Below are 72,089 nucleotides of genomic sequence, written 5' to 3'. Positions count from 1 at the left end.
CGAGACAGCCTCTTGTAGGTTTCGTTTGCAGCTCCTCCTGCAGCAGTGGCATCAACTGTGGATATAAGATTGAGGAGATGGCATGCACACTTTTGGTGCCTTGGAAGTTGGTACTCAAGGCCTGTGTTGTCATCCAGAATTGCAGACATCTTGATACTCCACCTCTGACTCACTCTGATCTGTTGCATCATCAAGGGTGGAGTCACTCTCCTCTTGTACATTGATGGCTTCCTCCTCTCTAATGCAGCAGCAAGGACATCAAACGTGTGCGAGCCTTTGACAGGTCTACAAGCCAATGTGGAGTGCCTCTCCAGTGAGGTGTTGTCTATCCAGTGACAGGTGACAGCTAAGTAGCTACGTTAGCAACATAGTTCACAGCACTCAGCTTTTTGATGATTATGCTCTTCTTGTGTTTTGCAGCTTCTTGTATTCTTGTGCATAACGTTTTCCTTGTCATTACTGTATGAGGTTGCAAGGTTTCTATCAAAGTATTGAAGGATGGCGTCTCAACCACAGAAAATGGTTGGTTGGCCTCACATACAAAATTTAGCATCAGCTTGTCAAGCGTTGCTTGTGTTACCCGCCCTGGGGCAGCAAAGGCTGTGATTTTTGCATTTTTCACAAGAGTATCACTGGAAGAGGAGGACTTACGCTTTCTGTGGTTCTCTAGTAAGTCTGTGTACTTTGCCAGTTTGTTGGAGTGAATCCTCTGTGGACAAAAAAAAAATCTGTGAGGCTACAGGGAGATCAAGACATTAAAAGAGACTTATTATCACATCAAATGTGGATATATATATATATATATAGAAAATGTTTAAAACATATGTAACCTAAAAGACAAACATTCGCCTATCCACAGCAAAAAAAAACGAATTTAGGAAACTTACCGCTACATGTTTCCTCAAGTTAGATGTTGAGTTCTTGAATGCTGAAATGTCAGTTTGTTTTGGTAGACACAGAAGACACCGCATAATGTAGCTGTTCTTTCGCACTTTTACTAAGGTAAACATGCTTTCAATATGAGGCCAGGGTGCGGGTGTTCCTCCTCGTCTGTGTCTGCATTGCCGACGGCTAATTCTGACATTTTTGTGTTGCTATGACTGTAAAGCCAACCCGTCCCGCCGCTGAGATTGAGTATGGTAAAGTGACGAGACTGCACAACTACGTTTGATTGGTGAAACACAGTCACGTGGTAGAGCCTTAGCGGAAGTCTCTCTCTCTCTGTCAAAATAAAACATTTAAATAAGGCATATGCGGGGGGATAAAGACAATGAAGCGTAGAATACCAAAGAGGTAAAAAGAAAAGTAACGACCTCATTGTAGCCTAATGTAGCGGAGTAAGAGTACAGTTTCTTCTTCACAAATCTACTCAAGGAAAAGTAAAAAGTATAGTGATTTAAAACTACTCCTAGAAGTATAATTTTTTCAAAAACTTACTCAAGTAAATGTAACTCGTTACTACCCACCTCTGAGTACGATTCAATCTTAGTCCTGTATTGACGCTTTGCCTGTTTGATGGTTCGTCGGAGGGCATAGCGGGATTTCTTATAAGCGTCCGGGTTAGAGTCCCGCTCCTTGAAAGCGGCAGCTCTACCCTTTAGCTCAGTGCGGATGTTGCCTGTAATCCATGGCTTCTGGTTGGGGTATGTACGTACGGTCACTGTGGGGACGACGTCATCGATGCACTTATTGATGAAGCCAGTGACTGATGTGGTGTACTCCTCAATGCTATCAGAATAATCCCGGAACATGTTCCAGTCTGTGCTAGCAAAACAGTCCTGTCGCGTAGCATCTGTGTCATCTGTGTAATCTGACCACTTTTTTATTAACCGAGTCACTGGTGCTTCCTGCTTTAGTTTTTGCTTATAAGCAGGAATCAGGAGGATAGAGTTATGGTCAGATTTGCCAAATGGAGGGCGAGGGAGAGCTTTGTATGCGTCTCTGTGTGTGGAGTAAAGGTGGTCTAGAGTTTTTTTTTCCTCTGGTTGCACATTTAACATGCTGGTAGAAATTAGGTAGAACGGATTTAAGTTTCCCTGCATTAAAGTCCTCAGCCACTAGGAGCGCTGCCTCTGGATGAGCGTTTTCCTGTTGATTTATGGCCTTATACAACTCATTCAGTGCAATCTTAGTGCCAGCATCGGTTTGTGGTGGTAAATAGACAGCTACGAAAAATATAGATGAAAACTCTCTTGGTAAATAGTGTGGTCTACAGCTTATCATGAGATACTCAACCTCCGGCGAGAAAAACCTAGAGACTTCCTTAGTATTAGATTTTATGCACCAGCTGTTGTTTACAAATATACACAGACCGCCACAGTCCTGCTGATGTAGCATATATCCCGCCAGCTGTATGTTGTCCATGTCGTCGTTCAGCCACGACTCGGTGAAACATAAGATATTACAGTTTTTTATGTCCCGTTGGTAGGATAACCGTAATCTTACGTCATGAAGATTGGCTAATAGGATTGATGGAAGAGGCAGTTGACTCGCTCGCCGTCGGATCCTTACAAGGCACCCCGACCTACGTCCACGATATCTCTGTCTCTTTCTCATGCAAATTACGGGGATTTGGGCCTTGTTGGGTGTCTGTAGAATATCCTTTGCATCCGACTCGTTGAAGAAAAAATCTTCGTCCAATACGTGGCGAGTAATCGCAATCCTGATATCCAGAAGCTCTTTTTGGTCATAAGAGACGGTGGCAGAAACATTATTTACAGATTAATTACAAATAACGCGTAAAAACACACCGCAGCCATCTTCTCCGGCGCCATATCCAGAGGAGACTGTGTGAATCAGGCCTTCATGGTCGAATTGCTGCAAAGAAACCACTACTAAAGGACACCAATAATAAGAAGAGACCTGCTTGGGCCAAGAAACACGAGCAATGGACATTAGACTGGGGGAAATCTGTCATTTGGTCTGGAGTCCAAATTTGAGATTTTTGGTTCCAACTGCTGTGTCTTTGTGAGACGCGGTGTGGGTGAACAGATGATCTCCGCATGTGTGGTTCCCACCGTGAAGCATGGAGGAGAAGGTGTTATGGTGTGGGGGTGCTTTGCTGGTGACACTGTCTGTGATTTATTTAGAATTCAAGGCATACTTAACCAGCATGGCTACCACAGCATTCTGCAGTGATACACCATCCCATCTGGTTTGGGCTTAGTGGGACTATCATTTGTTTTTCAACAGGACAATGACCCAACACACCTCCAGGCTGTGTGAGGGCTATTTGACCAAGCAGGAGAGTGATGGAGTGCTGCATCAGATGACCTGGTCTCCACAATCCCCCGACCTCAACCAAATTGAGATGGTTTGGGATGAGTCGGACGGCAGAGTGAAGGAAAAGCAGCCAACAAGTGCTCAGCATATGTGGGAACTCCTTCGAGACTGTTGGAAAAGCCTTCCAGGTGAAGCTGGTTGAGAGAATGCCAAGAGTGTGCAAAGCTGTCATCAAGGCAAATGGTGGCTATTTGAAGAATCTCAAATGTAAAAATATGTTGATTTGTTTAACACTTTTTGGGATACTACATGATTCCATATGTGTTATTTCATCGTTTTGATGTCTTCACTATTATTCTACAATGTACAAAATAGTAAAAAGAAAGAAAAACCCTTGAATGAGTAGGTGTGTCCAAAAGTTTGACTGGTACTGTATATATGGAAATTACATTTTAGTCATTTAGCGGACGCTCTTATCCGAGCGACTTACAGTTAGTGAGTGCATACATTATTTTTTTATCATACTGGCCCCCTGTGGGAATCGAACCCACAACCCTGGCATTGCAAACACCATGCTCTACCAACTGAGCTACAGATATTTACATTGATAAAAGCCAGTCACTTGCATGAACACATACATTGGTTATTAGAACAGCACATGAAAAGAACATAGAAATATATAGAATAGAAAATCACCAACATTAAAATGCCCATAACATTCCATCCTCTTATCACTTGTGCGATAATAATCATTACATTTTAATGTAAGCGTTTAGATTTTAGCTTATATATCAAAATATTCTATACTCCTATTAAAGTAAGGGGAATCAACACAGAAAAAACCCAGACACTTCATAATTTCAAGCCCTTCATTCTGGGTTGTACAATCCAATTAGTAATACTATGGTCATAATAAAGGTTACACCTCTATTAATGGGAGTTAATTAGTTAATTAGTTACACACATACACAAGGGATCTGTAGATTCAGAGGTGAATAAATCTCTCAATGTTAACCATTGTTTCCGTGTCTCTTACCACAATCGGGTTGGATTGACCTGTTTTTCACTAACTATCCCTGGGACATCAACTTAATCAAAATTTAAAATCCTGTTGTTTAACAATTCTGCTAAGACCTTCAAAAGGTTGGTGCTGGCTCATCAGGTTAAGGGGTTAGATGACCTTACCCTCAACTTCTTAAACGAAAGCAACCTTCAATCATTACTAATCATCCGTATCTACAGCGGGAAATGGGAGCTCATCCAGAGATGGCAGCTCATTCGTTTCACCATCCTCTGGAGGAGCAGAAAACATGATAGCTGCTGAAATCTTATCAGCCAGAGAGGCACAGATCGCCTTACAGCATGTTAATAACATTTCACAGGGAAGAGAGAGAGAAAACACACGTTATAACAGTTTCACACCAACCTTGATAAGAATGAGATTGGGGCAAGGTTAGCCCAAGCTACAATCTAGTGGCTCTCCTCACATTTTAGGGGCAGAAAAGCCTCACCTTTCCAAATCATAATTCTAACTATTGATGAAATATTAAACCCAAATTTAGAATGACAGTCCTTAGTGATTCAGCGTCCAAAAAAACAACAACACTGCCTGTTAAATAAAAAATAAACAAATTAGAATTACAACTCTTGATAACTCCATAAGGAAATGATTGTATCCCATAAGGTAATGATAAAATAGACTAGAGGCAGGGGCAGCGCTCGCTCTCTGTCCTTCGCATGTAGAGACAGGTGTCCCTCATTCAGGGGCAGCGCTCTCTCTCTGTCCTTCTCGGGGTCTGAATCACACATGGGACTATTGATAAATTATAAACTTCTTCTATTAATTAGTGTTTACATAGCCCATTTCAATCTCACCCAATGTCTCCAGTCTTTCTAGTGAGGGTGATCAGGCCTCACCAGGAAGTCAGAACAGAGGTCAGAGGTCAGTCAGCCCTTTTAAGTGAGTGTTTGTTTTCCTGTACCTCAGACATTATTTAAAGATATTTCAAACATTTCAAACATTTTGTGTATCAGGTTTACATTGGGTCTTTCAGTACATTTCTTCTAATCAAATCAAATCAATTTTTATTTGTCACATACACGTGTTTAGCAGATGTTATAGCGGGTGTAGCGAAATGCTTGTGCTTCTAACTCCGACAGTGCAGTAATATCTAACAATTTCACAACATATACCCAATACACACTAATCTAGTAAGGAATGGGATTTAAGAATATATACATATATGGACAAGAAATGACAGAGCGGCATGGACTAAGATACAGTAGAATATTATAGAATAGAATGCAGTATATACATATGAGATGAGTAGTGCAAGATATGGAAACATTATTAAAGTGACTAGTGTTCCATTTCTTAAAGTGGCCAGTGATTTCAATAGGCAGCAGCAGCCTCTAATGTGCTAGTGATGGCTATTTAACAGTCTGATGGCCTTGAGATAGAAGCTGTTTTTCATTCTCTCTGTCCCAGCTTTGATGCACCTGTACTGACCTCGCCCTCCTGGATGATAGCGGGGTGAACAGGCAGTGGCTCGGGTGGTTGATGTCCTTGATGATCTTTTTGGCCTTCCTGTGACATCGGGTGCTGTATGTGTCTTGGAGGGCGGGTAGTTTGCCCCCGGTAATGCGTTCGGCAGACCGCACCACCCTCTGGAGAGCCCTGCGGTGGTGGGCTGTGCAGTTGCCGTACCAGGTGTTGATACAGCCCGACAGGATGCTCTCAATTGTGCATCTGTAAAAGTTTGTGAGGGTTTTAGGTGCTAAGCCGAATTTCTTCAGCCTCCTGAGGTTGAAGAGGCTCTGTTGCGCCTTCTTCACCACACTGTCTGCATGTGGGGACCATTTCAGTTTGTCGGTGATGTGTACGCCAAGGAACTTGAAGCTTTCCACCTTCTCCACTGCGGTTCCGTCGATGTGGATAGGGGGGTGCACCCTCTGCTGTTTCCTGAAGTCCACGATCATCTCCTTTGTTTTGTTGACGTTGAGTGAGAGGTTATTTTCCTGGCATCACACTCCATGGAAGAAAGAAAATAAACATAATGGAGTTTACTGCATCTTGGGCAGGAAGTCTTAATAAACCCATCCGTATACAGAGTTATACTCCAGACACATCAGATGATACGGTGTCCCTTAAAGCTGAATGAGGCACCTTCTAAAGTAAACAATCCCAGAGCCCCTCTTAAATCCCCGGTGCTTCCCAAACTATAGAATTGAGAAATAAAATGTCAGAAACGTGTCTTATTCAATTATTCACCTTTGTCCCAAATTTCCCACTGTCTCTCTTACAGCCTGTTGGAGTTCAGTGTGTACTGGTAGCTATCTATTGTTCCACAGGAAGCTTATCTCTAACCCAAACACCAGATGGCTGAAACACGAGAGCAGGCCTTGAAGAGTGAGAGGCCTCTAATTTAAGTCTCAATCACTCTGTTTTACTTCTTCAAATTACTAAGATATTGCATTATTGGATTGCTATCTGAAAGCCAATTACCATTCACTTTGTTACTTCACTAGTCTCCATAATCTGTTTCCTTCAACTAGGACTTCCTTCCATATAGGAAGACCTCAATCACTACTGCTTAAACACACGGATCACTCTCAAACAACATTCTGCTTTTCACCCTATTGTAAGGTTTAAAACAAAACAAACATGATAACTTTCTCCATATTGTTTTTATTTTAGTATACCTTCAAAAAGTTACTCTATATTTGTATTACCAATCTCTGTTGGATATTCACTTTCTGCTTCAATATTTATTAAATGTCTATTATTTTAAGATTCATATGTAATGCTTTGGAGGGATCAATATGTATTAACTGGGTTGCACTGTCTCTCCGTCCCCTGTAGATGGCGCTCTGTCCATAATAAGTCTACATAGCACGTTAAACGGTTGAGTAGGTGAATACAGAAAATCATTGGTTCTATTTAACAGGGTATAGGCTTATTTCAAAATGTATTACCAGGGTGGAGGAAAGTTTGATAGTTTTATTGGTTAGGTGTAAGTCAAGTCCCGCACAATGCTTTAAAACCTTATCATACCTCAAATTATCCATAAAGGGACCACTCTGAACATTTCTCAGAATACTTTTTACACCACTTACGTACGTCTACGTGTGGGTGTACAAGTTGTATATTAATATTATTTTTATATTGTTACTTGCTCAGATCATCATAATAACCAATTATCAATATGATGTTACTTTATCAGATCATCATAATAACCAATTATCAATATGATGTTACTTTATCAGATCATCATAATAACCAATTATCAATATGATGTTACTTTATCGGATCATCATAATAACCAATTATCAATATGATGTTACTTTATCAGATCATCATAATAACCAATTATCAATATGATGTTACTTCATCTCTAGTAACCCATTATACATTTGTGTTATATCACCAATTCCTCCTTTAGACCAGTGTTCTATTCATACAGGGGTTTAGATAGTTACACTAGTTGTTCTATTTAACAGCATATTCTGGAATAGTGCTTTCTCCTTTCATATCTCCAAATATATCTCAAATGTTCTCTACATAATAACGTTATACCATCAAACTCCACTGATGAGTCATGTTATCCTCATGTAATCTAAAGTCATGTTAACCTCAGAGACATGTTAACCTCAGAGACATGTTAACCTCAGAGACATGTTAACCTCAGAGACATGTTAACCTCAGAGACATGTTATCCTCGTTACTAATGAGACATGTTACGTATGAGATTTCTGAGACATGTTATCCTCTACCTGTAGATCCAATGTGCGTTGGTGGACAGAGCCCTAGATAACGTTACAGATTGAAAAACTCAGCTCACACAGAACTGGTTGGGTATTCTTTCACCTCTTTCACACGTGAACTAGTATCCTGACAGCTCTCAGTTACTCAATAATTTATAGCTAAATTTCATTCTCTTATTATCCTTTTTTCAATCAGCTTAATATCCAAATTTCAATCAATCTTATTATCCAATCAGCTTAATATCCTAATTTAAATCAATCTTATTATCAAATTTCAATCTTAATAGTACTAATTTCAATCCATTTATTATCAAATTTCAATCAGCTTAATTTGTCATATCTCACAATCACACAACTTTCACCACTACTATTCCCAAACACACTCGGTAATCTCCTCGTTACCCCATGTGCATCTTCAACGATTCTCGTCATTACTTGCTATGCACCATATGTATCTTCAACGGTTCTCTTGCCGCTACTTCCTATACATATAAATAACACCCCGTATTCAAAATTACCTCTTGTTATTTTGTAGTGGCTGCAGACCACATAGACATTTCTTCTAAATGCCTACACACAGCTGTCAGTAGGCCTTTCCATGGTACCATTACACCCTCACTCTAGTCTTCTCATAAAACTAGTGAATAGTCTTCTCCCATAACCAGTGAATAGTCTCTATAAACTAGTGAATAGTCTCTATAAACTAGTGAATAGTCTTATCTCCATAACCAGTGAAGTCTCCATAGACTAGTGAATAGTATCTATAAACTAGTGAATAATCTCTATAGACTAGTGAATAGTCCTCTCTTCACAGCTAGTGAATAGTCTCTATAGACTAGCGAATCGTCTCTACGGACTAGTAAATAGTCTCTATAGACTTGTGAATAGTCTCTATGGACTGGCGGATAGTCTCTATATACCAGTGAATAGTCTCTATAGACTAGTGAATAGTCTCTATAGGTTGGTGAATAGTCTTCTCTTTATAACCTGTGAACAGTCTCTATAAACTGGTGAATAGTCTTTATAGACTGGTGAATAGTCTTCTCTTCATAACCGGTGAATAGTCTCTATAGACTAGTGAACAGTCTATATAGACTAGTAAATAGTATTCTCTTCACAACTAGTGAATAGTCTCTATAGACTAGTAAATAGTCTCTATAGACTAGTAAATAGTCTCTATATACTAGTGAATAATCTCTACATAATAGTGAATAGTCTTTATATACTTGTGAATAGTCTCTATTGACTAGTGAATAGTCTCTATTGACTAGTAAATAGACTCTGCAAACTAGTGAATAGTCTCTATAGACTAGTGAATAGTCTCTTTACACTAGTGAATAGTCTCTATAGACTAGTGAATAGTCTCTATAAACTAGTGAATAGTCTTCTCTTCATAACCAGTGAACAGTCTCTATAAACTAGTGAATGGCTGTGGTCGGGAGAGGTTGTGTTTTCTCTAGCAGGAGGTAAGCTTGGCTTCTTATATGGTGTTGAGTAAAGCTTAAACCATGTATTTAGATCGTAGGTAGGTAGTTGTAGTTAGGTATTGTAGGTAGTTTATTTAGGTAGTTATTTAGGTAGTTATTGTAGGTTTCCGTAGGTAATTATTGTAGGTAAGTATTGTTTATGGCGGAGCCCGGCGAAGCACGAGGCTAGCTAGCTAGCGGGTAGCTACTGGTAACGTTTAGCAACGGTGGAGAGTTGTTTCCAATGTTATTTCACGCTTAAGAGTACCTGTAATTAAGCCAGCTAGCTACCTACCATTCAGCCGTTTTTCTAACCTCATTATCTGAGCCATCAACGTTAGGTAGTTAGTAGCTACTGTACTTAATTACACCTACTGATTGCAGAAGACAAATGTTAGCTGGCGTCGGGTAAGTTTGGCGTTATACATAGCTTGGGCTTTGTCGAGTAAGGCTTAATTATGTATTTAGATTGTAGTTAGGTATTGTAGATAGGCCCGCAGCACGAAGCTAGCTAGCTAGCCGTTTTTTCAAACAAAGTCAACACAGTAGCCATTGCTAGCTAGCCAACACGACCAGCTAACTGTACTGCAGTAGCTAAATACAATATATTTGTGCTAGCTAGCCAACGTTTAATTTTTGCTGCGTTATGAAAGGAACTAGACACGGACACAAATTATCTGTTTAGTGTGTTAACACACTATTGGTAGTTTGTTGTAACCAAGTATTGGTGCTAAACTGTGTGTTATTGGATGCTAGCATGCTAGTTAGCTATGGCATCATAGTTAGGCATCGTGGGCTGTTGTGGGTAGTTATTGTAGGTTAGCATTGTTTTCGGCGGTGCCGGGTGTAGCACGAAGCTAGCTAGCTAGCCGTTTTTCGAACAGAGTCAACACAGTAGCCATTGTGTGCTGTACTGTGGCAGCTAAATACAATTTATTTGTGCTAGCTAGCCAACGTTTAATTATTGCTGCGTTATGAAAGGAACTAGACACGGACACGAATTATCTGTTTAGTGTGTTAACACACTATTGGTGGTTTGTTGTGACCAAGTGTTGGTGCTAAACTGTGTGTTATTGGATGCTAGCATGCTAGTTAGCTATGGTGTCATAGTTAGCTAGCTGAATAAAGTGGGTTGAGTCTATTCCTTGAAACATTGAACCGCTGTGGTTCACAAAAATTTTGATTTCTAAAGGTGGAAGTTGGGAGAGTTTTTGTTCGGGTGGTTCAGTGAAACAATTATAGTTTCTGAGGTGGAAGTTTTGGTGAGGGAGGCCCTGCTCTCTCCTCTCCCAGATGTTTAGTTCATTTCATTCCGATCTCCTCTGCATTATTGTAGCCATTTGCTACAGCCTGTCAACTATGCCTCTGCCTATCCCTGTTCTCTCCTCTCTGCACAGGCTACACAAACGCCTCACACCGCGTGGCTGCTGCCTCTCTAACCTGGTGGTCCCTGCACGCACCCCACACCTGGAGTTCCAGGTCTCAGGCAGCCTCTGGAACTGCCGTTCTGCTGCCAACAAAGCTGACTTCATCCCAGCCTATGCTAACCTCCAGTCCCTCGACTTCCTGGCGCTGACGGAAACATGGATTACCACTGAAAACACTGCTACTCCTACTGCTCTCTCCTCGTCTGACCATGTGTTCTCGCATACCCCGAGAGCATCTGGTCAGAGGGGTGGTGGCACAGGAATCCTCATCTCTCCCAAGTGGACATTCTCAATTTTTCCCCTAACCCATCTGTCTATCTCCTCATTTGAATTCCATGCTGTCACAGTCACTAGCCCATTTAAGCTTAATATCCTTGTCATCTATCGCCCTCCAGGTTCCCTTGGAGAGTTCATCAATGAGCTTGACGCCTTGATAAGTTCCTTTCCTGAGGATGGCTCACCCCTCACAGTTTTGGGGGATTTCAACCTCCCTACGTCCACATTTGACTCATTTCTCTCTGCCTCCTTCTTTCCACTCCTCTCCTCTTTTGACCTCACCCTCTCACCGTCCCCCCCTACTCACAAGGCAGGCAATACGCTTGACCTCATCTTTACTAGATGCTGCTCTTCTACTAATCTCACTGCAACTCCCCTCCATGTCTCCGACCACTACTTTGTTTCCTTTTCTCTCTCGCTCTCCTCCAACACTACTCACTCTGCCCCTACACAGATGGTAATGCGCCGCCGCAACCTTCGCTCTCTCTCTCCCACTACTCTCTCCTCTTCCATCCTATCAACTCTTCCCTCTGCTCAATCCTTCTCCCTCCAATCTCCTGATTCTGCCTCCTCAACCCTCCTCTCCTCCCTTTCTGCATCCTTTGACTCTCTGTGTCCCCTATCCTCCCGGCTGGCTCGGTCCTCCCCTCCAGCTCCGTGGCTTGATGACTCATTGCGAGCTCACAGAACAGAGCTCCGGGCAGCGGAGCGGAAATGGAAGAAAACTAAACTCCCTGCCGACCTGGCATCTTTTCACTCCCTCCTCTCTACATTTTCTTCATCTGTTTCTGCTGCTAAGGCCACTTTCTACCACTCTAAATTCCAAGCATCTGCCTCTAACCCTAGGAAGCTCTTTGCCACATTTTCCTCCCTGCTGAATCCCCCCCCCCCTCCTCTCTCTCTGTGGATGACTTCGTCAACCACTTTGAAAAGAAGGTTGACGACATCCGATCCTCGTTTGTTAAGTCTAATGACACTGCTGGTCCTACTCACACTGCCCTACCCTATGCTTTGACTTCTTTCTCCCCTCTCTCTCCAGATAAAATCCTGCGACTTGTGACTGCAGGCCGCCCAACAACCTGCCCGCTTGACCCCATTCCCTCCTCTCTTCTCCAGACCATCTCCGGTGACCTTCTCCCCTACCTCACCTCGCTGATCAACTCATCCTTGACCGCTGGCCATGTCCCTTCCGTCTTCAAGAGAGCGAGAGTTGCACCCCTTCTCAAAAAACCAACACTCGATCCCACTGATGTCAACAACTACAGACCAGTATCCCTTCTTTCTTTTCTTTCCAAAACTATTGAGCGTGCCGTCTTTAGCCAACTCTCTTGCTATCTCTCTCAGAATGACCTTCTTGATCCAAACCAGTCAGGTTTCAGGACTGGTCATTCAACTGAGACTGCTCTTCTCTGTGTCACGGAGGCTCTCCGCACTGCTAAAGCTAACTCTCTCTCCTCTGCTCTTGTCCTTCTAGACCTGTCTGCTGCCTTTGATACTGTGAACCATCAGATCCTCCTCTCCACCCTCTCCGAGCTGGGCATCTCCGGCGCGGCTCACTCCTGGATTGCGTCCTACCTGACCGGTCGCTCCTACCAAGTGGCGTGGCGAGAAGCTGTCTCCGCACCACGTGCTCTCACCACTGGTGTCCCCCGGGGCTCAGTTCTAGGCCCTCTCCTATTCTCCCTATACACCAAGTCACTTGGCTCTGTCATATCCTCACATGGCCTCTCCTATCATTGCTACGCTGACGATACACAACTAATCTTCTCCTTTCCCCCTTCTGATAACCAGGTGGCGAATCGCATCTCTGCATGTCTGGCAGACATATCAGTATGGATGACGGATCACCACCTCAAGCTGAACCCTGGCAAGACGGAGCTGCTCTTCCTCCCGGGGAAGGACTGCCCGTTCCATGATCTCGCCATCACGGTTGACAACTCCGTTGTGTCCTCCTCCCAGAGTGCGAAGAGCCTTGGCGTGACCCTGGACAACACCCTGTCGTTCTCCGCTAACATCAAGGCGGTGACCCGATCCTGCAGGTTCATGCTCTACAACATTCGGAGAGTACGACCCTGCCTTACACAGGAAGCGGCACAGGTCCTAATCCAGGCACTTGTCATCTCCCGTCTGGATTACTGCAACTCGCTGTTGGCTGGGCTCCCTGCCTGTGCCATTAAACCCCTACAACTCATCCAGAATGCCGCAGCCCGTCTGGTGTTCAACCTTCCCAAGTTCTCTCACGTCACCCCCCTCCTCCGCACACTCCACTGGCTTCCAGTTGAAGCTCGCATCCGTTACAAGACCATGGTGCTTGCCTATGGAGCAGTGAGGGGAACGGCACCTCCGTACCTTCGGGCTCTGATCAGTCCCTACACCCAAACGAGGGCATTGCGTTCATCCACCTCTGGCCTGCTGGCTCCCCTTCCTCTGCGGAAGCATAGTTCCCGCTCAGCCCAGTCAAAACTGTTCGCTGCTCTGGCACCCCAATGGTGGAACAAGCTCCCTCACGACGCCAGGACAGCGGAGTCACTCACCACCTTCCGGAGACACTTGAAACCCCACCTCTTTAAGGAATACCTGGGATAGGATAAAGTAATCCTTCTACCCCCCCCCCCCCCCCCCAAAAAAAAAAAAAAGTGTAAAGTGGTTTTCCCACTGGCTATAGGGTGAATGCACCAATTTGTAAGTCGCTCTGGATAAGAGCGTCTGCTAAATGACGTAAATGTGCCCTTGAGCAAGGCACTTAACCCTAATTGCTCCTGTAAGTCGCTCTGGATAAGAGCGTCTGCTAAATGACTAAAATGTAAAATGTAAAATAGACTAGTGAATAGTCTCTATAAACTAGTGAATAGTCTCCTCTTCATAACCAGTGAACAGTGTCTATAAACTAGTGAATAGTCTCTATAAACTAGTGAATAGTCTTCTCTTCACAACCAGTGAATAGTCTCTATAGACCAGTGAATAGTCTCTATAGGCTAGTGAATAGTCTCTATAAACTAGTGAATGGTTTCTATAGACAAATGAATAGTCTCTATAAACTAGTGAATAGTCTCTATAGACTAGTGAATAGTCTTCTCTTCATAACAAGTGAACGGTCTCTATAAACTAGTGAATAGTCTCAATAGACTAGCGAATAGTCTCCACAAACTAGTGAACAGTCTCTATAAACTAATGAATAGTCTCTATAGACTAGTGAATAGTCATATTTTCATAACTTGTGAATAGTCTCTATAGATTAGTGAATAGTCTCAATAGACTAATGAATAGTCTTCTCTTCATAGCTGGTGAATAGCCTTCTCTTCATAACTGGTGAATAGTCTTTATAGACTAATGAATAGTCTCCATAGACCAGGGAATAGTCTCTATAGACTAGTGAATAGTTTTCTCTTCACAGCTAGTGAATAGTCTCTATAGACTAGTGAATAGTCTCTATAGACTAGTGAATAGTCTCTGGACTGGTGAATAGTCTCTATAGACTAGTGAATGGTCTCTATAGACTAGTGAATAGTCTCTATAGACTAGTACATTGTCTCTACAGACTAGTGAATAGTCTCTATATACTAGCGGATTGTCTCTATAAACTAGTGAATAGTCTCTATAGACTAGTGAATAGTCTCTAGAGACTAGTGAATAGTCTTCTCTTCATAACCAGTGAACAGTCTATAAACTAGCGAATTGTCTCTATAGACTAGTGAAAAGTCTCTATAAACTAGTGAATAGTCTCTATAGACTAGTGAATAGTCTCTATAAACTAGTGAATCGTCTCTATAGACTAGTGAATAGTCTATATAGACTAATGAATAGTCTTCTCTTCATAACCGGTGAATAGTCTCTATAGACTAGTGAACAGTCTCTATAGATTAGTAAATAGTCTTCTCTTCATAACTAGTGAATAGTCTCTATAGACTAGTAAATGGTCTCTTTAGACTACTGAACAGTCTCTATATACTGGTGAATAGTCTCTCTAGGCTAGTGAATAGTCTTCTCTTCATAACTAGTGAACAGTCTCTATAAACTAGTGAATAATCTCTATATACTAGTGAATAGTGTCTATAAACTAGTGAATAGTTTCTATAAACTAGTGAATAGTCTCTATAGACTAGTGAATAGTCATATTTTATAACTTGTGAATAGTCTCTATAGACTGGCGAATAGTCACTATAGACTAGTGAATAGTCTTCTCTTCATAACTGGTGAATAGCCTTCTCTTCATAACTAGTGAATAGTCTTTATAAACTAGTGAATAGTCTCTATAAACTAGTGAATAGCCTCTATAGACTAGTGAATAGTCTCTGTAAACCAGTGAATAGTCTTCTCCCATAACTAGTGAATAGTCTCTATAGACCAGTGAATAGTCCCCACAGACTAGTGAATAGTCTAAAGTGTAAAGTGGTTTTCCCACTGGCTATAGGGTGAATGCACCAATTTGTAAGTCGCTCTGGATAAGAGCGTCTGCTAAATGACGTAAATGTGCCCTTGAGCAAGGCACTTAACCCTAATTGCTCCTGTAAGTCGCTCTGGATAAGAGCGTCTGCTAAATGACTAAAATGTAAAATGTAAAATAGACTAGTGAATAGTCTCTATAAACTAGTGAATAGTCTCCTCTTCATAACCAGTGAACAGTGTCTATAAACTAGTGAATAGTCTCTATAAACTAGTGAATAGTCTTCTCTTCACAACCGGTGAATAGTCTCTATAGACCAGTGAATAGTCTCTATAGGCTAGTGAATAGTCTCTATAAACTAGTGAATGGTTTCTATAGACAAATGAATAGTCTCTATAAACTAGTGAATAGTCTCTATAGACTAGTGAATAGTCTTCTCTTCATAACAAGTGAACGGTCTCTATAAACTAGTGAATAGTCTCAATAGACTAGCGAATAGTCTCCACAAACTAGTGAACAGTCTCTATAAACTAATGAATAGTCTCTATAGACTAGTGAATAGTCATATTTTTATAACTTGTGAATAGTCTCTATAGATTAGTGAATAGTCTCAATAGACTAATGAATAGTCTTCTCTTCATAGCTGGTGAATAGCCTTCTCTTCATAACTGGTGAATAGTCTTTATAGACTAATGAATAGTCTCCATAGACCAGGGAATAGTCTCTATAGACTAGTGAATAGTTTTCTCTTCACAGCTAGTGAATAGTCTCTATAGACTAGTGAATAGTCTCTATAGACTAGTGAATAGTCTCTGGACTGGTGAATAGTCTCTATAGACTAGTGAATGGTCTCTATAGACTAGTGAATAGTCTCTATAGACTAGTACATTGTCTCTACAGACTAGTGAATAGTCTCTATATACTAGCGGATTGTCTCTATAAACTAGTGAATAGTCTCTATAGACTAGTGAATAGTCTCTAGAGACTAGTGAATAGTCTTCTCTTCATAACCAGTGAACAGTCTATAAACTAGCGAATTGTCTCTATAGACTAGTGAAAAGTCTCTATAAACTAGTGAATAGTCTCTATAGACTAGTGAATAGTCTCTATAAACTAGTGAATCGTCTCTATAGACTAGTGAATAGTCTATATAGACTAATGAATAGTCTTCTCTTCATAACCGGTGAATAGTCTCTATAGACTAGTGAACAGTCTCTATAGATTAGTAAATAGTCTTCTCTTCATAACTAGTGAATAGTCTCTATAGACTAGTAAATGGTCTCTTTAGACTACTGAACAGTCTCTATATACTGGTGAATAGTCTCTCTAGGCTAGTGAATAGTCTTCTCTTCATAACTAGTGAACAGTCTCTATAAACTAGTGAATAATCTCTATATACTAGTGAATAGTGTCTATAAACTAGTGAATAGTTTCTATAAACTAGTGAATAGTCTCTATAGACTAGTGAATAGTCATATTTTATAACTTGTGAATAGTCTCTATAGACTGGCGAATAGTCACTATAGACTAGTGAATAGTCTTCTCTTCATAACTGGTGAATAGCCTTCTCTTCATAACTAGTGAATAGTCTTTATAAACTAGTGAATAGTCTCTATAAACTAGTGAATAGCCTCTATAGACTAGTGAATAGTCTCTGTAAACCAGTGAATAGTCTTCTCCCATAACTAGTGAATAGTCTCTATAGACCAGTGAATAGTCCCCACAGACTAGTGAATAGTCTAAAGTGTAAAGTGGTTTTCCCACTGGCTATAGGGTGAATGCACCAATTTGTAAGTCGCTCTGGATAAGAGCGTCTGCTAAATGACGTAAATGTGCCCTTGAGCAAGGCACTTAACCCTAATTGCTCCTGTAAGTCGCTCTGGATAAGAGCGTCTGCTAAATGACTAAAATGTAAAATGTAAAATAGACTAGTGAATAGTCTCTATAAACTAGTGAATAGTCTTCTCTTCATAACCAGTGAACAGTGTCTATAAACTAGTGAATAGCCTCCATAAACTAGTGAATAGTCTTCTCTTCATAACCGGTGAATAGTCTCTATAGACCAGTGAATAGTCTCTATAGGCTAGTGAATAGTCTCTATAAACTAGTGAATGGTCTATATAGACAAATGAATAGTCTCTATAAACTAGTGAATAGTCTCTATAGACTAGTGAATAGTCATCTCTCCATAACAAGTGAACGGTCTCTATAAACTGGTGAATAGTCTCTATAGACTAGCGAACAGTCTCTACAAACTAATGAATAGTCTCTATAAACCAATGAATAGTCTCCACAGACTAGTGAATAGTCATATTTTATAACTTGTGAATAGTCTCTATAGATTAGTGAATAGTCTCTATAGACTAATGAATAGTCTTCTCTTCATAGCTGGTGAATAGCCTTCTCTTCATAACTAGTGAATAGTCTTTATAGACAAGCGAATAGTCTCCATAGACAGTGAATAGTCTCTATAGACCAGTGAATAGTCTTCTCTTCACAGCTAGTGAACAGTCTCTATAAACTAGCGAATAGTCTCTGGACTAGTAAATAGTCTCTATGGACTAGTGAATAGTCTCTATAGGTTGGTGAATAGTCTCTATAGACTAGTACATAGTCTCTACAGACCAGTGAATAGTCTCTATAAACTAGCGAATTGTCTCTATAAACTAGTGAATAGTCTCTACAGACTAGTGAATAGTCTCTACAAACTAGTGAATAGTCTCTAGAAACTAGTGAATAGTATTCTCTTCATAACTAGTGAACAATCTATAAACTAGCGAATTGTCTCTATAGACTAGTGAATAGTCTCTATAAACTAGTGAATAGTCTCTATAAACTAGTGAATAGTCTTCTCTTCATAACCAGTGAACAGTCTCTATAAACTAGTGAATAGTCTCTATAAACTAGTGAATCGTCTCTATAGACTAGTGAATAGTCTATATAGACGAATGAATAGTCTTCTCTTCATAACCGGTGATTAATCTCTACAGACTAATGAATAGTCTCTATAGACCGATAAATAGTCTTCTCTTCATAACTGGTGAATAGTCTCTATAGACTAGTAAATAGTCTCTATAGACTACCGAACAGTCTCTATATACTGGTGTATAGTCTCTCTAGGCTAGTGAATAGTCTTCTCTTCATAACTTGTGAACAGTCTCTATAAACTAGTGAATAGTCTCTATATACTAGTGAATAGTGTCTATAAACTAGTGAATAGTTTATATAAACTAGTGAATAGTCTCTATAGACTAGTGAATAGTTATATTTTATAACTTGTGAATAGTCTCTATAGACTAGTGAATAGTCACTATAGACTAGTGAATAGTCTTCTCTTCATAACTGGTGAATAGCCTTCTCTTCATAACTAGTGAATAGTCTTTATAAACTAGTGAACAGTCTCTATAAACTAGTGAATAGTCTCTATAAACTAGTGAATAGCCTCTATAGACTAGTGAATAGTCTCTATAAACTAGTGAATAGTCTTCTCCCATAACTAGTGAATAGTCTCTATAGACCAGTGAATAGTCCCCACAGACTAGTGAACAGTCTCTATAGACTAGTGAATAGTCTCTATGGACTCGTGTATAGTCTCCATAACTAGTGAATAGTGAATAGTCTTCTCTCTATAAACTATGGTAACCCTAACCCTAACCCTATGGGTACATTTTTATGCGTTACTCGCCTTGATTTGATTTTGTATCATTTTCTTTTCATTTTTATACAGATTCATTTAAATTGACTTCCTGAAATCAGTTGCCGTCCCTCAATTGTTCGCTGATGATGTGTCTCCTCCTGGGCAGCTCACAGTAAGGGTCTGGGCAGGTCTCGTTGTCTTTTGGTCAGACAGGAATTTCCCTCACGCTTCATAAAATGTGCCACCGGTTTTCCTCGCAGACCCCCACTGAAAAGCTCCGCAGGCAGAATCAATAATCCCATTTGTGACGCCAAATTGTCATGGAAATCCTTACACAGGGTCACTCAAAGTCAATCTTAAATGAATAATTGTTTATTGTCAGCGCGCTGGAGAAGTTCCAATAAACAATGCCCCATAGTGAATGTCTGTCAGGAGCTCTGCTGGGGCAGTCCCAGCAGTTGTCTTATATACGGCTATACACAGACAAGTTATATTTGCATGGTTTAGCATAATGAATTAATCATTACCGTTTTGTTTCATTCATGTGACCGAACCATACTGGTTCATAACATGTGACAGACCAATACTGGTTCATAACATGTGACAGACCAATACTGGTTCATAACATGTGACAGACCAATACTGGTTCATAACATGTGACAGACCAATACTGGTTCATAACATGTGACAGACCAATACCTCACAAGGCTTCTTCTCTCTAAGCTGAGACCTTGAAACTGAGATATCTTTCGTTCTCAAACAAGGTCTGGGGGTACTGCCAAATTGCAGATACTTATAAGTGAGGATTCATTTGCATGAACACAGAAATGGGTTATTAGAACAGCACATGAATAGAACATAGAAATATATAGAATAGAAAAGCACCAACATAAACATTTCCATCATAGAAGTTTAAAAGATAATTAACAAAATGTAAATAATTAAAACAAACTAAATCAAACCCAGTTCAAAACTATTGCCTTTCTGAGTGAACTTTGGAGATGGAGGCCCTGTGGAAGTCCTTCGTCCAAAGCTTGTTGAATACATGCACTGAAACAATCAGAAAACAAAACAAACAAAATTAGTATACTGAAAACAATTTATATTTTACATTTACATTTTACATTTACGTCATTTAGCAGACGCTCTTATCCAGAGCGACTTACAAATTGGTGCATTCACCTTATAGCCAGTGGGATAACCACTTTACAATGTTTTTTTTGTTTGTTGGGGTAAGGGGGGGTAGAAGGATTACTTTATCCTATCCCAGGTATTCCTTAAAGAGGTGGGGTTTCAAATGTCTCCGGAAGGTGGTGAGTGACTCCGCTGTCCTGGCGTCGTGAGGGAGCTTGTTCCACCATTGGGGTGCCAGAGCAGCGAACAGTTTTGACTGGGCTGAGCGGGAACTATGCTTCCGCAGAGGTAGGGGAGCCAGCAGGCCAGAGGTGGATGAACGCAATGCCCTCGTTTGGGTGTAGGGACTGATCAGAGCCTGAAGGTACGGAGGTGCCGTTCCCCTCACAGCTCCGTAGGCAAGCACCATGGTCTTGTAGCAGATGCGAGCTTCAACTGGAAGCCAGTGGAGTGTGCGGAGGAGCGGGGTGACGTGAGAGAACTTGGGAAGGTTGAACACCAGACGGGCTGCGGCATTCTGGATGAGTTGTAGGGGTTTAATGGCACAGGCAGGGAGCCCAGCCAACAGCGAGTTGCAGTAATCCAGACGGGAGATGACAAGTGCCTGGATTAGGACCTGTGCCGCTTCCTGTGTAAGGCAGGGTCGTACTCTCCGAATGTTGTAGAGCATGAACCTACAGGATCGGGTCACCGCCTTGATGTTAGCGGAGAACGACAGGGTGTTGTCCAGGGTCACGCCAAGGCTCTTCGCACTCTGGGAGGAGGACACAACGGAGTTGTCAACCGTGATGGCGAGATCATGGAACAGGCAGTCCTTCCCCGGGAGGAAGAGCAGCTCCGTCTTGCCAAGGTTCAGCTTGAGGTGGTGATCCGTCATCCATACTGATATGTCTGCCAGACATGCAGAGATGCGATTCGCCACCTGGTTATCAGAAGGGGGAAAGGAGAAGATTAGTTGTGTGTCGTCTGCGTAGCAATGATAGGAGAGGTCATGTGAGGATATGACAGAGCCAAGTGACTTGGTGTATAGCGAGAATAGGAGAGGGCCTAGAACTGAGCCCTGGGGGACACCAGTGGTGAGAGCACGTGGTGCGGAGACAGATTCTCGCCACGCCACTTGTTAGGAGCGACGGGTCAGGTAGGACGCAATCCAAGAGTGAGCCGCGCCGGAGATGCCCAACTCTGAGAGGGTGGAGAGGAGGATCTGATGGTTCACAGTATCAAAGGCAGCAGACAGGTCTAGAAGGACAAGAGCAGAGGAGAGAGAGTTAGCTTTAGCAGTGCGGAGAGCCTCCGTGACACAGAGAAGAGCAGTCTCAGTTGAATGACCAGTCTTGAAACCTGACTGGTTTGGATCAAGAAGGTCATTCTGAGAGAGATAGCAAGAGAGTTGGCTAAAGACGGCACGCTCAAGAGTTTTGGAGAGAAGAGAAAGAAGGGATACTGGTCTGTAGTTGTTGACATCAGAGGGATCGAGTGTTGGTTTTTTGAGAAGGGGTGCAACTCTCGCTCTCTTGAAGACGGAAGGGACATAGCCAGCTGTCAAGGATGAGTTGATGAGCGAGGTGAGGTAAGGGAGAAGGAGGGGATAGGGTCAAGCGGGCAGGTTGTTGGGTGGCCGGCCGTCACAAGTCGCAAGATTTCATCTGGAGAGAGAGGGGAGAAAGAAGTCAAAGCATAGGGTAGGGCAGTGTGAGCAGGACCAGCAGTATCATTTGACTTAACAAACGAGGATCGGATGTCGTCAACCTTCTTTTCAAAATGGTTGACGAAGTCATCCACAGAGAGAGGGGGGGGGGGGGGGGGGGGGATTCAGCAGGGAGGAGAAGGTGGCAAAGAGCTTCCTAGGGTTAGAGGCAGATGCTTGGAATTTAGAGTGGTAGAAAGTGGCTTTAGCAGCAGAAACAGATTAAGAAAATGTAGAGAGGAGGGAGTGAAAAGATGCCAGGTCCGCAGGGAGTCTAGTTTTCCTCCATTTCCGCTCGGCTGCCCGGAGCCCTGTTCTGTGAGCTCGCAATGAGTCGTCAAGCCACGTAGCAGGAGTGGAGGACCGAGCCGGCCGGGAGGATAGGGGACATAGAGAGTCAAAGGATGCAGAAAGGGAGGAGAGGAGGGTTGAGGAGGCAGAATCAGGAGATTGGAGGGAGAAGGATTGAGCAGAGGGAAGAGATGATAGGATGGAAGAGGAGAGAGTAGCGGGAGAGAGAGCGAAGGTTGCGACGGCGCATTACCATCTGAGTAGGGGCAGAGTGAGTAGTGTTGGAGGAGAGCGAGAGAGAAAAGGATACAAAGTAGTGGTCGGAGACATGGAGGGGAGTTGCAGTGAGATTAGTAGAAGAAAAGCATCTAGTAAAGATGAGGTCAAGCGTATTGCCTGCCTTGTGAGTAGGGGGGGACGGTGAGAGGGTGAGGTCAAAAGAGGAGAGGAGTGGAAAGGAGGCAGAGAGAAATTAGTCAAAGGTAGACGTAGGGAGGTTAAAGTCACCCAGAACTGTGAGGGGTGAGCCATCCTCAGGAAAGGAACTTATCAAGGCGTCAAGCTCATTGATGAACTCTCCAAGGGAACCTGGAGGGCGATAAATGACAAGGATGTTAAGATTGAATGGGCTAGTGACTGTGACAGCATGGAATTCAAATGAGGAGATAGACAGATGGGTCAGGGGAAAAAGAGAGAATGTCCACTTGGGACTAGTCACTTTACCCTGCCTTCATGTACATATCTACCTTAAATACCTTATTATTATCTATCCTGATGCCTAGTCACTTTACCCTGCCTTCATGTACATATCTACCTCAAATACCTTATTATTATCTATCCTGATGCCTAGTAACTTTACCCTGCCTTCATGTACATATCTACCTCAAATACCTTATTATTATCTATCCTGATGCCTAGTCACTTTACCCTGCCTTCATGTACATATCTACCTCAAATACCTTATTATTATCTATCCTGATGCCTATTCACTTTACCCTGCCTTCATGTACATATCTACCTCAAATACCTTATTATTATCTATCCTGATGCCTAGTCACTTTACCCTGCCTTCATGTACATATCTACCTCAAATACCTTATTATTATCTATCCTGATGCCTAGTCACTTTACCCTGCCTTCATGTACATATCTACCTCAAATACCTTATTATTATCTATCCTGATGCCTAGTCACTTTACCCTGCCTTCATGTACATATCTACCTCAAATACCTTATTATTATCTATCCTGATGCCTAGTCACTTTACCCTGCCTTCATGTACATATCTACCTCAAATACCTTATTATTATCTATCCTGATGCCTAGTCACTTTACCCTGCCTTCATGTACATATCTACCTCAAATACCTTATTATTATCTATCCTGATGCCTAGTAACTTTACCCTGCCTTCATGTACATATCTACCTCAAATACCTTATTATTATCTATCCTGATGCCTAGTCACTTTACCCTGCCTTCATGTACATATCTACCTCAAATACCTTATTATTATCTATCCTGATGCCTATTCACTTTACCCTGCCTTCATGTACATATCTACCTCAAATACCTTATTATTATCTATCCTGATGCCTAGTCACTTTACCCTGCCTTCATGTACATATCTACCTCAAATACCTTATTATTATCTATCCTGATGCCTAGTCACTTTACCCTGCCTTCATGTACATATCTACCTCAAATACCTTATTATTATCTATCCTGATGCCTAGTCACTTTACCCTGCCTTCATGTACATATCTACCTTAAATACCTTATTATTATCTATCCTGATGCCTAGTCACTTTACCCTGCCTTCATGTACATATCTACCTCAAATACCTTATTATTATCTATCCTGATGCCTAGTCACTTTACCCTGCCTTCATGTACATAGCTACCTTAAATACCTTATTATTATCTATCCTGATGCCTCGTCACTTTACCCTGCCTTCATGTACATATCTACCTCAAATACCTTATTATTATCTATCCTGATGCCTAGTCACTTTACCCTGCCTTCATGTACATATCTACCTTAAATACCTTATTATTATCTATCCTGATGCCTAGTCACTTTACCCTGCCTTCATGTACATATCTACCTCAAATACCTTATTATTATCTATCCTGATGCCTAGTCACTTTACCCTGCCTTCATGTACATATCTACCTTAAATACCTTATTATTATCTATCCTGATGCCTAGTCACTTTACCCTGCCTTCATGTACATATCTACCTCAAATACCTTATTATTATCTATCCTGATGCCTAGTCACTTTACCCTGCCTTCATGTACATATCTACCTCAAATACCTTATTATTATCTATCCTGATGCCTAGTCACTTTACCCTGCCTTCATGTACATATCTACCTCAAATACCTTATTATTATCTATCCTGATGCCTAGTCACTTTACCCTGCCTTCATGTACATATCTACCTCAAATACCTTATTATTATCTATCCTGATGCCTAGTCACTTTACCCTGCCTTCATGTACATATCTACCTCAAATACCTTATTATTATCTATCCTGATGCCTAGTCACTTTACCCTGCCTTCATGTACATATCTACCTCAAATACCTTATTATTATCTATCCTGATGCCTAGTCACTTTACCCTGCCTTCATGTACATATCTACCTCAAATACCTTATTATTATCTATCCTGATGCCTAGTCACTTTACCCTGCCTTCATGTACATATCTACCTTAAATACCTTATTATTATCTATCCTGATGCCTCGTCACTTTACCCTGCCTTCATGTACATATCTACCTCAAATACCTTATTATTATCTATCCTGATGCCTAGTCACTTTACCCTGCCTTCATGTACATATCTACCTTAAATACCTTATTATTATCTATCCTGATGCCTAGTCACTTTACCCTGCCTTCATGTACATATCTACCTCAAATACCTTATTATTATCTATCCTGATGCCTAGTCACTTTACCCTGCCTTCATGTACATATCTACCTTAAATACCTTATTATTATCTATCCTGATGCCTAGTCACTTTACCCTGCCTTCATGTACATATCTACCTCAAATACCTTATTATTATCTATCCTGATGCCTAGTCACTTTACCCTGCCTTCATGTACATATCTACCTCAAATACCTTATTATTATCTATCCTGATGCCTAGTCACTTTACCCTGCCTTCATGTACATATCTACCTCAAATACCTTATTATTATCTATCCTGATGCCTAGTCACTTTACCCTGCCTTCATGTACATATCTACCTCAAATACCTTATTATTATCTATCCTGATGCCTAGTCACTTTACCCTGCCTTCATGTACATATCTACCTCAAATACCTTATTATTATCTATCCTGATGCCTAGTCACTTTACCCTGCCTTCATGTACATATCTACCTCAAATACCTTATTATTATCTATCCTGATGCCTAGTCACTTTACCCTGCCTTCATGTACATATCTACCTCAAATACCTTATTATTATCTATCCTGATGCCTAGTCACTTTACCCTGCCTTCATGTACATATCTACCTCAAATACCTTATTATTATCTATCCTGATGCCTAGTCACTTTACCCTGCCTTCATGTACATATCTACCTCAAATACCTTATTATTATCTATCCTGATGCCTAGTCACTTTACCCTGCCTTCATGTACATATCTACCTCAAATACCTTATTATTATCTATCCTGATGCCTAGTCACTTTACCCTGCCTTCATGTACATATCTACCTCAAATACCTTATTATTATCTATCCTGATGCCTAGTCACTTTACCCTGCCTTCATGTACATATCTACCTCAAATACCTTATTATTATCTATCCTGATGCCTAGTCACTTTACCCTGCCTTCATGTACATATCTACCTCAAATACCTTATTATTATCTATCCTGATGCCTAGTCACTTTACCCTGCCTTCATGTACATATCTACCTCAGATACCTCGTACCTCTGCACATTGATCTGGTACTGGTACTCCCTGTATCAAAAATAAGAGTTCCAAGATGGCGTAGTAGTGCAGTCCTGTTTTTGTCGTGTGCCTGTAAATAGCCTGTTTTTTTGTATTTTCCGTACATATTTCCCTATCAGACTTTTCATCCTTCTACAAAATATACTTTCCTGCAACCCGCCTCACTCAATGTGGAACGGATTCTATTATTGACTTACCTTTATCTGGAGTCTCCAGTTGAAACTAGCTAGCCAGCTGACTGGCTACTTGCTATTAGCCACAGCTGGCGGTATTTCACCCAGAGCATTGGATTTTTTTTCTGCGGGATTGATTTGGTCACTGGACATTAATCACCGGATATTCGGCCAGTCTGCACAGCGCGTTGTCGACCCAGAACATATCGGTTTTTCCGCCGGAATCACTGAATCACTGGACCTTTAACTCCGGATTCATCGCTACCAGCTAGCTGCAACGGAATGGATGCTGTGGTCTGGCTAATCATCCTGAGCTAGGCCCATCTCCCGGCTATCTACCTCTCTGTCAACCGGACGGGACCACCTAGTGTTGACACGGAGCCCCGCCGATCCTACACGACTGGTCTGCCGACGGAATCGTCTGATGTGGTTACGACGTTAACCACGAAGATTCCATCTGCTAGCCCCGGCCCGCTAGCACACGCTAGCCGTGGCCTCTTACTCGAACTATCCTATTGCTGTTCACCGGACCTTATGATAACTCAGCTATACAGCTGATGTCTGCTGGACTGTTCCTTTTTACGGTACTACATCCTGTTTATGTTTAGCCTCAGCCCAAACATGGTTAGCTTATTGTTGTTTCGGTTATTTCTAATTGTACTATTTCACTGTAGACCCCCCAGCCCAGCTAAACCTGCCTTAGATAGCTCCTTTGTCCCACCCCCTATACACGCGGAGACCGACTCAATTGATGCCTCCAGCGATGCTATCTCTTTCATTGTTACCCAACGCTTAGGTTTACCTCCACTTTACTCATATCCTTCCATATCCTTGTCTGTACATAATGCCCTGAATCTTTTCTACAACACCCGGAAATCTGCCCCCTTTATTCTATGTACCCAACGCACTAGAAGACCAGTTCTTAAAGCCTTTAGCCGTATCCTTATTCTAGTCCTCCTCTGTTCCTCTGGTGATGTAGAGGCTAACCCAGGCCCTGCAGCCCTCAGTATCACTCCTACTCCCCAGGCGCTATCATTTGCTGACTTCTGTAATCGCAAAAGTCTTGGTTTCTTGCACATAAATATCAGAAGTCTACTTCCTAAGTTTGAGTTATTCACTGCGTTAGCACACTCCGCCAACCCTGATGTTCTAGCAGTGTCTGAATCCTGGCTCAGGAAGGCCACCAAAAATTCTGAAATTTCCATCCCCAACTATAACATTTTCCGTCTAGATAGAACTGCCAAAGGGGGTGGAGTTGCAATCTACTGTAGAGATAGCCTGCAGAGCTCTATCATACTATCCAGGTCTGTGCCCAAACAGTTTGAGCTTCTACTTCTAAAAATCCACCTTTCCAGAAATAAGTCTCTCACTGTTGCCGCTTGCTACAGACCCCCCTCAGCCCCCAGCTGTGCCCTGGACACCATATGTGAATTGATTGCCCCCCATTTATCCTCAGAGTTCGTACTGCTTGGTGACCTAAATTGGGATATGCTTAATCCCCCAGCCATCCTACAATCCAAACTAGATGCCCTCAACCTCACGCAAATTATCAACGAACCTACCAGGTACAACCCTAAATCCGTAAACATGGGTACCCTCATAGATATCATCCTGACTAACATACCCTCTAAATACACCTCAGCTGTCTTCAACCAGGATCTCAGCGATCACTGCCTTATTGCCTGCGTCCGTAACGGGTCCGCGGTCAAACGACCACCCCTCATCACTGTCAAACGCTCCCTAAAACACTTTAGCGAGCAGGCCTTCCTAATTGACCTGGCCCAGGTATCCTGGATGGATATAGATCTCATTCCGTCAGTAGAGGATGCCTGGTTGTTCCTTAAAAGTAATTTCCTCTCAATCTTAAATAAACATGACCCATTCAAAAAATACAGAACTAAGAACCGATATAGCCCCTGGTTCTCCTCAGACTTGACTGCCCTTGACCAGCACAAAAACATCCTGTGGCGTACAGCATTAACATCAAATAGCCCCCGCGATATGCAACTTTTCAGGGAAGTTAGGAACCAATATACACAAGCAGTCAGGAAAGCAAAGGCTAACTTTTTCAAACAGAAATTTGCATCCTGTAGCACTAACTCCAAAAAGTTTTGGGACACTGTAAAGTCCATGGAAAATAAGAGCACTTCCTCCCAGCTGCCCACTGCACTGAGGCTAGGAAACACTATCACCACCGATAAATCTACAATAATCGAGAATTTCAACAAGCATTTTGCTACAGCTGGCCATGCTTTCCATCTGGATACCACTACCCCGGCCACCAACTCTGCACCCTCTGCTGCAACTTGCCCATGCCCCCCCCGCTTCTCCTTCACACAAATTCAGACAGCTGATGTTTTGAAAGCGCTGCAAAATCTGGACCCCTACAAATCAGCTGGGCTAGACAATCTGGACCCTTTCTTTCTAAAACTAGCCGCCGAAATTGTCGCAACCCCTATTACTAGTCTGTTCAACCTCTCTTTCATAACGTCTGAGATCCCCAGAGATTGGAAAGCTGCCACGGTCATCCCCCTCTTCAAAGGGGGTGACACTCTAGATCCAAACTGCTACAGACCTATATCCATCCTGCCCTGCCTTTCGAAAGTATTTGAAAGCCAAGTTAACAAACAGATCACCGACCATTTCGAATACCACCGTACCTTCTCCGCTATGCAATCCGGTTTCCGAGCTGGTCATGGGTGCACTTCAGCCACGCTCAAGGTCCTAAACGATATTATAACCGTGATTGATAAAAGACAGTACTGTGCAGCCGTCTTCATCGACCTGGCCAAGGCTTTCGACTCTGTCAACCACCGCATTCTTATTGGCAGACTAAATAGCCTTGGTTTCTCAAATGACTGCCTCGCCTGGTTCACCAACTACTTCTCAGATAGAGTTCAGTGTGTCAAATCGGAGGGCCTGTTGTCTGGACCTATGGCAGTCTCTATGGGGGTGCCACAGGGTTCAATTCTTGGGCCGACACTTTTCTCCGTGTATATCAATGATGTCGCTCTTGCTGCTGGTGACTCTCAGATCCACCTCTACGCAGACGACACCATTTTGTATACATCTGGCCCTTCATTGGACACTGTGTTAACAAACCTCCAAACGAGCTTCAATGCCATACAACACTCCTTCAGTAGCCTCCAACTGCTCTTAAACACTAGTAAAACTAAATGCATGCTTTTCAATCGAACGCTGCTGGCACCCGCCCACCCGACTAGAATCACCACTCTCGACGGGTCTGACCTAGAGCATGTGGACAACTACAAATACCTAGGTGTCTGGTTAGACTGTAAACTCAACTTCCAGACTCACATAAAGAATCTCCAATCCAAAGTTAAATCTAGAATCGGCTTCCTATTTCGCAACAAAGCCTCCTTCACTCATGCTGCCAAACATGCCCTCGTAAAACTGACTATCCTACCGATCCTTGACTTCGGCGATGTCATTTACAAAATAGCCTCCAACACTCTACTCAGCAAATTGGATGTAGTCTATCACAGTGCCATCCGTTTTGTCTCCAAAGCCCCATACACTACCCACCACTGTGACCTGTACGCTCTTGTTGGCTGGTCCTCACTACATGTTCGTTGTCAAACCCACTGGCTCCAGGCCATCTATAAATCACTGCTAGGCAAATCCCCGCCTTATCTTAGCTCATTGGTCACCATAGCAGCACCCACCCGTAGTCTGCGCTCCAGCAGGTATATCTCACTGGTCATTCCCAAAGCCAACACCTCCTTTGGCCGCCATTCCTTCCAGTTCTCTGCTGCCAATGACTGGAACGAATTGCAAAAATCTCTGAAGCTGGAGACTCTTATCTCCCTCAATAACTTTAAGCATCAGTTGTCAGAGCACCTTACCGATCACTGCACCTGTACACAGCCCATCTGAAATTAGCCCACCCAACTACCTCATCCCTATATTGTTATTTATTTTGATCTTTTGCACCCCAGTATCTCTATTTGCACATAATCTCTTGCACATCTAGCATTCCAGTGTTAATACTATTGTAATTATTTTGCACTATAGCCTATTTATTGCCTTACCTCCATAACTTGCTACATTTGCACACACTGTATATATATATTTTCTGTTGTATTTTTGACTTTATGTTTTTTACCCCATATGTAACTCTGTGTTGTTTTTATTGCACTGCTTTGCTTTATCTTGGCCAGGTCGCAGTTGTAAATGAGAACCAGTTCTCGACTGGCTTCCCTGGTTAAATAAAGGTGAAAAAAATATATATATATTTTAAAATAAAAGTATATAGCTCCACATTGATCTGGTACTGGTACTTCCTGTGTATAGCTCCACATTGATCTGGTACTGGTACTCCCTGTATATAGCTCCACATTGATCTGGTACTGGTACTTCCTGTATATAGCTCCACATTGATCTGGTACTGGTACTCCCTGTATATAGCTCCACATTGATCTGGTACTGGTACTCCCTGTATAAAGCTCCACATTGATCTGGTACTGGTACTCCCTGTATATAGCTCCACATTGATCTGGTACTGGTACTCCCTGTATATAGCTCCACATTGATATGGTACTGGTACTCCCTGTATATAGCTCCACATTGATCTGGTACTGGTACTCCATGTATATAGCTCCACATTGATCTGGTACTGGTACTCCCTGTATATAGCTCCACATTGATCTGGTACTGGTACTCCCTGTATATAGCTCCACATTGATCTGGTACTGGTACTCCCTGTATATAGCTCCACATTGATCTGGTACTTCCTGTATATAGGTCCACATTGATCTGGTACTGGTACTCCCTGTATATAGCTCCACATTGATCTGGTACTGGTACTCCCTGTATATAGCTCCACATTGATCTGGTACTGGTACTCCCTGTATATAGCTCCACATTGATCTGGTACTGGTACTCCCTGTATATAGCTCCACATTGATCTGGTACTCCCTGTATATAGCTCCACATTGATCTGGTACTGGTACTCCCTGTATATAGCTCCACATTGATCTGGTACTCCCTGTATATAGCTCCACATTGATCTGGTACTGGTACTCCCTGTATATAGCTCCACATTGATCTGGTACTGGTACTTCCTGTATATAGCTCCACATTGATCTGGTACTGGTACTCCCTGTATATAGCTCCACATTGATCTGGTACTGGTACTCCCTGTATAAAGCTCCACATTGATCTGGTACTGGTACTCCCTGTATATAGCTCCACATTGATCTGGTACTGGTACTCCCTGTATATAGCTCCACATTGATCTGGTACTGGTACTCCCTGTATATAGCTCCACATTGATCTGGTACTGGTACTCCCTGTATATAGCTCCACATTGATCTGGTACTGGTACTCCCTGTATATAGCTCCACATTGATATGGTACTGGTACTCCCTGTATATAGCTCCACATTGATCTGGTACTGGTACTCCATGTATATAGCTCCACATTGATCTGGTACTGGTACTCCCTGTATATAGCTCCACATTGATCTGGTACTGGTACTCCCTGTATATAGCTCCACATTGATCTGGTACTGGTACTCCCTGTATATAGCTCCACATTGATCTGGTACTCCCTGTATATAGCTCCACATTGATCTGGTACTGGTACTCCCTGTATATAGCTCCACATTGATCTGGTACTGGTACTCCCTGTATATAGCTCCACATTGATCTGGTACTTCCTGTATATAGGTCCACATTGATCTGGTACTGGTACTCCCTGTATATAGCTCCACATTGATCTGGTACTGGTACTCCCTGTATATAGCTCCACATTGATCTGGTACTGGTACTCCCTGTATATAGCTCCACATTGATCTGGTACTGGTACTCCCTGTATATAGCTCCACATTGATCTGGTACTGGTACTCCCTGTATATAGCTCCACATTGATCTGGTACTGGTACTCCCTGTATATAGCTCCACATTGATCTGGTACTTCCTGTATATAGGTCCACATTGATCTGGTACTTCCTGTATATAGCTCCACATTGATCTGGTACTCCCTGTATATAGCTCCACATTGATCTGGTACTTCCTGTATATAGCTCCACATTGATCTGGTACTTCCTGTATATAGCTCCACATTGATCTGGTACTCCCTGTATATAGGTCCACATTGATCTGGTACTTCCTGTATATAGCTCCACATTGATCTGGTACTCCCTGTATATAGCTCCACATTGATCTGGTACTTCCTGTATATAGCTCCACATTGATCTGGTACTTCCTGTATATAGCTCCACATTGATCTGGTACTCCCTGTATATAGCTCCACATTGATCTGGTACTCCCTGTATATAGCTCCACATTGATCTGGTACTCCCTGTATATAGCTCCACATTGATCTGGTACTGGTACTCCCTGTATATAGCTCCACATTGATCTGGTACTCCCTGTATATAGCTCCACATTGATCTGGTACTGGTACTCCCTGTATATAGCTCCACATTGATCTGGTACTGGTACTCCCTGTATATAGCTCCACATTGATCTGGTACTTCCTGTATATAGGTCCACATTGATCTGGTACTGGTACTCCCTGTATATAGCTCCACATTGATCTGGTACTGGTACTCCCTGTATATAGCTCCACATTGATCTGGTACTGGTACTCCCTGTATATAGCTCCACATTGATCTGGTACTGGTACTCCCTGTATATAGCTCCACATTGATCTGGTACTCCCTGTATATAGCTCCACATTGATCTGGTACTGGTACTCCCTGTATATAGCTCCACATTGATCTGGTACTCCCTGTATATAGCTCCACATTGATCTGGTACTGGTACTCCCTGTATATAGCTCCACATTGATCTGGTACTGGTACTTCCTGTATATAGCTCCACATTGATCTGGTACTGGTACTCCCTGTATATAGCTCCACATTGATCTGGTACTGGTACTCCCTGTATAAAGCTCCACATTGATCTGGTACTGGTACTCCCTGTATATAGCTCCACATTGATCTGGTACTGGTACTCCCTGTATATAGCTCCACATTGATCTGGTACTGGTACTCCCTGTATATAGCTCCACATTGATCTGGTACTGGTACTCCCTGTATATAGCTCCACATTGATCTGGTACTGGTACTCCCTGTATATAGCTCCACATTGATATGGTACTGGTACTCCCTGTATATAGCTCCACATTGATCTGGTACTGGTACTCCATGTATATAGCTCCACATTGATCTGGTACTGGTACTCCCTGTATATAGCTCCACATTGATCTGGTACTGGTACTCCCTGTATATAGCTCCACATTGATCTGGTACTGGTACTCCCTGTATATAGCTCCACATTGATCTGGTACTCCCTGTATATAGCTCCACATTGATCTGGTACTGGTACTCCCTGTATATAGCTCCACATTGATCTGGTACTGGTACTCCCTGTATATAGCTCCACATTGATCTGGTACTTCCTGTATATAGGTCCACATTGATCTGGTACTGGTACTCCCTGTATATAGCTCCACATTGATCTGGTACTGGTACTCCCTGTATATAGCTCCACATTGATCTGGTACTTGTACTCCCTGTATATAGCTCCACATTGATCTGGTACTGGTACTCCCTGTATATAGCTCCACATTGATCTGGTACTTGTACTCCCTGTATATAGCTCCACATTGATCTGGTACTGGTACTCCCTGTATATAGCTCCACATTGATCTGGTACTTCCTGTATATAGGTCCACATTGATCTGGTACTTCCTGTATATAGCTCCACATTGATCTGGTACTTCCTGTATATAGCTCCACATTGATCTGGTACTCCCTGTATATAGCTCCACATTGATCTGGTACTCCCTGTATATAGCTCCACATTGATCTGGTACTCCCTGTATATAGCTCCACATTGATCTGGTACTGGTACTCCCTGTATATAGCTCCACATTGATCTGGTACTCCCTGTATATAGCTCCACATTGATCTGGTACTGGTACTCCCTGTATATAGCTCCACATTGATCTGGTACTGGTACTTCCTGTATATAGCTCCACATTGATCTGGTACTGGTACTCCCTGTATATAGCTCCACATTGATCTGGTACTGGTACTCCCTGTATAAAGCTCCACATTGATCTGGTACTGGTACTCCCTGTATATAGCTCCACATTGATCTGGTACTGGTACTCCCTGTATATAGCTCCACATTGATCTGGTACTGGTACTCCCTGTATATAGCTCCACATTGATCTGGTACTGGTACTCCCTGTATATAGCTCCACATTGATCTGGTACTGGTACTCCCTGTATATAGCTCCACATTGATATGGTACTGGTACTCCCTGTATATAGCTCCACATTGATCTGGTACTGGTACTCCATGTATATAGCTCCACATTGATCTGGTACTGGTACTCCCTGTATATAGCTCCACATTGATCTGGTACTGGTACTCCCTGTATATAGCTCCACATTGATCTGGTACTGGTACTCCCTGTATATAGCTCCACATTGATCTGGTACTCCCTGTATATAGCTCCACATTGATCTGGTACTGGTACTCCCTGTATATAGCTCCACATTGATCTGGTACTTCCTGTATATAGGTCCACATTGATCTGGTACTGGTACTCCCTGTATATAGCTCCACATTGATCTGGTACTGGTACTCCCTGTATATAGCTCCACATTGATCTGGTACTGGTACTCCCTGTATATAGCTCCACATTGATCTGGTACTGGTACTCCCTGTATATAGCTCCACATTGATCTGGTACTGGTACTCCCTGTATATAGCTCCACATTGATCTGGTACTGGTACTCCCTGTATATAGCTCCACATTGATCTGGTACTTCCTGTATATAGGTCCACATTGATCTGGTACTTCCTGTATATAGCTCCACATTGATCTGGTACTCCCTGTATATAGCTCCACATTGATCTGGTACTTCCTGTATACAGCTCCACATTGATCTGGTACTTCCTGTATATAGCTCCACATTGATCTGGTACTTCCTGTATATAGCTCCACATTGATCTGGTACTTCCTGTATACAGCTCCACATTGATCTGGTACTTCCTGTATATAGCTCCACATTGATCTGGTACTTCCTGTATATAGCTACATTCTTGTGTATTTTATTCCTCTTGTGTTACTATTTTATTTTTAAACTCTGCATCGTTGGGAAGGGCTCATAAGCAAGCATTTTACGGTAAAGTCTACACCAGTTGTATTTGGTGTATGTGACAAATAAAATGTGATTTCATTATAATTATTAATATTATATTATACAAGACGGCAGACGCCAACTAATCTGGAATATAGCAGCACTTCCATTTCAATCCCTTTCCTCATTCTGCCTACTGACATATGTACTCTATATCTAGCTGCATTTAGAATTTTGCAGCAACCATTTATACTTTACATTTGGGTTTCAAGCCTTTCTATGATCACTTGGCTCCGGAAGTTGGCTCATCAAACTTCACAGAGCAGTGCTGGGAATTCGGCATTAGGTCTTGATTCTGGTTGGCTTCGTGAAAATCAATCAGGTGACGATTATTTTCCAAAATGTGGATTTTAATACTATTGTAGCATAGTCAGGCTCAAAATAAAGAAGATCATGCAACATTTTTAAAAAGCTAACCGTCCCTGGGTGGGCTCGAACCACCAACCTTTAGATTAACAGTCTAACGCGCTAACCAATTGCGCCACAGAGACATAATGTAACCGCTACACAGGAAAGCATAAGAAGGTCATGAAAGGGAGTATGATGCTGCTATTTCTCCCGCTGTTAAACAGGCCGATGGTGCCCTCCGGTGGCTGAATAATGCTACTGCAACCCAGTAGACCACAACATGTTTCAGAACAGTTTATCTGGGCAGAAAAAAACACCTTTAGCAGTTTAGCTGGATTCATGTTTTACCTTGCCATGAAATCCAAATGCAGAGCTTGATTCATGGCTAGGAAAAACTCCCTAGAAAAGGCAGGATCATAGGAAGAAACCTAGAGAGGAACCAGGGCCCGGTTTCCCAAAAGCATCTTGATAGTTATTCATTGTTAGAACCTTCTTAGGAGCATTGTTAAATCGCCGAGCTGTTTCCCAAAACCATCATTAGTAAAGTTGCACTTGAAAATGCTCGTTATTTACCGATTGCCTCAGACAACTCATAGAACAGCTAATTGCATCGTCTGGCTGCAGTTACATGACGCAACATGCACATAATATTGGGTTGCTTGCTCCTGAGTTGCTTGTTGATTGCACCCTGAAGTGTTGCCAACTTTTTCAGGTGAGAATCGCTATAGTCCAGCACAGTGGACTTGTCATAATACCCATAAAACCTAGCGGTAAAACCCAGTAGTGGTTCCAATCATTTTTCCCCCATTCATTTTTGCATCTGTGATTTTAGAACTACTTCATATAAGGTTAGCCATGTAATTCTCTCTCGGACAAGGTGAGTTTATCAATACATTCACTTCAAAATTCTAATTCTAATTAGCAACAGAGAAGACCTCAGCAAAACTACAAATTCCTGCAGGAAGCTCCTGCACAGTCCTCTCTCTAGCCAACACTGCTACTGTTCACCAGCGTGGTCAGAAAACCGGTGTCCAATCCATTAACTTCTTCTGTCCCCTTTCTCTCTTAGCTAGCCACTGACTACACTCTATACTGAACAAAAATCTAAACGCAACATGTCACAATTTCAAAGATTTTACTGAGTTACAGTTCATAGAAGGAAATCAGTCAATTGAAATGAATGAATTAGGCCCTAATCTATGGATATCACATGACTGGGCAGGGGCGTGGCCATAGGTGGGCCTGGGAGGGCATAGGCCCACCCACTGGGCAGCCAGGTTCAGCTCTGTTGCTAGTGGTTGTATTAATTTGGGATCTATCGCATCCCACAACTGTCCCAGACTATGTTTGGAATATTTATATCTCTCACAGAATAGAACAGGTCGACTTTTGTACAATGGGGGATAGTAGATTGACATAGGCTAGTGCTTTGGCTGTTCGTTAGGCCTACTCATCTTGTTGGCTGACGAAAAGTACATGTGGACAGTTCTTCCAATATCTTCAATATGCACCTCGGAATTGGATAAGGACACGCACAGTTGCGTCCCCGATGTGTCTGTCTTCACCTGTGAGAAAGACCCGATCACGTGATGGAGCGTGAGAAAGACCCGATCACGTGATGGAGCGCGAGAAAGACCCGATCACGTGATGGAGCGTGAGAAAGACCCGATCACGTGATGGAGCGTGAGAAAGACCCGATCACGTGATGGAGCGCGCATCACTCAAGGAGAAGGGCACACCTGGCACTAGCCACAAAAGGCATGGATTTCTTTAGAGTGCATTACGGCCACACAAAGGGGATGCTGCCGCTAAATTCTAGGCATTATCAAGTGCTTGTCAAATTGTGAATGAGAGACTTTATGAAGTGTGTACAGCCTGCGCAAAAAACAAAGCAGAGCTCAGGCCTTTCAGGCAACTTTTTTAAAATCACCATTAGAGTTGCATCATGCAGCCTTAGAATGTATTAAAATCAAAACATATAGCCCAACGTTTGTAGAACAACTAAAGTTACATTAATAACTCTAAATTAAGCATATAGGAGGACCTATTTATTTGTTAACCGCTCAACACAGAATAGCCGCATGTGCCCACTCCCTCAAATCGTTTGGAGAAAATATCCTTTCTATTTTATTAAATTGTATTCTTCATACTATACAATAATGCTATGGATTTCTAAGCAAATCTTGTCTGCTAAATGAACTAGTGTAGCCCACAGCCATTTGGCATAGCCAGATCAGGACCTAACATAAGGACATCTCAGATTATGTTATTCTGTTCTTCTGAAATAGACTACATTTTCTTCATATCATGTTTCTTTAGACCTGTCTAAAATAAATAATGGATTTATTGTGAAGGTGTAGGCTATATTACATGGATTTATTAGATGTTCCAAAGGTTGGCATCAGTGGCTTGTAGGCTGTGGGCTGCGGGCTGTGGGCTGTAGGCTGTGGGCTGTAGGCTGTAGGCTGTGGGCTGTGGGCTGTAGGTTGTAGGTTGTGAGCTGTAGGCTGTAAGCTGTGGGTTGTGGGCTGTATGCTGTGGGCTGTAAGCTGTAAACTGTGGGTTGTGGGCTGTATGCTGTGGGCTGTAGGCTGTGGGCTGTGGGCTGTGGGTTGTGGGCTGTAGGCTGTGGGTTGTGGGCTGTGGGCTGTAAGCTGTGGGCTGTGGGCTGTATGCTGTGGGCTGTAGGCTGTGGGCTGTGGGCTGTGGGTTGTGGGCTGTAGGCTGTAGGCTGTGGGTTGTGGGCTGTGGGCTGTAAGCTGTGGGCTGTGGGCTGTAGGCTGTGGGCTGTAGGCTGTGGGCTGTAGGTTGTAGGCTGTATGCTGTGGGTTGTGAGCTGTAGGCTGTAAGCTGTGGGTTGTGGGCTGTATGCTGTGGGCTGTAAGCTGTGGGCTGTGAGCTGTAGGCTGTGGGCTGTGGGCTGTGGGCTGTGGGGTTGTGGGCTGTAAGCTGTGGGCTGTGGGCTGTGGGCTGTGGGCTGTAGGCTGTGTGTGGAAGCCAGGAGATGCTAAATGTGTTTATGTTAATTATCGTTTAATTACCATGAGACCGACAGTTATTTGCTTGACAATTACCGGCTGGATGTTGTGAGGCCGGTTGGATGTTCTGCCAAATTCTCTAAAATGACGTTGGAGGCGGCTCATGGTCGAGAAATTAACATTCAATTCTCTGGCAACAGCTCTGTTGGACATTCCTGCAGTCAGCATGCCAATTGCACACTCCCTCAAAACTTGAGACATCTGTGGCATTGTGTTGTGTGACAAAACTGCACATTTTAGTGGACTTTTGTCCCCAGCACAAGGTGCACCTCTGTAATGATCATGCTGTTTAATCAGCTTCTTGATATGCCACACCAGCCAGGTGGATGGATTATCTTGGCAAAGAAGAAATGCTCACTAACAGGGATGTGAACACATTTGTGCACAAAATTTGAGAGACATAAGCTTTTTGTGCCGCTCCACTAAAAACCGCTCCACTAAAAACCACTCCACTCCAACCGCTCCACTAAAAACCACTCTGGCCCTCCAACCGCTCCACTAAAAACCACTCCACTAAAAACCACTCCACTCCAACCGCTCCACTCCAACCGCTCCACTAAAAACCACTCCACTAAAAACTGCTCCACTAAAAAACACTCTGGCCCTCCAACCGCTCCACTAAAAACCGCTCCACTAAAAACCGCTCCACTAAAAACCGCTCCACTAAAAACCACTCCACTAAAAACCACTCCACTAAAAACCACTCCACTAAAAACCACTCTGGCCCTCCAACCACTCCACTAAAAACCACTCCACTAAAAACCGCTCCACTAAAAACCACTCCACTAAAAACTACTCCACTAAAAACCACTCCACTCCAACCGCTCCACTAAAAACTACTCCACGCTCACAGGAAAAGAAAACTGCCACTCCAAATTCGCTCCATTCATTAAAATCACAATTTAACCAACACCCATCTATTTTTGTGACCACCTGGACCTACCATTTGGTTTTGAAGTATTGAAACCAAACCAAATGATTTCAATGAAAATTATTTGATTAAACTTGAAAAGGTGACTGTAAGAAGCGCTCATCATTTCAAATAGTCTACATGTCTTATTAAACAACATATAAACACTCTAAATAGTCTACATGTCTTATTAAACAGCATATAAACACTCTAAATAGTCTACATGTCATATTAAACAGGATATAAACACTCTAAATAGTCTACATGTCATATTAAACAGGATATAAACACTCTAAATAGTCTACATGTCATATTAAACAGCATATAAACACTCTAAATAGGTCAGGAGACAGACAGGGAGCCTAAGAAGGAACAAAAATGAATTATTTAGGATATATTGTTTAAATAATTTAAAGACTATAGCCTACAAATAAATACATTGTGAATCATTAGCGAGTGCAACACACTAGACTGGTAGGGACAGAAAGGGCTCAGCATTTAAACAACATTTAGTTGTATTAAATCATTATAGTCTATATATTGTGCTGTAACTTATTTAGAATTAAATACAAACTAAACTAAAAATGCCTTATTAGGCTCAGTATAAAGTGCCTTTGAATTCATTTTTAGAAACACGAGTTTGGCCAGTCTGTGGCTTCAGGCTCATGTGATGGTACCTGGAGAGCAGGCCAGCAGTGGAGAATATCCTCTCCATGGTACCTGGAGAGCAGGCCAGCAGTGGAGAATATCCTCTCCATGGTACCTGGAGAGCAGGCCAGCAGTGGAGAATATCCTCTCCATGGTACCTGGAGAGCAGGCCAGCAGTGGAGAATATCCTCTCCATGGTACCTGGAGAGCAGGCCAGCGGTGGAGAATATCCTCTCCATGGTACCTGGAGAGCAGGCCAGCAGCGGAGAATATCCTCTCCATGGTACCTGGAGAGCAGGCCAGCAGTGGAGAATATCCTCTCCATGGTACCTGGAGAGCAGGCCAGCAGTGGAGAATATCCTCTCCATGGTACCTGGAGAGCAGGCCAGCAGCGGAGAATATCCTCTCCATGGTACCTGGAGAGCCGGCCAGCGGTGGAGAATATCCTCTCCACGGTACCTGGAGAGCAGGCCAGCAGTGGAGAATATCCTCTCCATGGTACCTGGAGAGCAGGCCAGCAGTGGAGAATATCCTCTCCATGGTACCTGGAGAGCAGGCCAGCAGTGGAGAATATCCTCTCCACGGTACCTGGAGAGCAGGCCAGCAGTGGAGAATATCCTCTCCACGGTACCTGGAGAGCCGGCCAGCGGTGGAGAATATCCTCTCCATGGTACCTGGAGAGCAGGCCAGCAGTGGAGAATATCCTCTCCATGGTACCTGGAGAGCAGGCCAGCAGTGGAGAATATCCTCTCCATGGTACCTGGAGAGCAGGCCAGCAGTGGAGAATATCCTCTCCATGGTACCTGGAGAGCAGGCCAGCAGTGGAGAATATCCTCTCCATGGTACCTGGAGAGCCGGCCAGCGGTGGAGAATATCCTCTCCATGGTACCTGGAGAGCCGGCCAGCAGTGGAGAATATCCTCTCCATGGTACCTGGAGAGCAGGCCAGCAGTGGAGAATATCCTCTCCATGGTACCTGGAGAGCCGGCCAGCAGTGGAGAATATCCTCTCCATGGTACCTGGAGAGCAGGCCAGCAGTGGAGAATATCCTCTCCATGGTACCTGGAGAGCAGGCCAGCAGTGGAGAATATCCTCTCCATGGTACCTGGAGAGCAGGCCAGCGGTGGAGAATATCCTCTCCATGGTACCTGGAGAGCAGGCCAGCGGTGGAGAATATCCTCTCCATGGTACCTGGAGAGCCGGCCAGCGGTGGAGAATATCCTCTCCATGGTACCTGGAGAGCAGGCCAGCGGTGGAGAATATCCTCTCCATGGTACCTGGAGAGCAGGCCAGCAGTGGAGAATATCCTCTCCACGGTACCTGGAGAGCAGGCCAGCAGTGGAGAATATCCTCTCCATGGTACCTGGAGAGCAGGCCAGCAGTGGAGAATATCCTCTCCATGGTACCTGGAGAGCCGGCCAGCAGCGGAGAATATCCTCTCCATGGTACCTGGAGAGCCGGCCAGCGGTGGAGAATATCCTCTCCATGGTACCTGGAGAGCAGGCCAGCAGTGGAGAATATCCTCTCCATGGTACCTGGAGAACAGGCCAGCGGTGGAGAATATCCTCTCCATGGTACCTGGAGAGCAGGCCAGCAGTGGAGAATATCCTCTCCATGGTACCTGGAGAGCAGGCCAGCAGTGGAGAATATCCTCTCCATGGTACCTGGAGAGCAGGCCAGCAGTGGAGAATATCCTCTCCATGGTACCTGGAGAGCAGGCCAGCAGTGGAGAATATCCTCTCCATGGTACCTGGAGAGCAGGCCAGCGGTGGAGAATATCCTCTCCACACTTGCAGAGCCACTGGGGATGCTAAACACATTTTACATTTACGTCATTTAGCAGGAAGCTCTTATCCAGAGAGACTTCCAGTTAGTGGGTCATTTAGCAGACGCTCTTATCCAGAGAGACTTCCAGTTAGTGAGTCATTTAGCAGACGCTCTTATCCAGAGCGACTTACAGTTAGTGAGTCATTTAGCAGACGCTCTTATCCAGAGTGACTTACAGTTAGTGAGTGAATACATTATTTATTTATTCTTTCATACTGGCCCCCCGTGGGAATCGAACCCACAACCCTGGCGTTGCAAACGCCATGCTCTACCAACTGAGCTACATCCCTGCCGGCCATTCCCTCCCCTACCCTGGACGACGCCGGGCCAATTGTGCACCGCCCGATGGGTCTCCCGGTCGCGGCCGGCTACGACAGAGCCTGGATTCGAACCAGGATCTCTAGTGGCACAGTTAGCACTGCGATGCAGCCTTTTGGTCACTCTTGCCAGGCTTGGCAGGGATGCTCTTGGATGCAGAGTTATATATTTTTTCTATAGGTAGGCCTAAATGTTTTTAGGCAAAATAACCCAACCAAAACGGAAAGCTCCTTGGATGTTGGAATATGCCCCAGGCCTGTTGGGCCCAAATCACTTATGGCCTATTTTATAGATAATAGAACAAAAATAAAGAAAACTTTTTAGAGATCTGATATTTTGATTATAAATACTTTGCTACAATGACATACTTAATTAGCAACCACCTCATTCCTTTCTTTTATTATTGACACCATCATGCTTTTGGGATTCGTGTCTTTTCAGATTCCTTTCTTTAGTTGTGGACACTACATCACCACTCCCCCTCCTGCTCTTGGTCCTCATCTTTATAAGTCATCTCGTGCAGTGGAGGAGATCTTTGTGGGCTATACTCAGCCTTGTCTCAGGGTAGTAGGTTGGTGGTCTGTTGATATCCCTCTGGTGGTGTGGGGGCTGTGCTTTGGCAAAGTGGGTGGGGTTATATCCTGCCTGGTTGGCCCTGTCCGGGGGTATCGTCGGACGGGGCCACAGTGTCCCCCGACCCCCCCGGCCTCAGCCTCCAGTATCTATGCTGTAATATTCTATATGCTGGGGGCTAGGGTCAGTCTGTTATATCTGGACCATGCCTCAAGACTACCTGGCCTGATGACTCCTGGCTGTCCCCAGTCCACCTGGCCTGATGACTCCTGGCTGTCCCCAGTCCACCTGGCCTGATGACTCCTGGCTGTCCCCAGTCCACCTGGCCTGATGACTCCTTGCTGTCCCCAGTCCACCTGGCCTGATGACTCCTGGCTGTCCCCAGTCCACCTGGCCTGATGACTCCTGGCTGTCCCCAGTCCACCTGGCCTGATGACTCCTGGCTGTCCCCAGTCCACCTGGCCTGATGACTCCTGGCTGTCCCCAGTCCACCTGGCCTGATGACTCCTGGCTGTCCCCAGTCCACCTGGCCTGATGACTCCTGGCTGTCCCCAGTCCACCTGGCCTGATGACTCCTGGCTGTCCCCAGTCCACCTGGTCGTGCTGCTGCTCCAGTTTCCACTCTTCTGTCTGCGGCTATGGAACCCTGACCTGTTCACCGGACGTGCTACCTTGTCCCAGACCTGCTGTTTTCAACTCTCTCTCTCTCTACCGCACCTACTATTTCGACCTCTAAATGCCCGGCTATAAAAAGCCAAGTGACATTTACTCCTGATGTATTGACCTGTTGCAACCTCTACAACCACTGTGATTATTATTTGACCCTGCTGGTCATCTATGAACGTTTGAACATCTTGGAGAAAAATCTGGCCTTAATGGCCATGTACTGTTATAATCTCCACCTGGCACAGCCAGAAGAGGACTGGCCACCCCTCAGAGCCTGGTTCCTCTCTAGGTTTCTTCCTAGGTTCCTGCCTTTCTAGGGAGGTTTTCCTAGCCACTGTGCTTCTACATCTGCATTGCTTTCTGTTTGGGGTTTTAGGCTGGGTTTCTGTATATCTGCTGATGTAAAAAGGGCTTTATAAATACATTTGATTGATTGATCACCGTCCCCATCCATTGTGCAAATCTCTGACAGACTCATATTGCTCCTCCTGTCAGTCATCCCTGTCTGTACCTGGCATTGTTAAACAACAAGTGAACAATGAATAAAGATCATACACAAACAATAGGCTCCTAGAATAGGTTAAATTACATACAAGTTTTGCTCAAAGCAGCAAACTAAAGTAATGTAGTTAACGTCAGTGGAATCACAAGGCTGGTCTGACTGCATCTCAGTAGTACAACACAACTCACATTTCATTTTATCATGGGCAGATTGGGAATTTATATACATTACCAGTCAAGAGTTTGGACACACCTACTCATTCAAGGGTTTTTTGTTATTTTTACGATTTTTTACATTGTAGAATAATAGTGAAGACATCAAAACCATAAATAATGTGAAATAACACATATGGAATCATGTAGTAACCAAAACAAGTGTTAAACAAATCAAAAAACATTTTATATTAGAGATTCTTCAAATAGTCACCCTTTGCCTTGATGACAGCTTTGCACTCTTGGCATTCTCTCAACCAGCTTCACCTGGAATGCTTTTCCAACAGTGTTGAAGGAGTTCCCACATATGCTGAGCACTTGTTGGCTGCTTTTCCTTCACTCTGCGGTCCGACTCATCCCAAACCATCTCAATTTGGTTGAGGTCGGGGGATTGTGGAGACCAGGTCATCTGATGCAGCACTCCATCACTCTCCTTCTTGGTCAAATAGCCCTTATACAGCCTGGCGGTGTGTTGGGTCATTGTCCTGTTGAAAAGGAAATGATAGACCCACTAAGCCCAAACCAGATGGGATGGCATATCGCTGCAGAATGCTGTGGTAGCCATACTGGTTAAGTGTGCCTTGAATTCTAAATAAATCACAGACAGTGTCACCAGCAAAGCACCCCCACACCATAACACCTCCTCCTCCATGCTTTAGGGTGGGAACTACACATGCGGAGTTCATCCGTTCACCCACACCGCGTCTCGAACCAAAAATCTCCAATTTGGACTCCAGACCAAAGGACACATTTCCACCGGTCTAATGTCCATTGCTCGTGTTTCTTGGCCCAAGCAAGTCTCTTCTTATTATTGGTGTCCTTTAGTAGTGGTTTCTTTGCCTGATTCACACAGTCTCCTTTGGACAGTTGATGTTGAGATGTGTGTTACTTGAACTCTGTAAAGCATTTATTTGGGTAGCAATTTCTGAGGCTGGTAACTCTACTGAACTTATCCTCTGCAGCAGAGGTAACTCTGGGTCTTCCATTCCTGTGGTGGTCCTCATGAGAGCCAGTTTCATCATAGCGCTTGATGGTTTTTGCGACTGCACTTGAAGAAACTTCTTGAAATGTTCCGCATTGACTGACCTTCATGTCTTAAAGTAAAGATGGACTGTCGTTTCTCTTTGCTTATTTGAGCTGTTCTTGCCATAATATGGACTTGGTCTTTTACCAAATAGGGCTATCTTCTGTATACCCCGCCCCCTTCCCACCATAACTTGTCACAACACAACTGATTGTCTCAAACGCATTAAGGAAATAAATTCACAAATTAACTTTTAAGAAGGCACACCTGTTAATTGAAATGCATTCCAGGTGACTACCTCATGAAGCTGGTTGAGAGAATGCCAAGAGTGTGCAAAGCTGTCATCAAGGCAAAGGGTGGCTACTTTGAAGAATCTCAAATATATTTTGATTTGTTTAACACTTTTTTGGTTACTACATGATTCCATATGTGTTATTTCAAAAATAAAGAAAAACCCTTCAATGAGTAGGTGTGTCCAAAAAGTTGACTGGTAGTGTGTATATACACTACCATTCAAAAGTTTGGGGTCACTTAGAAAAGTCCCTGTTTTCGAAAGAAAATCAATTTTTTTGTCCATTAAAATAACATCAAATTGATCAGAAATACAGTGTAGACATTGTTAATGTTGTAAATGGCTATTGTAGCTGGAAACAGCTGATTTGTTATGGAATATCTACATAGGCGTACAGAGGCCCATTATCAGAAACCATCAGTCCTGTGTTCCAATGGCCCGTTGTGTTTGCTAATCCAAGTTTGTCATTTTAAAAGGCTAATTGATCATTAGAAAACCCTTTTGTAATTACGTTAGTACAGCTGAAAACAGTTGTGCTGATTAAAGAAGCAATACAACTGGCCTTCTTGAGACTAGTTGAGTATCTGGAGCATCAGCAATTGTAGGTTCGATTACAGGCTCAAAATGGCCAGAAACAAATAACTTTCTTCTGAAACTCGTCAGTCTATTCTTGTTCTGAGAAATGAAGGCTATTCTATGCGAGAAATTGCCAAGAAACTGAAGATCTTGTACAACGCTGTGTACTACTACCTTCACAGAACAGCGTAAACTGTCTCTAACCAGAATAGAAAGAGGAGTGGGAGGCCCCGGTGCACAACTGAGCAAGAGGACAAATACATCAGTGTGTCTAGTTTGAGAAACAGGCGCCTCACAGGTCCTCAATTGGCAGCTTCATTAAATAGTACCCGCAAAACACCAGTCTCAACGTCAACAGTGAAGAGGCGACTCCGGGATGCTGACCTTCTAGGCAGAGTTGCAAAAAAAAGCCATATCTCAGACTGGCCAATAAAAATAAAAGATTAAGATGGGCAAAAGAACACAGACACTGGACAGAGGAAGATTGGAAAAAAGTTATGGACAGACAAAGAAAAAGCCATATCTCAGACTGCACATTTGAATATTTTCTTTTTATTGGCCAGTCTGTAATTTTCCGTATTGAATGACCTTCATGTCTTGAAGTAATTATGGACTGTCGTTTCTCTTTGCTTATTTGAGCTGTTCTTGCCATAATATGGCTTTGTCTTTTACCAAATAGGGCTATCTTCTGTATACCAACCCTATTTATTTTTATTTTTATTTCACCTTTATTTAACCAGGTAAGCCAGTTGAGAACAAGTTCTCATTTACAACTAGTCCTGGCCAAGATAAAGCAAAGCAATGCGATAAAAACAACAACACAGAGTTACATATGGGGTAAGCAAAACATAAAGTCAAAAATACAACAGAAAATATATATACAGTGTGTGCGAATGTAGTAAGTTATGGAGGTAAGGCAATAAATAGGCCATAGTGCAAAATAGTTACAATTTCGTATTAACACTGGAATGATAGATGTGCAAAAAATGATGTGCAAATAGAGATACTGGGGTACAAATGAGCAAAATAAATAACAATATAGGGATGAGGTAGTTGGGTGGGCTAATTTCAGATGGGCTGTGTACAGGTGCAGTGATCGGTAAGGTGCTCTGACAACTGATGCTTAAAGTTAGTGAGGGAGATAAGAGTCTCCAGCTTCAGAGATTTTTGCAGTTCGTTCCAGTCATTTGCAGCAGAGAACTGGAAGGAATGGCGGCCAAAGGAGGTGTTGGCTTTGGGGATGACCAGTGAGATATACCTGCTGGAGCGCAGACTCCGGGTGGGTGTTGCTATGGTGACCAGTGAGCTAAGATAAGACGGGGATTTGCCTAGCAGTGATTTATAGATGACCTGGAGCCAGTGGGTTTGGCGACGAATATGTAGTGAGGGCCAGCCAACGAGAGCGAACAGGTCACAGTGATGGGTAGTATATGGAAGCTTTGGTGACAAAACGGATGGCACTGTGATAGACTACATCCAATTTGCTGAGTAGAGTGTTGGAGGCTATTTTGTAAATGACATCGCCGAAGTCAAGGATCGGTAGGATAGTCAGTTTTACAAGGGCATGTTTGGCAGCATGAGTGAAGGAGGCTTTGTTGCGAAATAGGAAGCCGATTCTAGATCTAACTTTTGATTAGAGATGCTTAATGTGAGTCTGGAAGGAGAGTTTACAGTCTAACCAGACACCTAGGTATTTGTAGTTGTCCACATACTCTAGGTCAGACCCGCCGAGAGTAGTGATTCTAGTCGGGTGGGCGGGTGCAAGCAGCGTTCGGTTGAAGAGCATGCATTTAGTTTTACTAGTGTTTAAGAGCAGTTGGAGGCTACTGAAGGAGTGTTGTATGGCATTGAAGATCGTTTGGAGGTTTGTTAACACAGTGTCCAATGAAGGGCCAGATGTATACAAAATGGTGTCGTCCGCATATAGGTGGATCCGAGCGTCACCAGCAGCAAGAGCGACATCATTGATATACACAGAGAATAGAGTCGGCCCGAGAATTGAACCCTGTGGCACCGCCATAAAGACGGCCAGAGGTCCAGACAACAGGCCCTCCGATTTGACACATTGAACTCTCTGAGAAGTAGTTGGTGAACCAGGCGAGGCAGTCATTAGAGAAACCAAGGCTATTTAGTCTGCCAATAAGAATGCGGTGGTTGACAGAGTCGAAAGCCTTGGCCAGGTCGATGAAGACGGCTGCGCAGTACTGTCTTTTATCGATCGCGCTTATAATATCGTTTAGGACTTTGAGCGTGGCTGAGGTGCACCCATGACCAGCTCGGAAACCGGATTGCATAGCGGAGAAGGTACTGTGGGATTCGAAATGGTCGGTGATCTGTTTGTTAACTTGGCTTTCAAATACTTTCGAAAGGCAGGGCAGGATGGATATAGGTCTGTAGCAGTTTGGATCTAGAGTGTCACCCCCTTTGAAGAGGGGGATGACCGCGGCAGCTTTCCAATCTCTGGGGATCTCAGATGTTACGAAAGAGAGGTTGAACAGGCTAGTAATAGGGGTTGCGACAATTTCAGTGGCTAATTTTAGAAAGAAAGGGTCCAGATTGTCTAGCCCAGCTGATTTGTAGGGGTCCAGATTTTTCAGCTCTTTCAGAACATCAGCTGTCTGAATTTGTGGGAAGGAGAAGCGGGGGGGGGCATGGGCAAGTTGCAGCAGAGGGTGCAGAGCTGGTGGCCGGGTAGTGGTAGCCAGGTGGAAAGCATGGCCAGCCATAGCAAAATGCTTGTTGAAATTCTCGATTATTGTAGATTTATCGGTGGTGACAGTGTTTCCTAGCCTCAGTGCAGTGGGCAGTTGGGAGGAGGTGCTCTTATTTTCCATGGACTTTACAGTGTCCCAAAACTTTTTGGAGTTAGTGCTACAGGATGCACATTTCTGTTTGAAAAAGCTAGCCTTTGCTTTCCTAACTGATTGTGTATATTGGTTCCTGACTTCCCTAAAAAGTTGCATATCGCGGGGGCTGTTCGATGCTAATGCAGTACGCCACAGGATGTTTTTGTGTTGGTCAAGGGCAGTCAAGTCTGAGGAGAACCAGGGGCTATATCTGTTCTTAGTTCTGAATTTTTTGAATGGGGCATGCTTATTTAAGATTGAGAGGAAAGCACTTTTAAAGAACAACCAGGCATCCTCTACTGACAGAATGAGGTCAATATCCATCCAGGATACCCGGGCCAGGTCAATTAGAAAAGCCTGCTCGCTAAAGTGTTTTAGGGAGCGTTTGACAGTGATGAGGGGTGGTCGTTTGATCGCGGACCCATTACGGACACAGGCAATAAGGCAGTGATCGCTGAGATCCTGGTTGAAGACAGCAGAGGTGTATTTAGAGGGTAAGTTAGTCAGGATGATATCTATGAGGGTGCCCATGTTTACAGATTTAGGGTTGTACCTGGTAGGTTCGTTGATAATTTGTGTGAGATTGAGGGCATCTAGTTTAGATTGTAGGTTGGTCGGGGTGTTAAGCATATCCCAGTTTAGGTCACCAAGCAGTACGAACTCTGAGGATAGATGGGGGCAATCAGTTCACATATGGTGTCCAGGGCACAGCTCAGGGCTGAGGGGGGTCTGTAGCAAGCGGCAACAGTGAGAGACTTATTTCTGGAAAGGTGGATTTTTAGAAGTAGAAGCTCAAACTGTTTGGGCACAGACCTGGATAGTATGATAGAGCTCTGCAGGCTATCTCTACAGTAGATTGCAACTCCACCCCCTTTGGCAGTTCTATCGAGACTGAAAATGTTGTAGTTGGGGATGGACATTTCTTAATTTTTGGTGGCCTTCCTAAGCCAGGATTCAGACACTGCTAGAACATCAGGGTTGGCGGAGTGTGCTAACGCAGTGAATAACTCAAACTTAGGGAGGAGGCTTCGGATGTTAACGTGCAAGAAACCAAGGCTTTTACGATTACAGAAGTCAACAAATGATAACGCCTGGGGAGTAGGAGTGATACTGGGGGCTGCAGGGCCTGGGTTAACCTCTACATCACCAGAGGAACAGAGGAGGAATAGAATAAGGATACGGCTAAAGGCTTTAAGTACTGGTCTTCTAGTGCGTTGGGTACAGAGAAAAAAAGGGGCAGGTTTCCGGGCGTTGTAGAATAGATTCATGGCATTATGTACAGAAAAGGATATGGAAGGATATTAGTACAGTGGAGGTAAACCTAAGTGTTGGGTAACGATGAAAGAGATAGCATCACTGGAGGCACCGATTGAGTCGGTCTCCGCGTGTATGGGGGGTGGGACAAAGGAGCTATCTAAGGCAGGTTTAGCTGGGCTGGGGGATCTACAGTGAAATAGTACAATAAGAAATAACCGAAACAGCAATAAGCAAGGCATATTGACATGGGAGAGAGGCATAAAGCAATCACAGGTGTTAATCGAGAGAGCTAAGACAACAGCTGGTAATGACGACACAGTTTGGGCTGAGGCTAAACATAAACAGGATGCGGTACCGTATAAAGGAACAGTCCAGCAGGCATCAGCTGTATAGCTGAGTTATCATAAGGTCCGGTGAACAGCAATAGGATAGTTCGGAGGTAGTTCGGGGGCTGCTATAGCACTAGTGAGCAAGAGGCCACGGCTAGCGTGTGCTAGCGGGCCGGGGCTAGCAGATGGATCTTCGTGGTCGACGTCGTAATGGGAAGCCTGTTGTAACCACATCAGACGATTTCGTCGGCAGACCAGTCGTGTTGGATTGGCGGGCCTCCGTGTCAACACTAGGAGGTCCCGTCCGGTTGACAGAGAGGTAGATAGCCGGGAGATGGGCCTGGCTCAAGGCTAACTCAGGGCTGATTATCCAACCACAAATGTCCATTTGGTTGCAGCTAGCTAGTAGCGATGAATCCGGTGTTAAAGGTTCAGTGATTCCGGCAGAAAAACCGATATGTTCAGGGTCGATAACGCGCTGTGCAGACAGTGCAGACTGGCCGAATAATAGTACAGGCTAGAGCTGGCTGGCTGGTAGGTAGTGCAGGCCACGGCCACAGACAATAGTGAAGACCGCTAACGGTGGCTAGTAGCAAGTAGCTAGTTAGCTGGCTAGCGATGATCCGGTGTTAAGGTCCAGTGATTCAGTGGTTCCGGCAGAAAATCCGATATGCTCTGGCTCGATAGCTCGATGTGCAGACTGTGCAGACTGGCCGACAATTGTCCAGGCTAGAGCTGGCTGGTAGGTAGTGCAGGCCACGGACAATGGTGAAGACCGCTAACGGTGGCTAATAGCAAGTAGCTAGTTAGCTGGCTAGCTGGCTAGTTTCAGCCAGAGGTTCTGGATAAAAATGTATGAAGAAACAACAGAATCCGTTCCACATTGGGTGAGGCAGGTTGCAGGAAAGTATATTTAGTTAAAGGATGGAAAGTGAGATTGAGAAATATATACGAAAAAGACCAAAAAACTAAAAACAGGCTATTTACATAAGGACACTACAGAAAACACGACCGCACTGCAATGCCATCTTGGATCACAACACAACTGATTGGCTCAAACGCATTAAAAAGGAAAGAAATTCCACAAAATAACTTTTAACAAGGCACACCTGTTAATTGAAATGCATTCCAGGTGACTACCTCATGAAGCTGGTTGAGAGAATGCCAGGTTTGTGCAAATCTGTCATCAAGGCAAAGGGTGGCTATTTGAAGAATCTCAAATCTCAAATATATTTTGATTTGTTTAAAATTTTTTGGTTACTACATGATTTCGTATTTGTTATTTCATAGTTTTGATGTCTTCACTATTATTCTACAATGTAGAAAATAGTAAAAATAAAGAAAAACCCTGGAATGAGTAGGTATGTCCAAACTTTTGACTGGTACTGTATATTATATATAAGATGCGTCGTATACATTAGACAGTATATATTAGATGTGTAATATACATTAGACAGTATATATTAGATGTGTAATATACATTAGACTATATATATTAGATGTGTAGTATACATTAGACAGTCTATATTAGATGTGTAGTATACATTAGACAGTATATATTAGATGTGTAATATACATTAGACAGTATATATTAGATGTGTAGTATACATTAGACTGTATATATTAGATGTGTAATATACATTAGACAGTATATATTAGATGCGTAGTATACATTAGACAGTATATATTAGATGTGTAGTATACATTAGACAGTCTATATTAGATGTGTAGTATACATTAGACAGTATATATTAGATGTGTAATATACATTAGACAGTATATATTAGATGCGTAGTATACATTAGACAGTATATATTAGATGTGTAGTATACATTAGACAGTATATATTAGATGTGTAGTATACATTAGACAGTCTATATTAGATGTGTAGTATACATTAGACAGTATATATGAGATGTGTATGCATGTGTCTCTTCACAGTCCCCGCTGTTCCATAAGGTGTATTTTTATCTGTTTTATTAATCTGATTCTACTGCTGGCATCAGTTACCTGATGTAGTCATGGCTCTATGTAGTACTGTGCGCCTCCCATAGTCTGTTCTGGACTTGGGGACTGTGAAGAGACCTCTGGTGGCATGTCTTGTGGTGTATGCATGGATGTCTGAGCTGTGTGCTATCTTTACTGATTTCTGCAGCATTAGTAAAGATTTGAGTCTCATAGCAAAGGGTCTGAATACTTATGTAAATAAGGTATCTGTTTTTTTATTTTGAATACATTTGCACAAAAAAATTGATGAGGAAAAAAATCAATTTAATCAATTTTAGAATAAGGCTGTAATGAAAAAAGTCAAGGGGTCTGAATACTTTCTGAATGCACTGTGTGTGTGTGTGTGTGTGTGTATATACACACACACACACACACATCTACTAATATTGTACAATCTGTGTATCGCTTCATTGGCCTGGGCTATTGTTTGTTTGAATTCAAGACCAGACTGATCTCCACTCATTTCAGTCATTTGTGTTGTATTAAAAAAGATTCAGCTGTCTTCTGTCATGTAAATGACGTAGAATTGCATGAAATGGGTTTTTAAAAGGCCAATTTTTGGGGGGAACCTGCTAATAACTGTTCCTAAAGCCCAGGGGCCTATGATTTCTCTATCCAGCCATGGGGGAACCTGCTAATAACTGTTCCTAAAGCCCAGGGGCCTATGATTTCTCTATCCAGCCATGGGGGAACCTGCTAATAACTGTTCCTAAAGCCCAGGGGCCTATGATTTCTCTATCCAGCCATGGGGGAACCTGCTAATAACTGTTCCTAAAGCCCAGGGGCCTATGATTTCTCTATCCAGCCATGGGGGAACCTGCTAATAACTGTTCCTAAAGCCCAGGGGCCTATGATTTCTCTATCCAGCCATGGGGGAACCTGCTAATAACTGTTCCTAAAGCCCAGGGGCCTATGATTTCTCTATCCAGCCATGGGGGAACCTGCTAATAACTGTTCCTAAAGCCCAGGGGCCTATGATTTCTCTATCCAGCCATGGGGGAACCTGCTAATAACTGTTCCTAAAGCCCAGGGGCCTATGATTTCTCTATCCAGCCATGCAGGTTATGGGTTAGAGGAGACCATGTGTTAAGGTCTTACAGGCTGCGTTTACACAGGCAGCCCAGTTCTGGTCTTTTTCCACTAAGCAGATCAGCTCTGAAAAAGATCTATTGTGAAAATATCTGATTGGTCAAAAGTCTGATGTGACTAAATGCAGCCACAGAGGGCCAGAAATAATCTGAAGTACCCAAAAAGATCACTAGATGTCATCTGTTAAAATTCCCCAAAACCTCTGTTACCAAAATTCTGATAGTTTAATGGTAAACTTTGAAAGTTTCCAGTAATATACCTTCCCTTTGCAACTCTAAACCTCCCCAGCGTTTCTAACGTAGTCCTGGAGACCCAAGGGGTGCCGTAACACTACACAGCTGATTCAAATAACCAACTCATCGTCAAGCTTTGATTATTTGAATCAGTCATGTAGTGCTAGGGCAAAAACCTAAATGTGCGGCTCTTGGGGTCCCCAGGACAGAGTTTGGGAAGCGCCGTCCTACCCATCCATTACAGCTCATTTCTATACCACACTTCTAGAACAGCTCCACTACATTACATCCTATACTGCACACCCAGGGCCCATATCTGCTAAATGGCATATTATGATTATTATTATATTATCATCCGCAAAGGCTGCATTTACACAGGCAGCCCAGTTCGGAACTTTATTTTATTTGTGATTGGTCAAAAGACCAATAGTGGAAAAATTATCAGAATTGGGCTACTTATGTAAACGCAGCCTAAGACTAATAGTCTGCTAATTGTCACCCTCTCCTTTCTACCTCCATCCCCTGAACATTTGACTCTGTCCCTGTCGGCTATCAGTCCTCTCTCGCTCTCCCCCTTCAGCTGAACATCTTGCCGAGTCTCTGTCCCTGTCGGCTATCAGTCCTCTCTCGCTCTCCCCCTTCAGCTGAACATCTTGCCGAGCCTCTGTCGGCTATCAGTCCTCTCTCGCTCTCCCCCTTCAGCTGAACATCTTGCCGAGCCTCTGTCGGCTATCAGTCCTCTCTCGCTCTCCCCCTTCAGCTGAACATCTTGCCGAGCCTCTGTCCCAGTCTGCTATCAGTCTCTCGCTCCCTCCTCCCCACCTCTCTCAGTCCTCTCAGGGCGGAGGGAGAGTCATTCTGAAGCTCCAGTAGTTTCCTGAAGGCCCTGTCTGCCTCCTCCAGCTCCCCTGCTTCCAGGCAGGCCTGCCCAAGGCGGTACCAGGCCTTCAGGCCCTGGGGCTCCAGCAGTGTGGACCTGGGGGTAAAAAAAAAGGGATAGTTACATATTGGGATATTATTTTTGACAATATATCTCAATATTATTTTAGCATTAGTCAGCTGTCCCTGCCCAAAACTCCAGTAATTTTTCCATGTTCTCCATTTTCTTTTGAAATAGGGAACCAACATGTTCTTCCATGACTGATCAAAATAATTTTCTCATGCTCCCTCGTCTCTCTGCAGCAGACACGGCGAGCAATATGTTTGGAATGTCGAATCGTAATAAAATCGGTCCAAAATAGGAATGGAAGACCCAGAGTTACCTCTGCTGCAGAGGATAAGTTCATTAGAGTTACCAGCCTCAGAAATTGCAGCCCAAATAAATGCTTCACAGAGACACATCTCAACATCAACTGTTCAGAGGAGACTGTTTGAATCAGGCCTTCATGGTCGAATTGCTTCATGGTCGAACCACTACTAAAGGACACCAATAAGAAGAGACTTGCTTGGGCCAAGAAACACAAGCAATGGACATTAGACCGGTGGAAATTTGTCCTTTGTTCTGGAGTCCAAATTGGAGATTTTTGGTTCCAACTGCTGTGTCTTTGTGAGACCCAGTGTGGGTGAACGGATGATCTCCCCATGTGTAGTTCCCACCGTGAAGCATGGAGGAGAAGGTGTTATGGTGTGGGGGTGCTTTGCTGGTGACACTGTCTGTGATATATTTAGAATTCAAGGTACACTTAACCAGCATGGCTACCACAGCATTCTGCAGCGATACGCCATCCCATCTGGTTTGGGCTTAGTGGGACTATCATTTGTTTTTCAACAGGGCAATGACCCAACACACCGCCAGGCTGTGTAAGGGCTATTTGACCAAGAAGGAGAGTGATGGAGTGCTGCATCAGATGACCTGGCCTCCACAATCAACCGACCTCAACCCAATTGAGATGGTTTGGGATGAGTCGGACCGCAGAGTGAAGGAAAAGCAGCCAACAAGTGCTCAGCATATGTGGGAACTCCTTCAAGACTGTTAGAAAAGCATTCCAGGTGATGCTGGTTGAGAGAATGCCAACAGTGTGCAAAGCTGTCATCAAGGCAAAGGGTGGCTACTTGAAGAATCTCAAATATTAAATATATTTTGATTTGTTTAACACTTTTTTGGTTACTACATGGTTCCATATGTGTTATTTCATAGTTTTGATGTCTTCACTATTATTCTACAATGTAGAAAATATATAAAAAATAAACAAAAACCCTTGAATGAGAAGGTGTTCTAAAATGTTTGACTGGTAGTGTACAGTTAACATCCTGTCTCAGACGTAAAAAATAAAAAGCCCTCAGAAAGATGGTTTTTGAACACGGTCAAACCAAGGCTAAAGAGGAGACCCAGGTTATAGTGAACACTCAAAATGACACACGCTCACTATGTGTTCCAGGACCTCCTACAAATTAAGCACTGGTGAGGTCCCTGGCAATTCCCAGCCTTACCTGGAGGCACACCCCCTGGCCCGGGACCACTGGCCTAGTCCCAGCCTTACCTGGAGGCACACCCCCTGGCCCGGGACCACTGGCCTAGTCTCAGCCTTACCTGGAGGCACACCCCCTGGCCCGGGACCACTGGCCTAGTCTCAGCCTTACCTGGAAGCACACCCCCTGGCCCGGGACCACTGGCCTAGTCTCAGCCTTACCTGGAGGCACACCCCCTGGCCCGGGACCACTGGCCTAGTCTCAGCCTTACCTGGAGGCACACCCCCTGGCCCGGGACCACTGGCCTAGTCTCAGCCTTACCTGGAGGCACACCCCCTGGCCCGGGACCACTGGCCTAGTCTCAGCCTTACCTGGAGGCACACCCCCTGGCCCGGGACCACTGGCCTAGTCTCAGCCTTACCTGGAGGCACACCCCCTGGCCCGGGACCACTGGCCTAGTCTCAGCCTTACCTGGAGGCACACCCCCTGGCCCGGGACCACTGGCCTAGTCTCAGCCTTACCTGGAGGCACACCCCCTGGCCCGGGACCACTGGCCTAGTCTCAGCCTTACCTGGAGGCACACCCCCTGGCCCGGGACCACTGGCCTAGTCTCAGCCTTACCTGGAGGCACACCCCCTGGCCCGGGACCACTGGCCTAGTCTCAGCTGACACAGGGACAGGTTTGAGTAGAGAGAGGCCTTGGTGGAACGATATTGACAATCTGTAGGGGCTTCAAGGCTATCCTTCTTCTCCGACTCCTCCTCCGACTCCTCCTCTATTGGAGTCATCTCCTCCCCCTCTCCCCGGGTGTGTAGTTTTAGGGTGATGAGGAGTTTGAGGGCTCGGCTGTAGCTGTCTGCCGCCCCCCACATGTCCCCCGCCCTGAACCTGTCCCCCCCCCTCTGCTTGTGTGACATCACCCAGCCCCACTTCTCTCCAGCTGATAGCTGCCAGGACTCATGGCCAGGAGAGAAGGACTGGAGCTCTACTGTTATACACAGGGACTGGTCAGGATCCACTCTCTTCTGCTCCTCCTGTCCTCCCCCGGGTCGGTCTGTTAGTGGGGTCAGCAGTACCTGGGGACAAGAGGGTCAAAGGCGAAAGGTCAAGACCAGCTTTATGAAGGGCGAAAGGTCAAGACCAGTTTTATGAAGGGTGAATGGGTAACAGCAGGTACATGCTGATTCAATGTGGTGTTATTGGTGTGTGAGCCTCTCCTACCTCACACCTCTCTCCAGCTCTCATTCCCTCAACACACCCCTCTGTGATGTCACACTGCCCCTCCCCCAGCCTCAGAATGATCCAATCACCAATCGGGACCTGCAGCATGGTACTCTGGGAGCGCTGTAGGGGCGTGACCTGGGCATCTGAAAGGACTGTGATTGGCAGGTCAGGTTTGAGTGACAGCTCCGGGTCAGTTGTAGGTTCTCCTTGGCGTTGAACTCTGACCCGACACAGAGAGCCAATTCCAGGGTAGACGTCTCCAGACAGGTCAGCTGGCTCCGCCCCTCGTTTCCTCCTCTGACGAAGCTCCCACAAGCCCCTGGGGCACACAGACACCCAGGAAGTGGCCTCATCGCCTTCCGTCTCCGCTGACTGGGAGGTCTTCATCACTAGAGAAGACAGGGAGAGGAGGAGGAGAGAAGACAGGGAGAGGGAGAGGAGGAGAGAAGAAGCCAGGGAGAGGAGGAGGAGGAGAGAAGAAGAAAGGGAGAGGAGGAGGAGAGAAGAAGACAGGGAGAGGAGGAGGAGGAGGAGAGAAGACGACAAGGAGAGGAGGAGGAGAGAAGACGACAGGGAGAGGAGGAGGAGAGAAGACAGGGAGAGGAGGAGGAGGAGAGAAGACAGGGAGAGGAGGAGGAGGAGAGAAGACAGGGAGAGGAGGAGGAGGAGAGAAGACAGGGGGAGGAGGAGGAGGAGAGAAGACAGGGGGAGGAGGAGGAGGAGAGAAGAAGACAGGGAGAGGAGGAGGAGAGAAGAAGCAGAGAGGGAGAGGAGAGAAGAAGACAGGGAGAGGAGGAGGAGGAGAGAAGACAGGGAGAGGAGGAGGAGAGAAGACAGGGAGAGGAGGAGGAGAGAAGAAGACAGGGAGAGGAGGAGGAGGAGAGAAGAAGAAAGGGAGAGGAGGAGGAGAGAAGAAGACAGGGAGAGGAGGAGGAGGAGGAGAGAAGACGACAAGGAGAGGAGGAGGAGAGAAGACGACAGGGAGAGGAGGAGGAGAGAAGACAGGGAGAGGAGGAGGAGGAGAGAAGACAGGGAGAGGAGGAGGAGGAGAGAAGACAGGGAGAGGAGGAGGAGGAGAGAAGACAGGGGGAGGAGGAGGAGGAGAGAAGACAGGGGGAGGAGGAGGAGGAGAGAAGAAGACAGGGAGAGGAGGAGGAGAGAAGAAGCAGAGAGGGAGAGGAGAGAAGAAGACAGGGAGAGGAGGAGGAGGAGAGAAGACAGGGAGAGGAGGAGGAGAGAAGACAGGGAGAGGAGGAGGAGAGAAGAAGACAGGGAGAGGAGGAGGAGAGAAGAAGACAGGGAGAGGAGGAGGAGAGAAGAAGACAGGGAGAGGAGGAGGAGAGAAGAAGACAGGGAGAGGAGGAGGAGAGAAGACAGGGAGAGGAGGAGGAGAGAAGAAGACAGGGAGAGGAGGAGGAGAGAAGACAGGGAGAGGAGGAGGAGAGAAGACAGGGAGAGGAGGAGAGAAGACCGGGAGAGGAGGAGGTGAGAAGAAGCAGAGAGGGAGAGGAGAGATATTCCCATAGCATGGTAACCAACCCAACAACATAATATAGTAACATAGTAACCTAAACAACATGTAATGAGTGTCCAAGTGTCTTTTTTCTAAACTAGCTAGCTATCTGGATGGCTGCCTACTAGGGCTGTGACGGTCATGGAATTTTTGGTAATGGTTATTTGTCAGGCAAATGTCCACAGTCCCTATACCGCCAGAGCTGCGCGCAGAAATATCAGCCCACAGAGAGAAGCACGAGAAACATCAGCCCACAGAGAGAAGCACCAGAAACATCAGCCCACAGAGAGAAGCACCAGAAATATCAGCCCACAGAGAGAAGCACCAGAAATATCAGCCCACAGAGAGAAGCACCAGAAATATCAGCCCACAGAGAGAAGCACCAGAAATATCAGCCCACAGAGAGAAGCACCAGAAATATCAGCCCACTGAGAGAAGCACCAGAAATATCAGCCCACAGAGAGAAGCACGAGAAATATCAGCCCACAGAGAGAAGCGCGAGAAACATCAGCCCACAGAGAGAAGCACCAGAAATATCAGCCCACAGAGAGAAGCACCAGAGATATCAGCCCACAGAGAGAAGCACCAGAAATATCAGCCCACAGAGAGAAGCACGAGAAATATCAGCCCACAGAGAGAAGCACGAGAAACATCAGCCCACAGAGAGAAGCAGCAGAAATATCAGCCCACAGAGAGAAGAGCCAGAAATATCAGCCCACAGAGAGAAGCACGAGAAATATCAGCCCACAGAGAGAAGCACCAGAAATATCAGCCCACAGAGAGAAGCACCAGAAATATCAGCCCACAGAGAGAAGCACGAGAAATATCAGCCCACAGAGAGAAGCACGAGAAACATCAGCCCACAGAGAGAAGCACCAGAAATATCAGCCCACAGAGAGAAGCACGAGAAATATCACCCCACAGAGAGAAGCACGAGAAATATCAGCCCACAGAGAGAAGCACGAGATTGAACTTCACTCAACTTTCTAGAGCAGTGGTCACCAACCAGTCCATCTCCAAAGATTTCTGTAAAAAACCCAAAGATAAAGCCTCTGCCTTCCCGGCAGACCCAGAGAGCAAATCAAGTGCACTATAGGCCTACCACTGGCCAATCAGATGGCTCAGATGACCGTGTCCGCAGTAATGTAACAGGCATAAAAGAAAGCTACAGCAAAGTTGATACTGTGAGATTTCAAAACGTTTAAAGCCATGACTAGAGAGAGACTGTCAACGAATACAGCAAAGAGCTGCTGTTTTTATGAGTGAGTTCATGTTTAAGTTCTTACTCAGCACTGTCAACACTTTGTATTCAACACTTTTATAAGCCATAAAATGCACGTTCTTCCTATTTCCACTCAGCGCTACAACAAGCACTGCAGCAGTAATGAATGAGAAGGAAAGTGGATCTATAGGCTTACGTTGTTATTATTAGTAGCGGCTTGGGTGTTTTTTAATAAAGGAATATTTCACTTTCTCTGTTCATAGTAGTAACATGAATTTGTACATGATGCAGAAATAATACGGTGCGACTCGATTTTTTGCCATCAGCTGGAAGACGGTTTCCCTTTATGGTCAGTGACAGCGGAGGAAAGGGAGAGCGGAGGGATGTTGAGAGGCGGTGTCAGTGGAGGAAAGGGAGAGCGGAGGGATGTTGAGAGGCGGTGTCAGTGGAGGAAAGGGAGAGCGGAGGGATGTTGAGAGGCAGTGGAGGAAAGGGAGAGCGGTGGGATGTTGAGAGGCGGTGTCAGTGGAGGAAAGGGAGAGAGGAGGGATGTTGAGAGACGGTGTCAGTGGAGGAAAGGGAGAGCGGAGGGATGTTGAGAGGCAGTGGAGGAAAGGGAGAGCGGAGGGATGTTGAGAGGCGGTGTCAGTGGAGGAAAGGGAGAGAGGAGGGATGCTGAGAGGCAGTGGAGGAAAGGGAGAGCGGAGGGATGTTGAGAGGCGGTGTCAGTGGAGGAAAGGGAGAGCGGAGGGATGTTGAGAGGCAGTGTCAGTGGAGGAAAGGGAGAGCGGAGGGATGTTGAGAGGCGGTGTCAGTGGAGGAAAGGGAGAGCGGAGGGATGTTGAGAGGCGGTGTCAGTGGAGGAAAGGGAGAGCGGAGGGATGTTGAGAGGCAGTGTCAGTGGAGGAAAGGGAGAGCGGTGGGATGTTGAGAGGCGGTGTCAGTGGAGGAAAGGGAGAGAGGAGGGATGTTGAGAGACGGTGTCAGTGGAGGAAAGGGAGAGCGGAGGGATGTTGAGAGGCAGTGGAGGAAAGGGAGAGCGGAGGGATGTTGAGAGGCGGTGTCAGTGGAGGAAAGGGAGAGAGGAGGGATGCTGAGAGGCGGTGTCAGTGGAGGAAAGGGAGAGCGGAGGGATGTTGAGAGGCGGTGTCAGTGGAGGAAAGGGAGAGCGGAGGGATGTTGAGAGGCGGTGTCAGTGGAGGAAAGGGAGAGCGGAGGGATGTTGAGAGGCAGTGGAGGAAAGGGAGAGCGGAGGGATGTTGAGAGGCAGTGGAGGAAAGGGAGAGCGGAGGGATGTTGAGAGGCGGTGTCAGTGGAGGAAAGGGAGAGCGGAGGGATGTTGAGAGGCGGTGTCAGTGGAGGAAAGGGAGAGCGGAGGGATGTTGAGAGGCGGTGTCAGTGGAGGAAAGGGAGAGCGGAGGGATGTTGAGAGGCGGTGTCAGTGGAGGAAAGGGAGAGCGGAGGGATGTTGAGAGGCGGTGTCAGTGGAGGAAAGGGAGAGCGGAGGGATGTTGAGAGGCGGTGTCAGTGGAGGAAAGGGAGAGCGGAGGGATGTTGAGAGGCGGTGTCAGTGGAGGAAAGGGAGAGCGGAGGGATGTTGAGAGGCGGTGTCAGTGGAGGAAAGGGAGAGCGGAGGGATGTTGAGAGGCGTTGTCAGTGGAGGAAAGGGAGAGCGGAGGGATGTTGAGAGGCGTTGTCAGTGGAGGAAAGGGAGAGCGGAGGGATGTTGAGAGGCGGTGTCAGTGGAGGAAAGGGAGAGCGGAGGGATGTTGAGAGGCGGTGTCAGTGTGACGGTATTAAATCCTCTCAGTCTGGAAACGCCCCAGGGCCTGATGGCATTTCGGTAGAGGTATACTCTAAGCTCCATTATTAGCATGTTTGATGGCATATCGGTAGAGGTATACTCTAAGCTCCATTATTAGCATGTTTGATGGCATATCGGTAGAGGTATACTCTAAGCTCCATTATTAGCATGTTTGATGGCATATCGGTAGAGGTATACTCTAAGCTCCATTATTAGCATGTTTGACGGCATATCGGTAGAGGTATACTCTAAGCTCCATTATTAGCATGTTTGATGGCATATCGGTAGAGGTTTACTCTAAGCTCCATTATTAGCATGTTTTAACCACTCCTATAGAAAGGGTTTTGTTGTGAGGATACACAATCAATAGACCATTTGTTCTGGCATTGCCCTCAAATCAAATCAAATGTTATTTGCCACATGCGCCAAATACAACAGGTGTCGACATGACAGTGAAATGCTTACTTACAAGCCCTTAACCAACAATGCAGTTTTTTTTTTAAGAAAAAAAGTAAAAGAAAAAAGTGTTAAGTAAAAATTTTTAAAGCAACAGTAAAGTAAAATAACAGTAGGGAGGCTATATATACAGGGGGGGGTACCGGTACAGAGGCTATATACAGGGGGGTACCGGTACAGAGGCTATATACAGGGGGGGGTACCGGTACAGAGTCAATGTGCGGGGGCACCGGCTAGTTGAGGTAGTTGAAGTAATATGTACATGTGGGTAGAGTTAAAGTGACTATGCATAAATAATTAACAGAGTAGCAGCAGCGTAAAAAGGATGGGGTGGGGGGGCAGTGCAAATAGTCCGGGTAGCCATGATTAGCTGTTCAGGAGTCTTATGGCTTGGGGGTAGAAGCTGTTGAGAAGCCTTTTGGACTTAGACTTGGCGCTCCGGTACCGCTTGCCGTGCGGTAGCAGAGAGAACAGTCTATGACTAGGGTGGCTGGAGTCTTTGACCATTTTTACGGCCTTCCTCTTGACACCACCTGGTATATAGGTCCTGGATGGCAGGAAGCTTGGCCCCAGTGATGTACTGGGCCGTACGCACTACCCTCTGTAGTGCCTTGCGGTCGGAGACCGAGCAGTTGCCATACCAGGCAGTGATGCAACCAGTCAGGATGCTCTCGATGGTGCAGCTGTAGAACTTTGAGGCTCTGAGGACCCATGCCAAATATTTTCAGTCTCCTGAGGGGGAATAGGCTTTGTCGTGCCCTCTTCACGACTGTCTCAACCAGTTCCACTACAGCCCCGTCGATGAGAATGGGGGCGTGCTCAGTCCTCTTTTTTTTCCTGTAGTCCACAATCATCTCCTTTGTCTTGATCACATTGAGGGAGAGGTTGTTATCCTGGCACCACACGGCCAGGTCTCTGACCTCCTCCCTATAGGCTGTCTCATCGTTGTCGGTGATCAGGCCTACCACTGTTGTGTCATCGGCAAACTTAATGATGGTGTTGGAGTCATGCCTGGCCGTGGAGTCATGGGTGAACAGGGAGTACAGGAGGGGACTGAGCACGCACCCCTGACGGGCCCCGTGTTGAGGATCAGCGTGGCAGATGTGTTGTTACCTACCCTACTTCAACGGTAAGTAAATTGTCTGTGTCTGTAGATAAATCAGACTTTTTTTTGTCAGGTTAGAGTTTGTTTGTGATGTAGCCGGATCTATCCATGATGGAGTATGTTGTTCCTCCATATCATAAAGCTGTTGGTACTCGTTGATTTCCCTCAGGATCTCCTTGGTATCCAGGTTGGCAGAGAACTGCAAGCAGTTGTTGAAACGTTTTTGTTTGTTTGTTGATAATCCATGTTTAACCTGCAGATCGATGTGCCTCACAGAGAGGAGCTTGTGACAAAATGTGTAGTTCTGTATGACAGCCACATTAGCAGCTAATTAGCATTATTATTATTATTATGATTTTTTTTGGGGGGGGGGTAATTACAGGCAAATATATTGATAAAAGTTACCTTGTCCGAGAGAGATTTGTGCGTTTATCAAAACGTCACGCCAGGGTAAGCCTGCCTATCCATTATGTTGATTCCTGCTATGAAAGTATCTGTCCCCCCTTGTTTTGCTGTTGGGTTCTGAGCCACTCTCAATTCCTCTCCCCAATGTGAGTAAGGAGAAGGGAGAGATGCATTCTGAGAAGCACAGGCATATCGAATCAAGGTTTATTGGTTGCGTACACATTTTTGCAGAGGTTATTTGCGCATCTGGCCCTTTAATTGTGCATCCGCCCTTTAATTGTGCATCTGGCCCTTTAATTGTTCATCTGGCCCTTTAATTGTGCATCTGGCCCTTTAATTGTGCATATAGCGAGTGAGGAATGTGTATTCTAATGTTCTGGTCTAGTGATGCTTCTGGAATGTGTATTCTAATGTGCTGGTCTAGTGATGCTTCTGGAATGTGTATTCTAATGTTCTGGTCTAGTGATGCTTCTGGGATGTGTATTCTAATGTTCTGGTCTAGTGATGCTTCTGGAATGTGTATTCTAATGTTCTGGTCTAGTGATGCTTCTGGAATGTGTATTCTAATGTTCTGGTCTAGTGATGCTTCTGGAATGTGTATTCTAATGTTCTGGTCTAGTGATGCTTCTGGAATGTGTATTCTAATGTTCTGGTCTAGTGATGCTTCTGGAATGTGTATTCTAATGTTCTGGTCTAGTGATGCTTCTGGAATGTGTATTCTAATGTTCTGGTCTAGTGATGCTTCTGGAATGTGTATTCTAATGTTCTGGTCTAGTGATGCTTCTGGAATGTGTATTCTAATGTTCTGGTCTAGTGATGCTTCTGGAATGTGTATTCTAATGTTCTGGTCTAGTGATGCTTCTGGAATGTGTATTCTAATGTTCTGGTCTAGTGATGCTTCTGTACTGCTGCTCAGTTCATGGCAAAGTTTGCAAATTACAAATAATAGATACAAATGATATACTTCCTCATGATATACTTCCTCATGATATACTTCCTCATGATATACTTCTGCCAGGTAAGCCTACTTTGCAGTTAACATTTAATTAAGAAGGTTTTGGGGAAAGTATTTCTGTCAACCCACAAGACTTATCACATCAACTGGCTACACACAGAGTGATAAACAAACGCGCGGTCCACACAGACAGGGGTAATATTGCTGGAAATAAATGGGCAGATAGTGTTAGGTTTGGCTTTTTAAGCCAATAGTGGCTATCCAGGGGTGGGATAATGTCAATGTTGAGTTGGTTAGATAGTAGCTGGGAGCTTGTGGTGTCTGATACTTGCGAGATTTGTTTATGACAGTTTGTGGTGGAACATGTGAAAAATGCATGTACATTCAGAATCGTTTGGTGAGCTACTCATTCGGTGACTGCGAGCGACTGGTAGCTGGCGATCGACCTGTTGGAGACCCCTGGTAGCGACTGGTAGCTGGCGATCGACCTGTTGGAGACCCCTGGTAGCGACTGGTAGCTGGCGATCGACCTGTTGGAGACCCCTGGTAGCGACTGGTAGCTGGCGATCGACCTGTTGGAGACCCCTGGTAGCGACTGGTAGCTGGCGATCGACCTGTTGGAGACCCCTGGTAGCGACTGGTAGCTGGCGATCGACCTGTTGGAGACCCCTGGTAGCGACTGGTAGCTGGCGATCGACCTGTTGGAGACCCCTGGTAGCGACTGGTAGCTGGCGATCGACCTGTTGGAGACCCCTGGTAGCGACTGGTAGCTGGCGATCGACCTGTTGGAGACCCCTGGTAGCGACTGGTAGCTGACGATCGACCTGTTGGAGACCCCTGGTAGCGACTCTTAGCTGGCGATCGACCTGTTGGAGACCCCTGGTAGCGACTGGTAGCTGGCGATCGACCTGTTGGAGACCCCTGGTAGCGGCTGGTAGCTGGCGATCGACCTGTTGGAGACCCCTGGTAGCTGGCGATCGACCTGTTGGAGACCCCTGGTAGCTGGCGATCGACCTGTTGGAGACCCCTGGTAGCTGGCGATCGACCTGTTGGAGACCCCTGGTAGCTGGCGATCGACCTGTTGGAGACCCCTGCTCTAAGAGCTTTACGCACCTGGATTGTTCAACATTTGCCCGTTATTCTTTTCAAAATTCTTCAAGCTCTGTCAAATTGGTTGTTGATCATTGCTAGACAACCATTTTCAGGTCTTGCCACGGATTTTCAAGTAGACTTAAGTCAAAACTGTAACTCTGCCACTCAGCAACATTCACCATCTTCATGGTCAGCAACTCCAGTGTATATTTGGCCTTGTGTTTTAGGTTATTGTCCTGCTAAAATGTAAATTCATCTACCAGTGTCTGGTGGAAAGCAGACAACCAGGTTTTCTAGGATTTTGCCTGTTCTCCATTCCATTAATGTTTTAATCCTGAAAAACTCCCCAGTCCTTAACGATGGCAAGCACACCCATAACATGATGCAGCCAACAGTGTGCTTGAAAATATGGAGAGTGGTACTCAGTAATGTGTTGTATTGGATTTGCCCCTAACATAAAACACTTTGAATTCAGTATAAAAAGTGAATTTGCTTTGCCACATTTTCTGCAGTATTACTTTGCCTTGTTGCAAACAGGATGCATGTTTTGGAATATTTGTATTCTGTACAGGCTTCCTTCTTTTCACTCTGTCAATTAGGTTAGTACTGTGGAGTGACTACAATGTAGCCATTGAATTCTGTACTTCTTTTAAAGTCACCATTGGCAATACACCTTGGTAAAATAGTTGCGTTTTTGAGGAATCAGACGAAGAGCTAGGAGAGATAGATTAGTGAGGGGGGAGAGAGAGGTTGATAGTGGGGTAATTACTGTTGCTAGCTAACTTTACAAAAAAAAATGTAAACAATGTGGCCGTCAAACATTGGACTCGTATGCTAGCTACATTTAGTCAGTAAAAATACTTTAAAGTAATAAAGTAGTTTTTGGGCATCTGTACTTTACATTTATATTTTTGACAACTTTTACTTTTACTCCACTACACTTCTAAAGAAAATAATTTACTTTTTACTCCTTACATTGTCCATTTTACTTTGACCTGTCCTGTTTTTAGGATATGTTGTTTGTTAACATGTCAGCACATTTTTTATTTGATTGGGCGCCATTTAGATTCGGCTATTTGATCAGAAAAACCTACACTACCATTTAAACGTTTGGGGTCACTTAGAAATGTCCTTGTTTTCGAAAGAGTTGTACGAGATCTTCCGTTTCTTGGCGATTTCTCTCATGGAATAGCCTTCATCAGAACAGGAATAGACTGACGAGTTTCAGAACAAAGTTATTTGTTGCTGGCCATTTTGATTCTGTAATCAAAACCACAATTACTGATGCTCCAGATACTCAACTAGTCTCAAGAAGGCCAGTTTTATTGCTTCTTTAAAATCAGCACAACAGTTTTCAGCTGTGCTAACATAATTGCAAAAGGGTTTTCTAATGATCAATTAGCCTTTTAAAATGATAAACTTGGATTAGCAAACACAACGTGCCATTGGAACACAGGACTGATGGTTGCTGATAATGGGCCTCTGTACGCCTATGTAGATATTCCATTAAAAATCTGCTGTTTCCAGCTACAATAGCCATTTACAACATTAACAATGTCTACACTGTATTTCTGATCAATTTGATGTTATTTTAATAGACAAAAAAATTGCTTTTCTTTAGAAAAAAATGACATTTCTAAGTGACCCCAAACTTTTGAACGGTAGTGTACATAAAACGTTTGCATCTCATTACAGTGCCATACATTTTATGTCCAGCCTGTAGGCTACAGAACAGGCCACATACTTTTCTACCATATGCTATATCTGCAACAGCACCCTGCCCTTACAAAAAAAGATTGCAGTTTTCAAACTGCAGTAACTGCAGTCAACTGTGGTATTTTGGACGCAGTAATTGCAGAATAACTGCAGTGTACTGCACAATTATGGTAGTAAAAACAAAACCGTATTCTGGACGCAGTAATTGCAGTGTACTGCAGTTATACTGACAGACTCGTCTTTTATCGTAAGGGTGGAGATGCGCGCTGGGAATGGACAAGAGAAATACACACATTGACTTGTTGGTAGCAACAACTCAATGTGTGTGTATATAACTAGTTTGTTCCGTTTTTTGGTTGGTTCAAGAAATACGAACTTGTCATTCTGTGCTAACTACCCAACTAACTAGCTAGCAATGATGGGTTAGGGTTTACTGGGGAACCTCTTGGTTGCGCCTGCTAGTGTGATGTGTAGCCAGCTAACACGACCCTCTTTCACTAGCCTGTTAGCTTTAGCCAGGATTCGTGCTATCCGGTTTCCTTGGGACGTCCCTATCCCATTGAAGCTTACATTTAAAATGGTTCGGGTAAAGGTTTAGGGTAGGGGTGAAGGGTAGGGGTAAAGGTTTAGGGTAGGGGTGAAGGTTTAGGGTATGGACGTCCCAAGGACGCCGGGTAGCATTAACCCTTTAGCCAGCTGACAAGTTACCTAGCTAGCTAGCTAGCTAGCTATAAAGCGTTAGTGAACAATGCGAAAGTAAAAACGTGCATAAAGTCAAAACGCATGTAAAACATACTACATTACATGGGAAGATAAACAGCTTTCTAAGTTATTCCTACCTGCAGACAAACGGTATTTCGGCTGGCCGATATGCGACTTCAGATCATCAAAACAATACAACTTCTTCTTCTTCTTCGATGAGGTTTAACGGCGTTTGGCATCCAATAAATGTTGCATTACTGCCACCTCCCTTTCGAAAAAAGATTGCATTTAGAGTGCAGTATAACTGCAGTATGCTACAAACACTGAATCCAAAATAACAGTTATTTTACTGCAGTAATTTTGCAGTACACTGCAGTTATTCTGCAATTATTGCGTCCAAAATACCACAGTCGACTGCAGTTACTCCACTTTTACTGCAGTTTCAAATCTGCAATATATATTTTTTAAGGACCACTAGACAATTATTGTTATTTTTTTTACAAATACCCTACCATCTTACCCTACATTCACTAAAAACCCACCACCCTACTCCACTATTTAAATCTATTTAGTCCTACTTCAGGCCAACAGCCTGAAAGGATGGGACGCCACCACATAACACACCCTGTAACTCTTCTGATGTCAGGTCTCACACACCCAAACACCACTCTGCAGCTGCCACCACCACCTCTATTTCCTGTGACTTATGCTCCATCCCTGCAGTACAGTTGATAACCATTGCTATAAATGCTAAAAATGCAATCTTACTGAAACATATATCACTTGTTGTCCTATCCTTCTGTACTGTAGGGTTAGGGTTAGGGTTAGGGTTAGGGTTAGGGTTAGGGTTAGGGTTAGGGTTAAGGTTAGGGTTAGGGTTAGGGTTAGGGTTAGGGTTAGGGGTTAGGGTTAGGGTTAGGGTTAGGGTTAGGGTTAGGGTTAGTTTGCAAGCCCTGCCACATCCGACGAGCATCAGAGCCGATGTAGTAGGATTCAATCTTAGTCCTGTATTGATGCTTTGCCTGTTTGATGGTTCGTCTGAGGGCATAGCAGGATTTCTTATAAGCGTCCAGATTAGTGTCTCGCTCCTTGAAAGCGGAAGCTCTAGCCTTTAGCTTGGTGAGGATGTTGCCTGTAATCCATGGCTTCTGGTTGGGATATGTACGTACGGTCATTGTGGGGACGACGTCGTCGATGCACTTTTTGATGAAGTCGGTGACTGAGGTGGTATACTCCTCAATGCCATTGGATGAATCCAGGAACATATTCCAGTCTGTGCTAGCAAAACAGTCCTGTAGCGTAGCATCCGCGTCATCTGACCACTTCCTAATTGAGTGAGTCACTGGTACTTCCTGCTTTAGTTTTTGCTTGTAAGCAGGAATCAGGAGGATATAATTATGGTCAGATTTGCCAAATGGAGGGCGAGGGAGAGCTTTGTATGCGTCTCTGTGTGTGGAGTAAAGGTGGTCTAGAGTTTATTTTCTTCTGGTTGCATGTGACATGCTGGTAGAAATTAGGTAAAACGGATTTAAGTTTGACTGCATTAAAGTCCCTGGCCACTAGGAGTGCCGCTTCTGGATGAGCATCTTCCTGTTGACTTATGGCCTTATACAGCTCGTTGAGTGCGGTCTTAGTGCCAGCATCGGTGTTTGGTGGTAAATAGACTGCTACGAATAATATAGATGAAAACTCTCTTGGTAGATAGTGGGTCTACAACTTATCATGAGGTACTCTACCTCAGGCGAGCAATACCTCGAGACTTCCTTAATATTAGACATCGGGCACCAGCTGTTATTGACTAATAGACACGTCTTACCAGATGTAGCTGTTCTGTCCTGCCGATGCACGGAAAACCCAGCCAACTGTATATTATCCGTGTTGTCGTTCAGCCACGACTTGGTGAAACATAAGATATTACAGTTTTTAATGTCCCGTTGGTAGGATAGTCTCCACCATAGATCATCCAGTTTTTAATGTCCCGTTGGTAGGATAGTCTCCACCATAGATCATCCAGTTTTTAATGTCCCGTTGGTAGGATAGTCTCCACCATAGATCATCCAGTTTTTAATGTCCCGTTGGTAGGATAGTCTCCACCATAGATCATCCAGTTTTTAATGTCCCGTTGGTAGGATAGTCTCCACCATAGATCATCCAGTTTTTAATGTCCCGTTGGTAGGATAGTCTCCACCGTAGATCATCCAGTTTTTAATGTCCCGTTGGTAGGATAGTCTCCACCATAGATCATCCAGTTTTTAATGTCCCGTTGGTAGGATAGTCTCAGCCGTAGATCATCCAGTTTTTAATGTCCCGTTGGTAGGATAGTCTCAGCCGTAGATCATCCAGTTTTTAATGTCCCGTTGGTAGGATAGTCTCAACCGTAGATCATCCAGTTTTTAATGTCCCGTTGGTAGGATAGTCTCCACCATAGATCATCCAGTTTTTAATGTCCCGTTGGTAGGATAGTCTCCACCGTAGATCATCCAGTTTTTAATGTCCCGTTGGTAGGATAGTCTCCACCATAGATCATCCAGTTTTTAATGTCCCGTTGGTAGGATAGTCTCCACCATAGATCATCCAGTTTTTAATGTCCCGTTGGTAGGATAGTCTCCACCATAGATCATCCAGTTTTGAATGTCCCGTTGGTAGGATAGTCTCCACCATAGATCATCCAGTTTTTAATGTCCCGTTGGTAGGATAGTCTCCACCATAGATCATCCAGTTTTTAATGTCCCGTTGGTAGGATAGTCTCCACCATAGATCATCCAGTTTGTTTTCCAGTGATTGCACGTTGGCCAATAGAACCGATGGTAGTGGGGATTTACTCACTCGCCTACGAATCCTCACACCCCGACCTCCGCCCCGACCTCCGCCCCGACCTCCGCCCCGACCTCCGCCCGACCTCCGCCCCCTGTGTCTCCGTCTTTTCTTCACGTGAATGATGGGCATTTGGGTCTGGTCTCCGGGAAGCAGTATATCCTTTGTGTCGGACTCATTAAAGAAAAAATCTTCGTCCAGTTCGAGGTGAGTAATCGCTGTTCTGATGTCCAGAAGCTATTTTCGGTCATAAGAGACGATAGCAGCAACTGTATGTACAAAATAAGTTACAAATAATGCGAAAAAACTAACCAAATAGCACAGTTGGTTAGGAGCCCGTAAAATGGCAGCCAT

General features: G+C 44.4%; 1 protein-coding gene across 1 annotated transcript; it reads right to left on the bottom strand.

The window, feature by feature from the left end:
- Positions 1-53,197: 53,197 nt before the first annotated feature.
- On the bottom strand, positions 53,198-69,126 carry fkbpl (FKBP prolyl isomerase like). Its single transcript, XM_084195636.1, has 4 exons — positions 69,059-69,126; positions 57,949-58,340; positions 57,349-57,803; positions 53,198-55,294 (listed from the first exon to the last, which is right to left on the bottom strand). Exons 2-4 carry the CDS (start codon positions 58,336-58,338, stop codon positions 55,075-55,077), a joined length of 1,065 nt encoding a protein of 354 aa, XP_084051762.1. The 5' UTR covers positions 58,339-58,340; positions 69,059-69,126; the 3' UTR covers positions 53,198-55,074.
- Between the last annotated feature and the right edge of the window lie 2,963 nt (positions 69,127-72,089).

Source organism: Coregonus lavaretus, assembly GCF_964263955.1.
Source record: "Coregonus lavaretus genome assembly, contig: HAP1_SCAFFOLD_250, whole genome shotgun sequence".
NCBI lineage: Eukaryota > Metazoa > Chordata > Actinopteri > Salmoniformes > Salmonidae > Coregonus > Coregonus lavaretus.
Note: the sequence above shows the minus strand (reverse complement) of the source record. Positions and strands in the feature narration are given on the sequence as shown.

What these genes read in the sequence shown, in the direction of transcription:
- fkbpl (XM_084195636.1), bottom strand. Translation starts at nt 58,338, where the DNA reads ATGAAGACCTCCCAGTCAGCGGAGACGGAAGGCGATGAGGCCACTTCC. An exon ending in GAGCTGGAGAGAGGTGTGAG is followed by an intron (nt 57,804 to 57,948) that starts GTAGGAGAGGCT and finishes TCTTGTCCCCAG; the next exon opens with GTACTGCTGACCCCACTAAC. An exon ending in GCCAGGGGGTGTGCCTCCAG is followed by an intron (nt 55,295 to 57,348) that starts GTAAGGCTGAGA and finishes TTTTACCCCCAG; the next exon opens with GTCCACACTGCTGGAGCCCC.